This window comes from Pan troglodytes, chromosome 23 (assembly GCF_028858775.2).
Source record: "Pan troglodytes isolate AG18354 chromosome 23, NHGRI_mPanTro3-v2.0_pri, whole genome shotgun sequence".
NCBI classification, from domain to species: Eukaryota; Metazoa; Chordata; class Mammalia; order Primates; family Hominidae; genus Pan; species Pan troglodytes.
The window spans coordinates 43,362,133-43,432,066 of record NC_086016.1 but is presented as its reverse complement, the minus strand read 5'-3'; the positions used below and the strand labels follow the sequence as shown (position 1 = coordinate 43,432,066).

The 69,934-nt window shown below is 51.9% G+C and overlaps 2 protein-coding genes, 1 long non-coding RNA gene and 1 other non-coding gene across 6 annotated transcripts in view; 3 read left to right on the top strand and 1 right to left on the bottom strand.

The window, feature by feature from the left end:
• The window catches only part of TOB2 (transducer of ERBB2, 2), a 14,446-nt gene extending 12,036 nt beyond the window's left edge, over nt 1–2,410 (top strand). For both annotated transcript variants that reach the window (XM_515158.9, XM_063807928.1), the window contains exon 2: nt 1–2,410. This exon is cut by the window's left edge and continues 1,500 nt beyond it. The gene's annotated coding sequence lies outside the window, so the exon portion shown is untranslated.
• A 34,050-nt stretch (nt 2,411–36,460) lies between these two features.
• TEF (TEF transcription factor, PAR bZIP family member) lies at nt 36,461–68,877 on the bottom strand. Of its 2 annotated transcripts, none has more exons than XM_009438488.5 (4): nt 68,715–68,877; nt 48,643–48,960; nt 41,472–41,692; nt 36,461–40,043 (listed from the first exon to the last, which is right to left on the bottom strand). In XM_009438488.5, the coding sequence occupies exons 1-4, from the start codon at nt 68,779–68,781 to the stop codon at nt 39,828–39,830; spliced, it is 822 nt and encodes a 273-aa protein (XP_009436763.1). In that variant the 5' UTR covers nt 68,782–68,877; the 3' UTR covers nt 36,461–39,827. The 2 variants fall into 2 exon arrangements, with proteins under 2 accessions (XP_009436763.1, XP_525607.3); XM_525607.8 differs by lacking the exon at nt 68,715–68,877 and adding an exon at nt 54,117–54,890.
• On the top strand, nt 54,998–61,404 carry LOC129138448 (uncharacterized). The gene is made up of 2 exons (XR_008541698.1): nt 54,998–55,980; nt 61,135–61,404. It is a non-coding gene; the product is annotated as an uncharacterized LOC129138448 (long non-coding RNA).
• On the top strand, nt 59,024–59,130 carry LOC112206794 (U6 spliceosomal RNA). The gene has a single exon (XR_002941265.1). It is a non-coding gene; the product is annotated as a U6 spliceosomal RNA (small nuclear RNA).
• Nucleotides 68,878–69,934: the final 1,057 nt, after the last annotated feature.

Below are 69,934 nucleotides of genomic sequence, written 5' to 3'. Positions count from 1 at the left end.
GGAAGAAAGAGCTGCAGCTGGAGCCTGACCCTCCCTGGAACAGGGAGAGGCTGGCCCGTGTCACTGCCTCTGTCACCCAGCTATCCTCGCACTCAAAGCCATCCAACCTCAGCAGGCCTTCTCGGGCCCTGCCACCTGAATAGGTCTGACCCCAGTCCCCACTCCCTTTCAGGCTGGGCCACAGGGAGCTGCTGGCTGGCCACTTGACACCCTCCCCCTGGAGCTGATGTCTATGACTACAGGGAGATTAGCACTTCGTCTAGTGAAACTCCTTTCATCTCTGTCCTATGGCCCCACCCCACCATTCCCTCTAGGCCCAGACCATCATCATGGCCCTGGCCATTGATGTGTATGGGCTTTCTTTCCCTCATGCAGCCCCTTCTTCCCCAGGCTGGATGTTGTGGGTAGGGAGGGGTGTGTGTGTGTGTATTTGGTTTGCTGTCCTTTTTTAAAGGATTCCAAGCCATGTGAAACTTCCCTTCTGGATGTGATTCTGGGTTGCAGCAAGTCCTTATTTATATGTGAGGCTGGGGAATGGGCTGGGGGTATTGGCAGTCCTTTTGCAGGGCAGTGTGTGTGGTGGGGTGACACCGCTATGGCTTAGCCCAAGACACTCCCAGAGGAAAACACTGCAGAAGGAACTGGTTTGCAGACTGTGGAAGGATCTGCAGTTTTGTTTTTGACCAAAAAAATAATAATAAGTTAGCTCTGAAGGGCAGAGGGAATACCCAAGCCCCTGATGCCTATGAGAAGTCCCTGGACTTCAACCCTCCTGTTGTTTGGCCTTAGCCCAGAGGGAGCTGCTCACCTGAGCACCCTTGGGGGTGGGCAGAGAGGCAGGGTGGGATTTTAGAGTTAGTGTCTGTGTGGGGGCAGCCCTGAGCCTGGAGTTGAGACTTTGGGGTCTCTTAGTTTGGAGGTGTTGAGTGCATTTGTGCCCCTGCCTGGTTGAGAGCTTCTTGGTACCTCTTGCCACCCCTTCTCACTGCCCTGACCCAACCCCACTGGACCTTGATGCTGCGAGGAGTGGTGTCCTGACGGACTCAGCACTCCCGCCTGATGTATTGGATCATAGGAGAGCACTTGCTCTCCTGCCTCTGCCAGGAGAGGGCTTGTTCCTCCAACTCTAGGAGGCCAGGCAAGCATGGACAGGAGCCAAGGGAGCAGGGTCATTAACTTTTTCTTCTTTGCAAAGTGGGCACTTGGCATCAGGGTCCCAATCACCAGAAAGCACCAAAGCCCCTGGCACCCCACCCACTCCATCCTACCCAGGGACCCCAAGTAGGCAACTGCTATGGCAGTGGGTCCAGCCCAGGCCAGCACTGCCAGCCTCCTCTCCCTGCAGTAGGCACCAGCTCTACCTCCCCCGGCAGGCAATGTCCTGGCTTCTCAGCCCAGCACCATCTGTTCCCCTAGACTTCTCAGGGGCCAGCCCAGTCTGGGCCACCCTTTCCCTCATCCTCGGCTCCCACACAGGTGACAGGCCCAGCAGATAGCTTCTCTCTGGGAAAGGTTGGATGCTGCCTTACATCCCCTTCTAGCCCTCCTCCCATCCACACACACAGGCACCCACCCACACCAGGTCGGCTTGTTTCTCACATGTAGGGAGAGAGGGGAGACCAACCCCTTTGTGTCTTTTGAAATACGAAGAAAAATGTGTGTTCAGGAGCATGACTCCAGTGCTGGGCTCTTGGGCCCAGTTCAGTCTGTCTTGTCTCAAATCTAGGCATTTTTGCTTCAATTTTATTTTTTTTAAGAATACAAAAACAGAAATCTGCACTAATTTACCTGGTTTCGTAGGAAAACTTTTTTTTATTTTTTACATTTTTTGGTGTCCGTTTGTATTGAATAATTTGCTACATTTGTAAAATGTAAGAGGTATATATAATATATGTATATTTCTAACGTAAAAAACATAATTTTTTTCTTTTCAAGATTTTTTCTTAAAAAGATGAGAGAAACATATTTTTTCAGGAAAAACAAACTTTAAAAAAAAAAGAGGAGAAATAAAACCTTTTCTCCCCTTTCCCCATCCTCTATCTATCCCTCTTTCCCAGGAACAAATCAAAAGGTGGATTATCTTCTGAAGAATGGAAACTGTTAGTCCAGAATGATGTCTTTTTCTCAATGCAGTGAGTTATAGATTCTCTAGTTTTCTCCCTAGGGATGGGAAGGGGGCATTGAGGCAAGCCTGGAGAGGAGCCCGGGGAGCAGGGTCATGAACTTTTTTCTTTAGTGAAGGAGGAATACAATCAAGGGTTTTGTATTCAGAATGTTGTGCAATATTTTGGAATGGGACATTGGTGTGTTTAGAGATTTTAGTTTAAAAACAAAACAAAAAGATCAAATCTGTACAGTTTCTATTGTTCCAGATTTTTTTAAGTTTGTATTAAAAGCATGATACATAATAGCCTTCTGCCTGCTCCTGGCTTGCTTGGTTTCTGGGGTCCCTTTTGGGATGGAGAGAATGGGAGTGGCCCAGCCCTTACAGACTCCAAGAAACGATTGGTCCTCCTTACAGTGACAGCCTCGGATGGATATAACTGTCCTGGTGCCCCTTCTTGACCACCTATCCATCCCATCAACACAGGATACATCATTGTGCTTGCTACCGAAGATGCTTTTCTACACTGGAAACAGGTTCCACAAAGTTAGAAACCGCTCCAGTTCCCTTAGCCAGTTGGTGGTGGCAGCAGAGCCTGGAGAACGGGGTACTTCATGGCTCTTTAGGAATTGTCTATTCCTGGGGGGAGGAGAGAGGGGACAGCCTCCAGCCTACTCTAGATCTAGTACTTGATCCTTAGTACTAGATCCTTAGATGTGGGCAAGGATGAGAACAGCTTGCCTAAGCCAGGTTCCATCCAAAAGCCCGGTGCTTGGATTCTCAACCCTTTTCTTGGGCTGGACAATTTCGGAGCTGCCTTAAGAGTGAGACAGCCCAGCCCAGAGAAAGCCACCCTTCTGCCAGTGGCCGATTTCCTTAGGAGCTCTGCTATCTCCCAGTGGCCCAGGCCATATTTTCCCCTTCCCAGGGCCTGTGCCTATCAATGCTGCCCATCTAGGAGAGAAACCTCCCACCTTGGCCTCCCTCTCAAAGTGCTGGGATTATGGACGTGAGCCACCATTCCTCATCCTGTTGAATTTTCACAGGGATTGTTCATCCTCACAGGGATTGTCTCCATTTTGCAGTTAAGAAATAGGCTGGGTGCAGTGGTTCACATCTGTAATCCCAGCACTTTGGGAGGCAGAGGCAGATGGATCACTCGAGGTCAGGAGTTTGAGAACAGCCTGGCCAACATGATGAAACCCCGTCTCTACTAAAAAAACAAAACAAAACAAAACAAAAAACACACACAAAAATTATCTGGGTGTGGTGGCGAGTGCCTATAATACCAGCTACTTGGGAGGCTGAGGCACTAGAATCTCTTGAACCCGGGAGGCGGAGGTTGCAGTGAGCTGAGATCGCACCATTGCACGCCACTTGCTCTGGGTGACAGAGCAAGACTCCATCTCAAAGAAACAAACAAAAAAGAAATAGGCGCCAACTTAGATTACCCGAGACTCATAAAACTAGTAAATGGTAAAGATTTTGACTCGTGTCTGATTTTTTCATTTATTGATCCAAGTGATACTGGGCAGCGTCAGTTCTTGTCCACTGGAGAATAAATCAGACAGTGTCTGCCTTCCCAGAGTTGACATCTCACATGCATTTGATACAATTATAACTGCTATAGAAGAGTGATACAGGTTAAGGGTGGCAGGGGATGACCTTGCCACCTCTACTGCCACCACTGGGCTGGGGTAGGGGGCAAACAGTTCTGGGGCATCAGTGGGGTAAGGGGCCTCCTCAGGCCCCTCATTCCCCAAACAGGCAACGCTGAGCACTCCCCAACCAAGTTTGCGAACTGGAAGGCCCCAGGACAAACATCCAACTTCTGGACAGGTTGCAGGAGGCCTGATGTCCAGCCCCTCCATGGGCCACTTCCCCTCTGCAGGGCCTGTTGAGCGGAGGGAGGCCCCCATCCAGGATAACGAGGCCCTGGCCTGCCAGACACAGGGCCATTTGCAGGGGTTTCACTTTCTTCCGTCCTGCCAGGGAGAAGCCCACCTTGTCCCTGCATCCCTGTGTGTGGGCTGACCACCCAACCTTGGGCACCACAGCAGGGGCAGGATGGCCTTCACCTGCTCATTCCTATTTCATGTAGACACAGGTCCTGACACGGCAGGTGCCTGCTCCCACTCCCTGTCATGCTGTCAGTGGAGGGTCCTGGGCGAGACCCAGCTCAGAAGCTTGAGACTCACCTTCCTGGCCTGGCCCATCCCTCTGAAGGTATAGACACTACAGATTTGAAAAAAAAAAACAAATTCTCCATGGCATAGACAGAAATCACTCATTCAGACATTCATGCCTCTATTTATTCAGCAAACGCTCACTGGTTCTGAAGAGGTGGATGGGAGACTTAGAGGGGTAAAGGGATGCAGGGGCCCCAGCCCTGCAGCAGGGGAAGAAAGAATATTTTAGTAGACAGTTCCTCCAAAAAAGGCTAATTTATTCCTTTGACAAATCATCCATGGGCATCCACTCTCTGCCCTGGGAACACAGGTGGGAAAGCAGTTTCAGGACAGGTATGCACAGGCGACCTGAGAGCCAGAGACTGAGGAAGGCTTCCCAGAGGAGGTGAAGACAGAGTACGGGCCGGGTGCGGTAGTTCATGCCTGTAATCCCAACATGCTGGGAGGCCAAGGCAAGAGGATCGCTTGAGCCCAGGAGTCCAACATTAGCCCTAGGCAATAGAAGAAGACCCCATCTCTACAAAAAATTAAAAAATTCGCCGAGTGTGGTGGCGCATACCTGTGTCCCAGCTACTCTGGAGGATGAGGTAGGAGGATCGCTAAATGAATAAATAAATACATACATAATAAAAAGAGTACCAGTCAGTCAAGAAGAAGCAAAGCAAGGCCCCTCCACTCCCCAGGGAGCCCCATCAGGAGGGCACCCGTCAGGGTCAGGGAAGAGGCTGGACTCTGCTCCCTTAGAAGTGCAGGTTCTACCATCCTGGTTAACACAATGAAACCCCCTCTCTACTAAAAATACAAAAAATTAGCCAGGCGTGGTGGCAGGCGCCTGTAGTCCCACCTACTCGGGAGGCTGGAGCAGGAGAATGGCCTGAACCCGGGAGGTGGAGTTTGCAGTGAGCCGATATGGCGCCACTGCACTCCACCCTGGGCGACAGAGCGAGACTCCATCTCAAAAAAAGAAAAGAAGTGCAGATTCTAATTCCAACCCTGCCACTCTCTTGCTAGGTGACCTCGGACAAATCACTCCACCTACCCTGGCACCTCAGTTCCCTCACCTTGAAAATGGAGATTAAAAACAAAACATAAAAGAGAAAAGAAGCCAGGCGCGGTGGCTCATGCCTGCAATCCCAACACTTTGGTACACTGCGGTGGGTGGATCACCTGAGGTGAGCAGTTCGAGACCAGCCTGGCCAATATGGAGAAACCCCATCTCTACTAAAAATACAAAAATTAGCTGGGTGTGGTGGTGCACACCTGTAATCTCAGCTACTTGGGAGGCTGAGGCAGGACAATTGCTTGAACCTGGGAGGTGGAGGTAGCAGTGAGCCGATATCACGCCACTGCACTCCAGCCTGGGTGACAGAGCAAGGGTACATCTCGAAAAAAAACCAAACCAAACCAAAACAAAAAAAACAAAGACACAAAAAAATTAGCCAGGCACGGTGCCGCACACCTGTAATCCCAGCAACTTGGAAGGCTGAAGCCAGAAGGCAGAGGCTGCAGCGAGCTGAGCCGAGATCGCGCCACTGCACTCCAGCCTAGGTGGCAAGTGAAATTCCATCTCCAAAAAAAAAAAAAAAAGGAAAAAAAATAAGAAGACCAAAAAAAGAGGAAGAAAATAGGGATGATAATTGTACCTACTTGTGAAAATTAAATGAAATGATGGGTGGAAAATACGGAGCACGGTGGCTGGCCTGCAGTAAACAACTTGGTGAACAGCGAGTATCATTTTCATCATCATGGCCATTATTGTCCATCCTTAAATGCCACCAGACAATCCAGGCCAGTATGCTCCTTGCATCAGCATACAGACTGAAACCCAAGCCGCTGGCAGGACCAGGCTGGGGAAGAAAAGAAAACTGTCCTTTGAGCAGAGCCTGGGCTGCCCCAGCCCTGTCCTCTGCCAAGGTGGGAGGCTGCTTGTCTCCTAGCAAGACAGTGTCGCGCGAAGCACACTGAATCCCACTCCTTCTCTCCAGGGGCCTAGCCTTCTGTCTGGGGATGAAACGTGACCCTCAATGTCCATCCCAAAACCCGGGAATTTCTCCCTGGAGAGGCAGACAGGTGGGTGGTGGGAGGGTGAGTCATGGCAGCAGGAGAACCCCTCATCATTGCCTGACTCAGTGCCCCTAGGCCAAGGGGATGCCATTTTCTGGTCCTCACCACCGCCACCTCCCCATGAGTGAGTCGGGGTAGAGGGGCATGCCTTTCTCCTTTCTCTAGGCCTGGCCAGCTTGCCCAAGTTTTGCCTGGACAGGGCCTATGGTCAGACTGGGACCAGTCAGAGGTCTCCAAGCCTCTAGGCAAATAAGTCAGCTGATGTTCTGATTTTTTTTTTTTTTTTTTTTTATGGAGTCTCGCTCTGTCATCCAGGCTGGAGTGCAGTGGCACGATCTCAGCTCACTGCAGCCTCCGCCTCCTGGACTCAAGCAATTCTCCTGCCTCACCCTCTCAAGTAGCTGGGATTACAGGTGTGTGCCACCACACCAGGCTAATTTTTGTACTTTTTTTTTTTTGAGACGGAGTCTTGCACTGTTGCCCGGGCTGGAGTGCAGTGGCGCGATCTTGGCTCACTGCAACCTCTGCCTCCCGAGTTCAAGTGATTCTCTTGCCTCAGCCTCCCGAGTAGCTGGGATTACAGGTGCGTGCCATCACACCCAACTAATGTTTTGTGTTTTTAGTAGAGACAGGGGTTCACTGTGTTAGCCAAGATGGTCTCGACCTCCTGACGGCGTGATTCACCCGCCTCAGCCTCCCAAAGTGCTGGGGTTACAGGCATGAGCCACCATGCCTGGCCAATTTTTGTACTTTTAGTAGAGACAGAGTTTCGCCATGTTGGCCAGGCTGGTCTCAAACTCCTGACCTCAGGTGATCCGCCCACCTCAGCCTCCCAAAGAGCTGGGATTACAAGTGTGAGATACCGCACCCGGCCGATTCTCTGAATTTTTAATTTGGGGAATTTCACTATCAGAGAGAAGTAGGTTCTAGGTCCTTGAAGCTGCCAATTCACTGTGTAACTTTGAACCCCTCTTGACATCTGTCCCATTTGTACAACAGGGGACAGTCAGGCTAGGCCCCTGTCCAGCTAGGCCATTCAAGATGGTCCCTGTGCCTGCACCTCTTCTTGCCCCACTGGCTCCTGAGCTCTGTGGAGGGCCCTAGGAGGACCCTGTATGGTGGCACTTTTCCCAAAGATGTGAGGAAATAATGATAGGTTGAGCCCTGGGCAGAACCATATGCCATCAGGTGGGACCCCCCAACCCAAGACACAAAAACCTAGTCAAACTATTGCCGCGCTGTGGCAGGGCTGGGAAGTCCAGACAGGAGAAGAGTCTTGGCCCAGAGGCCCAGACACCTGGGTTTTTTTTCTAGCTCTGCCCTGATTCACTATATTATTATTATTATTATTATTATTATTTGAGACAGGGTCTTCCTTCCTCTGTCACTCAGGCTGGAGTGCAGTGACATGATCATGGCTCACTGCAGTTGTGACCTCCCAGGCTCAAGCAATCCTCCTGCCTCAGTCTCCCGAGTAGCTAGGATTACAGGTTCAAGCCATGACACCCAGTTAATTTTTTACTTTTAATTTTTTGTAGAGACAGGGTCTTACTATGTTGCCCAGGCTCGTCTCGAATTCCTGGGCTCAAGTGATCCTCATGCCTCCTAAAGTGCTGGGATTACAGGTATAAGCCACCTCACCCAGCCTGATTCACTATACTATTTTTATTTTTATTTGAGATGGAGTCTTGCTCTGTCACCCAGGCTAGAGTGCAGTGGTGTGATCTTGGCTCACTGCAACCTCTGCCTCCCAGGTTCAAGCGATTCTCCTGCCTCCGCCTCCCGAGTAGCTGGGATTATAGGTGCATGCCACCATGTCCGGCTAATTTTTATATTTTCAGTAGAGAAGGATTTTCACCATGTTGGCCAGGCCAGTCTAGAACTCCTGACCACAAATGATCCGCCTGCCTCAGCCTCCCAAAGTATTGGGATTACAGTCATGAGCCACCGCGCCCGGCCTGATTCATTATATTAAACATTCAATATTCAGCTGAGGCAATGGCTCATGCTTGTAATTCTAGAACTTTGAGAGGCAAAGGCAGAAAGATTGCTTGAGCCCAGGAGTTCGAGACCATCCTGGGGAACATGGTGAGACTCCCATGTCTCTACAAAAAATAAAAAAATTAGCCAGCCATGGTGGCATGTGCCTGCAGTCCCAGCTACTCAGGAGGCTGAGGTGGGAGGATCACTTGAGCCCAAGAGGTCAAGGAAGAAGTGAGATGTGGTCGTGCCACTGCACTCCAGCCTGGGCAACAGAGTGAAACCCTGTCTCAAAAAAAAACCAAAATTCCACATTCAATATGGGGCCCCCATAAACACTGGACACTGTGCTAGGCATGAGGAAATAAGGGGCAACTGCAGACAAATTCCTTGCTCTCCTGAAGCAATGTTCTATTAACTGAAAACAAACAAATAAATGAGAAAATGGCAGATGGTAAGATAATCACGACCAGTGACAGTGGCTAGTGACCAAGTAGACACTTATATTGGGTGGACAAGACAAGGCAGGTCTTCCCGAGAAGGGGGCTTTCAACCTGTGACCTGAAGCATACGATTCCTTGTCACATGCTTAACAGGGAGAAAAGCAGCAGGACCAGACACTTCCAAGGGCGAGAGGCAGAACAGGACGGTGGGTTCAGGGAAGAAAAGACTAGCAGCAAGCAAGAGGCAAGTGGAGCAGATGAGGTCAAAGGGGGCCCCAGGCCATAGCATGGGCCCTGCCTGAAGCCTGGATAGGAAGCTGGGATTTTCTCTTCAATACGCAGTAAGTTTCTTGCCCCGTGGTTGCCTTATCTGTAGCTAGGGGCAAAGACAATAAGAGAGCTTTCTCGGCCGGGTGCAGTGGCTCATGCCTGTAATCCCAGCACTTTGGGAGGCTCAGGTGCGTGGATCACCTGAGGTCAGGAGTTCAAGACCAGCCTGTCCAACATGATGAAACCTCGTCTCTACTAAAAATACAAAAAATTAGCTGGGTATGGTGGCATGCCCCTGTAGTCTCAGCTACTTGGGAGGCTGAGGCAGAAGAATCACTTGAACCCGGGAGGTGGAGGTTGCAGTGAGCCGAGATCACACCATTGCACTCTAGCCTGGTGACAGAGTGAGACTCCGTCTCAAAAAAAAAAAAAAAAAAAAAAGAGAGAGAGAGCTTTCTCTCACATATTCAACTGCAAACCCTCCTGGAGCCCTCCTTTATGCCAGGTCCAGAGCAAGGACCACTGCAGGAGCAGACCCAGGCCTTGCCCTTGGAGGGGCCTTCTACTGGTGGAAGAGCTGGGAGAAGACAAACCCAGGTCTCATACTTCAACACCACATCAGATCCACAGCAGGAGGCGGCCCAGGAGCTATATGCACCCAGACGAGGCTCCCACGTGGCCCTGGAAGGCTTTTCAGAGGGTTGACAACCTAGTAGGTGAAGAATTTGAAGGGGAACAGCACTTATGCCAAGTGCTTCAGGGTGAGTTGCAGGGTAACATGACACCTGGATTTGTTACCCCTGGATTTGAGGGGGCCTTAGGGAGTCTGTGGAGAGGGGAAAGAGGAGTGAGACTAAGGGGCACAGGAGTGAAGGGTGAAGCCAAGGGCACAGCAAGTGTAACTGACTCTTTCAACAAACCACAGAGGTTTCCAGAAGGCAGAAACGTAAAACCCCTCGCAAAGTGCTGAGATTACAGGCTTGAGCCACCGCACCCCGCCTAAAACCACAATGAACATACCTATTAAAACAGCTAAAATGAAAGAGACTGTCCACACCAAATGCTGGTGAAGATGTGCAGGAATTAGTAACTTTATATACTGCTGATGAGAATGTAAAATGGTACAACCATTTTGGAAAATAATGTGGAAGGGAAGTTTCTTCTTTTTTTTTTTTCTTCACAGAGTCTCGCTCTGTTGCCCAGGCTGGAGTGTAGTAGCTCGATATCGGCTCACTGCAACCTCTGCCTCTCGGGTTCAAGCAATTCTCCCTGCCTCAGCCTCCCAGGTAGCTGGGATTACAGGCGCCTGCCACCACATCACTTAATTTTTTTGTATTTTTAGTAGAGACGGAGTTTCGCCATGTTGGCTAGGCTAGTCTTGAACTCCTGACCTCAGGGGATCCGCCTGCCTCGGCCTCCCAAAATGTTGGGGTTACAGGCATGAGCCACCGCGCCCGGCCAGAAGGGAAGTTTCTTCTTTTTTTTTTGTTTTTGTTTTCTTTTTGAGATGAAGTCTCGCTCTGTCGCCCAGGTTGGAGTGCAGTGGCGCAATCTCGGCTCACTGCAAGCTCCGCCTCCCGGGTTCACGCCATTCTCCTGCCTCAGTGTCCCGAATAGCTGGGACTACAGGCACCCGCCACCACGCCCGGCTAATTTTTTATATTTTTAGTAGAGATGGGGTTTCACCGTTTAGCCAGGAAAGTCTCGACCTCCTGACCTCGTGATCCGCCCGCCTCGGCCTCACAAAGTGCTCGGATTACAGGCGTGAGCGACTGCGCCTGGCCGGGAAGTTTCTTAAAAAGTTAAACATACAGCCAGACATGGTGGCTCATGCCGGTGATCCCAGTACTTTGGGAGGCCAAGGTGGGAGGATTGTTTGAGCCCAAGGAGTTCAAGACCAGCCTGTGCAACACAGTGAGAAGACCTTGTCTCTACAAAAAATGGTCAAGCGTGGTGGCTTACACCTGTAATCCTACCACTTTGAGAGGCTGAGGTGGGAGGATCACTTAAGCCCAGGAGTTCAAGACCAGCCTGGGCAACATGGCAAGACCCCATCTCTACAAAAACTTAAAAAATTAGTGGGCTGGGCACGGTGGCTCATGCCTGTAATCCCAGCACTTTGGGAGGCCAAGGCAGGCGGATCACGAGGTCAGGAGTTTGAGACCAGCCTGGCCAAAATGGTGAAACTTCATCTCTACTAAAAATACAAAAATTAGCCAAGCATGGTGGTGTGTGCCTGTAGTCCCAGCTACTTGGGAGGCTGAGGCAGGAGAATCGCTTGAGCCTGGGAGGCAGAGGTTGAAGTGAGCTGAGATTCCCCCACAGCACTACAGCCCAGGCAACATAACAAGACTCTGTCTCAAAAAAAAAAAAAAAAAAAAATTAGTGAGGTGTTATGGCTGGCACCTGTGGTCCCAGCTACTCAGGAGGCTGAGGTGAGAGGATTGCTTGAGACTGGGATGTTAAGGCTGCAGTGGGCCACTGAACTCCAGCCTGAATGACAGAGTGAGACCTGAGCTCAAAAAGAAGTTATACATTTACCATGTGATACAGCCATTCTATTCCTATCTCCTCATAAGAAAAGGAAATAGGCTGGGCGCAGTGTCTCACGACTGTAATCCCAGTACTTTGGGAGGCTGAGGTGTGTGGATCATGAGGTCAAGAGATCGAGACCATCCTGGCCAACACAGTGAAACCCTATCTCCACTAAAAATACAAAAATTAGCTGGGCGTGATGATACGCACCTGTAGTCCCAGCTACTCGGGAGGCTGAGGCAGGAGAATCACTTGAACCCGGGTGGCGGAGGTTACAGTGAGCCGCTATCGTGCCACTGCACTCCAGCCTGGCAACAGAGTGAGACTCCATCTCAAAAAAAAAAAAAAAAAATTAGCCGGACGTAGGAGTACACGCCTGGAGTCCCAGCCACTCAGGAGGCTGAGGCAGGAGAATTGCTTGAACCAAGGAGGTGGAGGTTGCCGTGAGCAGAGAACTTGCCACTGTATTACCGCCTGAGCGACAGAGCGAGATGCAAGACTCTGTCTCAAAAAAAAAAAAAAGGAAAAAGAAATAAGGCCTAGTGAGGTGGCTCACGCCTATAATCTCAACACTTTGGGAGGCCAAGGTGGGCCAATCACCTGAGGTCAGGAGTTCAAGACCAGCCTGGCCAACATGGTGAAATCCCATCTCTACTAAAAATACAAAAATTAGCCGGGCGTGGTGGCTGGCGCCTGTAATCCCAGCTACTTGGGAGGCTGAGGCAGGAGAATCACTTGAACCCAGGAGGCAGAGATTGCAGTGAGCCGAGATAGCACCACTGCACTCTAGCCTGAGCAATGAGAGCGAGACTCCGTCTCAAAAAAAAAAAAAAAAAAGGGAAGGAAATAAACGTTATGTCCTTATAAAGACTTGCATGCAAGGCCAAGTGCATGCAAGTCTTTGTGAGGTGCAGTGGCTCATGCCTATAATCCCAAGTATTTGGCAGGCCAAGGTGGGAGGATCACTTGGGTCCAGGAGTTTGAGACCAGCCTGGGCAACATAGCAAGATCCTATCTCTACAGAATTTTCTTTTTTTTTTGAGATGTAATTGTGCTCTGTCGCCCAAGCTGGAGTGCAATGGTGCGATCTTGGCTTACTGCAATCTCTGTCGCCCAGGTTCAAGTGATTCTCTTGCCTCAGCCTCCCAAATAGCTGAGATTACAGGCACACACCACCAAGCCCAGCTAAACCACAAAAACCTTTTTAAAAATTAAGCCAGGTATGGTGCCTACCTGTAGTCCCAGATACTTCAGAGGCTGAGCGGGGAGGATCACCTGAGCCCAGAAGATCGAGGGTGCAGTGAACCATGATCGTACCGCTGCACTCCACCCTGGGGAATCGAGTGAGTCCCTGTCTCAAAGAAAAATAAAATACTTATATGCAAATGTTCATACCAGCGTTATTTGTTATGGCCCCAAACTGGAAACACCCAAATGTCCTTCAATGGGTGAATGGTTGAACCAATGGTGGCACATCTATACTATGGACTACTACTTGTGATGAAAATAAATGAACTACTGACACACACAACATGGCTGAATCTCAAAATAATAATGCTGAGTAAAAGCCACACCAATAAAAAATTTGTTTTTTAAGACGGAGTCTCACTCTGTTACCCAGGCTGGAATGCAGTGGCGTAATCTCAGCTCACTCACTGCAACCTCCACCTCCCAGGTTCAAGTGACTCTCCTGCCTCAGCTTCCTGAGTAGCTGTGACTACAGGCACACAACACCATGCATGGCTAATTTTTGTATTTTTAGTACAGATGGGGTTTCAACATGTTGGCCAGGCTGGTCTCGAACTCCTGACCTCAGGTGAACTGCCTGCCTTGGCCTCCCAAAGTGCTGGAATTACAGGTGTGTGTTACCATACTCTGCCAAAAAAAAATTTTTTTTTTTGAGACGGTGTCTTGTTCTTGTTGCCCAGGCTGGAGTGCAATGGCTCAATCTCAGCTCACTGCAACCTCCGCCTCCCAGGTACAAGTGATTCTCCTGCCTCAACCTCCCAAGTAGCTCAGATTACAGGCATGTGCCACCATGCCTGGCTAATTTTTTTGTATTTAGTAGAGACTGGGTTTCACCATGTTAGTCAGGCTGGTCGTGAACTCCTGACTTCAGGTGATCCACCTGCCTCATCCTCCCAAAGTGCTGGGATTACAGGTGTGTGCCACCGCGCCTGGCCCAAAAAAAAAATTTTTTTTTTTTTTTTTGAGATGGAGTCTCTCTCTGTCATCCAGGCTGGAGTGCAGTGGCGCTATCTTGGCTCACTGGAAGCTCTGCCTCCCGGGTTCATGCCATTCTCCTGCCTCAGCCTCCTGATTAGCTGGGACTACAGGCGCCCACCACCATGCCCGGCTTATTTTTTGTATTTTTTAGTAGAGACGGAGTTTTACCGTGTTAGCCAGGATGGTCTTGATCTCCTGACCTCGTGATCCACCCTCCTCAGCCTCCTAAAGTGTTGGGATCACAGGTGTGAGCTACCATGCCTGGCTGAAAGCCACACCTTAAAAGAAAAATAAGTAGGTACTATCTGATTCCATTTATAGAAAATGCAAATTCACCTGTAGCGAAGGAAAGCAGATTAGTGGTTGCCTGGGGACACAAGGATGGCGGGGTCAAGCACGAGGAATTTAAAAAGGGGAATATGTAATCCTAGCACTTTAGGAAGCCAAAGTGCTCAGGAGTTCAAGACCAGCCTGGGCAAGACAGTAAAACACCATTTCTACAAAAAAATATAAAAATTAGGTGGGCGTGGTGGCACGTGCCTGTAGTCCCAGCTACTTGGGGGCTGAGGTGAGAGGATCACTTGCACCCGGGAGGTAAAGGCTGCAGTGAACTGAGATCAAGCCACTGCACTTCAGCCTGGGCAACAGAGTGAGACCCTGTCTCAAAAAATAATAATAAAATTTTTTTAAAACAGCAGGGAATAACGAAACTTGGAGGTGAGAGATATAGTCATTACCTTGATCGTAGTGATGCTTTCATGGGTATACAAAATTTATCAAATTATAATTTTATTTATTTTATTTTTTGAGACTTTCACTCTTGTTGTCCAGGCTGGAGTGCAATGGTGTGATCTCGGCTCACTGCAACCTCCGCCTCCCAGGTTCAAGCAATTCTACTGCCTTAACCTCCCAAGCACCTGGGATTACAGACATGTGCCACCACACCCAACTAATTTTGTATTTTTAGAAGATTTTCAGGGTTTCACCATGTTGGTCAGGCTAGTCTTTTAACTCCTGACCTCAGTTGATCCGCCCATCTTAGTCTCCCAAAGTGCTGGCATTACAGCATGAGCCACTGCGCCCAGCCAATTTTATTTATTTTAAAATATTTAAGGCCGGGCGTGGTGGCTCACAACTGTAACCCCAGCCCTTTGGGAGGCTGAGGTGGGAGGATCACGAGGTCAGGAGATCGAGACCATCCTGGCTAACACGGTGAAACCCCGTGTCTACTAAAAATACAAAAAATTAGCTGGAAGCGATGGCGGGCGCCTGTAGTCACAGCTACTCGGGAGGCCGAGGCAGGAGAATGGCATGAACCTGGGAGGCGGAGCTTGCAGTGAGCCAAGATAGCGCCACTGCACTCCAGCCTGGGCAAAAGAGCGAGACTCTGTCTCAAAAAAAAAAAAATAATAAAATATTTTAAAATATTTAAAATGTACATATATATAATATATATATATTTTTTGAGACAGAGTCTCACACTGTTGCCCAGGCTGGAGTGCAGTGGCGCGATCTTGGCTCACTGCAAGCTTCGCCCACCACCACGCACAGCTAGTTTTTGAATTTTTAGTAGAGACAGGGTTTCACTATGTTAGCCAGGATGCTCTTGATCTCCTGACCTTGTGATCCACCCGCCTTGGCCTCCCAAAGTGCTGGGATTACAGGTGTGAGCCACCATGCCCAGCCTATATATTTTAATTTAATATGCCACCATGCCTATACCTATATATTTTAATTTAAGATGGGGGTCTTGCTCTATCACCCAGGCTGGAGTGCAGTGGCATAATGATACCTCACTGCAGCCTGGAACTCCCAGGCTCAGGAGATCCTCTCACCTCAGCCTCCCAAGTAACTGGGACTACATACAGGTCAGGTGTGCACCACAGCGCCTGGCTCAAATTATAATTTTTTTTTTTTTGAGACAGACTTTTGCTCTTGTTGCCCAGGCTGGAGTGCAATGATGCCATCTCGGCTCACTGCAACCTCTGCCTCCTGGGTTCAAGCGATTCTCCAGCGTTAGCCTCCCTAGTAGCTGGGATTACAGGCATGTGCCACCAGTCCTGGCTAATTTTTTTGTATTTATAGTAGAGACAGGGTTTCACCATGTTGGTCAGGCTGGTCTCGAACTCCTGACCTCAGATGATCTGTCTACCTCGGCCTCCCAAAGTGCTGGGATTACAGGCGTGAGCCACTGCACGCAGCCCCGAATTACAATTTTTGAGTATGTATAGCATATTGTATGTCAATCATTCCTCAAGCTATTAAAAAAGAAAAACAAAGCAGCCGCTCAGACTTACTGGAATGACGGAAACGCCCAACCAACATTCATGGTTCACTCAATTAATATTTACTGAGCCCCTACTATGTGCTAGAGTCTGTTCTCAGCACTGGAGTCGCAGCAGAATCAAAAGTCCCTGCCCTTGCCAGCCTTACTAATTCTGGTGGGCAAGATAAACAATAAATATAAGGAAACGAGAAATCCATGTGGAGATTTGTCCTCAGGGAAACAAACCAGCTGTCCTCTACAAGGGTGGGGGTCAGGGAGGCTGTCTCTGAGTAGGCAGTAAACTGAGACCTGGAACATACAAAGGAACCCTTTTTTTTTTTTTTTTTTTTTTTTTTTGAGACGGAGTCTCACTCTGTCGCCCAGGCTCCCGAGTAGTTGGGACTACAGGTGCCCACCACCATGCCCAACTAATTTTTTATATTTTTTAGTAAAGACGGGGTTTCACTGTGTTAGCCAGGATGGTCTTGATCTCCTGACCTCATGATCCACCCGCCTTGGCCTCCCAAAGTGCTGGGGTTACAGGTGTGAGCCAACGCGCCTGGCCTTTTTTTTCTTTTTTTTTTTTGAGATGGAATTTCACTCTTGTTGCCCAGGCTGGAGTGCAATGGCGTGATCTCGGCTCACTGCAAGCTCTGCCTCCTGGGTTCAAGCGATTCTCCTGCCTCAGCCTCCTGAGTAGCTGGGATTAGAGGCATGCACCACCATGCCCAGCTAATTTTATATTTTTTAGTAGAGATTTGGTTTCTCCACATTGGTTAGGCTGGTCTCAAACTGCCGACCTCAGGTGATCCACCCACCTCGACCTCCCAAAGTACTGGGATTACAGGTGTGAGCCACCACGCCCGGCCGAGGCGCTCTTTATTTATTTATACAGAGATAGGATCTGGCTCTGTTGCCCAGGCTGGAGTGCAGTGGCGGGATGATGGCTCACTGCAACCTCAACTTCCCAGGCTCAGGTGATCCTTCCACCTCAGCCTTCTGAGTAGCTGGGATTACAGGTATGTGCCACCACGCCACCCTAATTTTTGTAGAGATGAGGTTTCACCATGGTGCCCAGGCTGGTCTCAAACTCCTGGGTTCAAGGGATCTTGCCACCTTGGTCTCCCAAAGTACTGGGATCACAGGCATGAACCACCGCCCCTTTCCCTGAGACTGTTCCTCCACCCTTACTTTTCTCCGCTCCTCAGCCCCTTCCTGCAGAGTCTCAGCTCATGGCTGTGTGGTTTTGTGTGAATCCCACTCTCTCTATGCAGTTCAGTTTTCTTATCCATAAAGATGGGAGACAAGGCTGTGTCCAGCTCACCTGGGCACTGGGCTCCCACACAGCTGACTCTCTGTGTAAGGGGGCCTCTCCCCTTGGCTCAGCTGGCATTTTGGGACACACAGAGCAAACATGCCAAGGGCAGAAAAACAGGCATCTCAGGAGCCCAGCTGGCTTGTCCTGAGGAGCATCCTGGGGAGTCTGTCCCCTGGGACTAGTGGTATCCTCTGCAGAGACAGCAGGGCTTGGAGTGGGGCACCCCTCCTAACTAGGGATCAAAGTAAGGCGGGAGGAGCTGAGGCACTGCCCTCAGAGCTGCTTCCGTGAGGGCAGCTCTGTCCCGCTCATACCAGGGCTGGGGATAGGCCAAGTTGGCCCGAGGCCCAGAGGGACAGGGAGGGAGGTCAGCACCACAGTTGGGGATGGGCCTGCTTGGCCCTCTCTCTGGACACAATGTCCTGGACTACTCCACAGCTTGGCTGGCCAACAGGGAACAGTGGCTGGCAGAGGGCACGGGCAGCCAGCCGACTGGAGGCAGGCGGCCCAGCCTGAGCAAAGGGCTTGTTCTTACAACCTGTCCTGCCACCTTGGGCAAGGAGAGGGCCAGCTTTCTGGAGGCAGGGAACCTCAGCAGTCACTCGCTTCCTCTTGCCTCAGTTTCCCCAGATCATGAACAACTGCCATCATTTGAGCTAAGTTCTACAAGAATGCCGAATCTTACAAATGCTGGCTTAGCACCTTGCTGGCTGTGTGACCTTGGCCAGGACACCATTCTGAAACCCAGATCTTCACTGGGCGTGAATGCATGCGCAGCATTTAGGACAGTAACCCTCACACAGAAAGTGCTTAATGGGTAAAGTATGCTAGTACTGCCACATTAATAAGCAATAACATTTATTTATTAAGAGCATCCTGTGTGCCAAGAATTTCATCTGTATTGTCTCAAATACTGGCGGCAACCTGGTAGACATGTCTTAATACCCCCGCTTTATTTTTTATTTATTTATTTTATTATTGACTTGAGACAGGGTCTTTCTCTGTCACCCAGGCTAGAGTGCAGTGGCACAATCATGACTCACTGCAGCCTTGACTTCCTGGGTTCAAGCGATCCTCCTACCTCAGCCTCCCAAGTAGCTGGGACCACAGGTCTGCACTACCACGCCTGGCTGATTTTTTTATTTTTGATAGAGAAGGGGTTTCCCTATGTTGTCCAGGATGGTCTCAAAACTCCTGAGCTCAAGCCATCTGCCTGCCTCGGTCTCCCAGAGTGCTGGGATTACAGGCGTGAGCTACCGTGCCCGGCCAACACTGTGATTTTTTATTTTTATTACTTATTTATTTATTTATTATTTTACTTCATTTTATTTATTTATTTATTTTGAGACGAAGTCTAGCTCTGTCACCCAGGGTGGAGTGCAATGGCGTCATCTCGGCTCACTGCAACCTCCGCCTCCCAACTTCAAGTGATTCTCCTGCTTCAGCCTCCTGAGTAGCTGGGACTACAGGCAAACACCACCACACCTGGCTAATTTTTGTATTTTTAGTAGAGATGGGGTTTCACCATGTTGGCCAGGATGGTCTCAATCCCTTGATCTCGTGATCCACCCACCTCAGCCTTCCAAAGTGCTGGGATTACAGGCGTGAGGCGCTGTGCCCGACTATTTTATTTTTTCGAGATGGAGTCTCACTCTGTCACCCAGGCTGGAGGGCAATGGCATGATCTCCGCTCACTGCAAACTCTACCTCCCGGGTTCAAGCGATTCTCGTGCCTCGGCCTCCTGGATTACAGGCATGCATCACCATGCCCGGCTAATTTTTGTATTTTTATTTATTTATTTATTTTTGAGACGGAGTTTCGCTCTTGTTGCCCAGGCTGGAGTGCAATGGCCCAGTCTCGGCTCACCGCAACCTCTGCCTCCCGGGTTCAAGCGATTCTCCTGCCTCAGCCTCCCAAGTAGCTGGGATTACAGGTACCCGCCACCACCCCCGGCTATTTTTGTATTTTTAGTAGAGACAGGGTTTCTCCATGTTGGTCAGTGTGGTCTTGAACTTCTGACCTCAGGTGATCCGCCCGCCTCGGCCTCCCAAAGTGCTGAGATTACAGGCATGAGCCACTGTGCCCGGCCTAATTTTTGCATTTTTAGTAAAGATAGGGTTTCACCATGTTGGCCAGGCTGGTCTCGAACTCCTGACCTTGGGTGATCCACCCACCTTGACCTCCTAAAGTGCTGGGATTACAGGTGTGAGCCACTGCGCCCAACCAACACTGTGATTTTTTTTTTTTTTTTGGAGACAGAATCGCTCTGTCACCGAGGCTGGACTGCAATGGTGCAATCTCGGCTCACTGCAAGCTCCGCCTCCCGGGTTCACGCCATTCTCCTGCCTCAGCCTCCTGAGTAGCTGGGACTACAGGTGCCCGCCACCACTCCCGGCTAATTTTTTGCATTTTTAGTAGAGACGAGGTTTCACCATGTTAGCCAGGATGGTCTCAATCTCCTGACCTCATGATCTGCCCGCCTCGGCCTCCCAAAGTGCTGGGATTACAGGTGTCAGCCACCGCGCCCAGCCCCCAGTACTGTGATTTTATAGGTGAGGAAACTGAGCTCCAAGAAGCAAAGTGACAAGTCTGAAGCCAAACCGCTAATACTACGGGGCTGAGTGGCTCACCAGGTGGGAACCCAGCCTCCTCCCTAGGCACACGGTACAAGCCTGTTGGGTGGACCCTGGGGGGTTCCTGAAGGCTGAGGCTGAACCAAGCAGGGGCCAAGAGGTTTCTTGGAACTCAGCAGCGGAACCAGCCATCTGGCCTCCCACAGGATGCTGCTGGCACAGTCTAGACTCAGACCAAGGCACATGAGCCAAGGTGCCCAAGGAGGACTGAGAAGGGCAGTGAGAGGGAAGGATTCATTCATTCATTTGCATTTATTAATTCAGCAAACAAAAAACTGAAGGCAATAGTTTGGTGCCACACACAGGCTCGGCAGCCAGACTTTGAACATAAGACACTGTCACTTGCCAGGTGTGTATCCTGGAGATAGGGTAACTCCCAGTTTTCCCACTAAAGCCTGAGTCCCCTCAGTTTCCAGCAAACCAGGATGACTGGTTACCCTGCCTGGAAGAGCGAGTCCCCCTCTTGGTTTCCTCAATTGTCAAAGGTGAGGCTGGTGCTGTGTGGCCTGGACACTAATTCTCCTCTCATATGTTTGCTCAAAGGTAAAATGAGGCCGGGTATGGTGGCTCACGCCTGTAATCCCACCACTTTGGGAGGCTGAGGCGGGTAGATCACTTGAGGTCAAGAGTTAAAGACCAGCCTGGCCAACATGGCAAAACCCCATGTCTACTAAAAATACAAAAATTAGCCGGGTGTGGTGGTACATACCTATAGTCCCAGCTACTAGAGAGGCCGAGGCAGGAGAATCGCTTGAACCCGGGAGGTGGAGGTTGCAGTGAACCGAGGTCGCACCACTGCACTCCAGCCTGGGTGACAGAGCAAGACTGTGTCCTCAAAAAAAAAAAAAAAAAAAAAAAAAGGTAAAATGAGCATAAAGCCCTGGGCTTATGTCCAAGCCAATTTGTGGGAGCAGGGAAAGTGACATTTCATCTCATGCTGGCAGGGGCCAAGCAGGAGGGAAGGGAAGGAGGTATGATATCTATGCCCAAGGAAGAGATGAAGAGACTGAGGTTCCCAGTGTCTGAGGAGCTCAGAGAAGGCCTGGGCAGATACCTTCCTCATCTCACAGCTTGCTCTTCCTAGATGCTCAAAACAGGTTATGGGTGAGCTACCTTAGTAAGACCATGAATGGGACCGCAAGGGACCCTCAGGTGCTCCCAGGGTCTTGTAAGGAAGGTGACAGGGAAGCACCCACTCCCCACCATCACCAGGCCACAGAACACCAGCCCGTCTGCAGCTGCTGAGCCACAGGGCAGGCCTGCACCGCGTGCTCCCAGGGCAAAGGCCAACGTCCACAGGAAGCTGACTGGCCCAGCTGGGCACCACCTAACCAGGCCCAGGTCTGGCGCTGTGGCAGGCCCCTGGCAGGGAGGGTTAGATAAGGAGAGTTCACAGCTACCTGGCTAAGTACTCACCGGGTGTCGACATGCTGCTGTTCTTCCCCACCACACTAGAAGGAAGGGGCCATTTTAGACAGGTGGGGACACTGAGGTTCGGAGAGGCAAAATCTGCCTAAGGTCACCCAGAGGAAGGTGGAGAAACCAACCCCTACTGAGCGTCACTGCCCGACTTTATAATTTAAGGCACATGGTGGCCCAGGCACAAATGTGGGTGGAGCGGCCACAGAAGACTCCAGAGCCCCCAGAGTCCAGGCCAGGAAGGAAGAACGCGGTAGACAGGAGGAAGCCGAGTCCCCCAGGCGGAGCTGGGGCTCCCCTCGCAGTCTGGGCTCCCCTAGGGACCCAAGAATCCTAACGAGGGCGGTCACAGCCACTCCCGCGGGCACTACCCGCCGTGCTCTGCTGGAGAAGGGCCTCAGTTTCCCTTTGGGCGCAAAGCGGAACGCGGAGGCGCTGCGGCAGGCGCGGCGGCGCTGGAGGAGGAGGCCGGGCCCGCGAGGAAAGGCGGGGAGGGGGGTTACGTAACGGGCTGCGCGGCGACGTCAGCGCGGGTCGCTGGGGGCAGCGCCGGGGCGCCCCCTCCCTGAATAGCTGGGCTGTTCACTCCTGGTGACACCAGCGCGGCCCCCTCCGCGCCCGCCGTGCCGGCCGCCGCGCCAACCGGGACCGGGGGCGGGTAGGACACCTGCCGGGAGCGAGTCCCGGGCTGACTCCCCAAGGCCGCGCGGGGTGTGGAGAGGAGCCAGGGTGGGGCCTCTCGCCTCCGGCGTCCGCCGGGTGGGCGGCCCCGACCGCTCTGCTGTCCCTTACGGCCCGCACGCCCTTTGCCCTCCCCGGGGACCTGGCATCTTCACACCTCCTGCCCCTCCTGGGCCGCCGCTTCGAGACCGCTGAACCCTCCTCCTCTTCCTCCTCCTCCTCCTCTTTCTCCTCCTCCTCTTCCTCCTCCTCGGACTTCACCTCCACCAGGGACTTCCGCCCTGGGGCCCGGCCGCGCGCTCTTCCCCACTGAGTGCGTCTTCCGCCCCCGAGGCCCCGCGGCTGCCCCCGCCGATTCTCGCGCCGACCTCACGCGGCGAGGCTGGGTGTTATTTTTATTGTTTTTATTTTTGCGATGGAGTTTCGCTTTTGTTGCCCAGGCTGGAGGGAAGTGGCGCGATCTCGGCTCACTGCAACCTCTCCCTCCCGAGTTCAAGCGATTCTCTTGCCTCAGCCTGCCGAGTAGCTGGGAATTACAGGCATGCGCCACCACGCCCGGCTAATTTTGTATTTTTAGTAGAAACGGGGTTTCTCCATATTGGTCAGGCTGGTCTCGAACTCCTCACCTCAGGTGATGTGCCCACCTCGGCCTCCCAAAGTGCTGGGATTACAGGCGTGAGCCACCGTGCCTGGCCGAGGCTGGGTGTTATTTATGTCCCCGTCTGTGTCTCCGCAGACAGAGCTCGGCCGAGAGGAGGCCGCGGCCCAGCGGCACACAGCCGGCGCGCAAGTGCGAGGCCAAGGCAGGAAGCCGCCGGCCCAGCCGCCGAGGAGGCCCCTGGTCGAGGCTGGCTCACCTCACCCTTGGGAAAGCAACAGAGGACAGGAGGCAGCTGCCACCTAAGGTCATGGCCACCCACATCCCACCACACCGCGTTTGCTCTCCCTGTTTCCCCAGGTTAGGACATCATCGGGCGCTTCCATGTCGCCCCGGGAGGCTCCCCTAAAGCAAGGGCATGGCCAGGGGGAGGCTGCTGAGCAAAGCTAATTCCGGAGTTCCACACCAGGCCTCTTGAGAGTGGGGCCTGGGCCTCTGCATTTGAAATGTGCTCTACCTTCAAGGCTTTGAGATGATTTGAGAACAGGGAGGGTTTTAGGGAAGAGAGCTAGCTGACAGCAGGCGATGGCAGGTGCAGGTGGGGACTGCGGCAGACTGGATTTGATGGGGCAGGCTGGAAAGACAGGGCAGACGAGGATGGACTGGGAGCCTTGGTCAGAGAATGGCCGGATCATGACCTTGGAGCACCATGCCCACCCGTACAGGTATCCCTTACTGCCTGCTAAGGGATACATTGGACCCTGTCCTCCAGCAACCCTGCAAAATGGGCCTTATTGTCCCTATTTTAAAGGCTCAGAGAGTGAGGCCGGGCGCAGTGGCTCACACCTGTAATCCCAGCACTCTGGAGGCCGAGGCAGGCAGATTGTTTTGAGTCCAGGAGCTCAAGACCAGCCTGGCCAACATAACAAAACCCCGCCTCTACTAAAAATACAAAAAATTAGCCGGGCATGGTGGCACGTGCCTGTAGTCCCAGCTACTCGGGAGGCTGAGGCAGGAGAATCACCTGAACCCAGGAGGTGGAGGCTGCAGTAAGCCGAGATTGCACCACTGCACTCCAGCCTGGACAACCAGAGTGAGACCCTGCCTCAAAATAATAATAATAAATAAATAAAAATCAAGGCTCAGAGAGGGGATGTGACTTGGACGAAGTCCCTGGTGAGGAGGGTACAGAAGAATCAGGACTCAGTTTAATTCCTCCATCCAGGCCCTAGCTAGACACTAGGCATGGAAAGATGAATAAAGTACACTTCCTGCCCTAAAAGAGTTGTTGGTACAGGAAGAGGGGCAGGCAGCAAACATATCACAATCGCAATCACAATCCTCATGGAGGTCTGATGGAGCAGTGAGGGCTCAGAGCTGAATTTTGAAGGATGAAGAGGAGTTACCCCGGAAGATTCGGGAGGGGCATCCCAGGCAGAAGGAACAGCTTGTTCCGCTGCTCAGAGGCCTGAAATAGCAATCGCTGTAGGGATCTGTGAGCTCTTTGGTGAGACTGAGCTTAGAGTGTGTTGGTTTGGTGGGAGATGAGGCTTGATGTGCCCGGAGAGCGTTGGCCAGGCAAGGAGGCTGGATTTTGTCCACAGTGCAGTAAGAGTGTGAGCCCTGTGGAGGAGGGGTGAGCAGTAGGAGGGACCTGAAGGAGAAGAGCAGAGGCACAGGGCTCCCTCCTGCCCCTTCCCTGTATCTCCATGGCAACCCCTCTTTCCCCCACCCTGACTCTACCTTAGCTGTGGACCTGGCTCTCTATCAGCAGCTAAACTGGGGACTGTCAGGAGAGACCAGACCCCATTCTAGCTGGGCATGATGTGCTTGCTGTGTGGCCTGCAGCAGGCCACTTTGTCCCCTTGGGTCTTGGTTTTCTCTTCTGTAAAATGGGGGCAGCACTAATCCCTGCCCAGTCCCTCTGCGGGGTGAGTGAGGCGCAGAGGTGATGGCCAGGTGGGAGGGGCTTGTCTGCTGCACAGCCCCTGTCAGCACCTTGCTAGGCATTGGCTCAATTGGTGCATCCCCCAACCCCCATCCAGTCAAGCCTTCTCCCCAGTGATCCTCCCGACCATGCCCACCAGACTTTAGGAGAGGCTGGCACTTCTGGCTGGAGTCCTGAAGCTGCCATTTCTCTCAAAGCAGAGCCTCAGGCAAGTCCCTCTCTGGGCCTCAGTTTTCACAGATGCAATATAAATGATCCCAAGTGTCTAGTGGGGAGGAGGCCCTGGCAGCCTCTCTGCCCCAGGACAACCCAGGCCTGGTCCCTCTAAACACAAAGGAGGCCAGGCGTGGTGGCTCACGCCTGTAATCCCAGCCCTTTCGGAGGCCAAGGCTTGCAGATCAGTTGAGGCCAGGAGTTCGAGATCAGCCTGGCCAACACAGTGAAACCCCATTTCTACTAAAAATACAAAAATTTAGCCGGGCGTGGTGGCACGCACCTGTAATCCCAGCTACTCGAAGGCTGAGGCATGAGAATGGCTTGAACCCAGGAGGCAGAGGTTGCAGTGAGCCAAGTTTGTGTCACCGCACTCCAGCCTGGACAACAGGGCAAGGCTCTGTCTCAAACACAGACACGCGCGCACACACACACACACAGCTCCCAGAAACAGAACAGGCAGATCAGGACCCTCTCTGCCCTACCCCCTGCCATGTCCCCTCTGCCACTCCCAGCCCCTGCCAGGGACATCCTGTGCTCCAATGATGTCACCAGGCCAACAGGATTTATTTTTATACTCCCAGGCCTTGGCCATCTCCCTACCCCTCACCCATCCTACCCCATCTCACCCTACCTGCCCTGCTTCCCACATCCCGGTTGAGCCCCAGGCTGGTCCTTCAAAGCCTCTCCACACACACTCTGTTGCCCAACCTGCAGCACTCAGGCTTCTGAGAGGTTGTGGGGAGCCAGGTCACTGGCCAAGTGATCTTGGCCATTGGATTTGGACCTGCAGAAGTAAACAGATGGGCCCCTGGAGGTGGACCCCAGCTTCCCTGTGCCCCCAAGTGGGAGTCTGAAGCCCAGATGGCAGGAGGGCAAGGATCATCAGATGGGCTGTGTGAACACTTGGAGCCCCTGTCTGGGCCTTAGAGTTGTCACCAAAGCTTGCTTTGAATTCATTTTTTAAAAGCAGCTTTTTGTCTGGAAGCTTCAAGTCTTTCTTCATATCAATGCAACACAGACAACTTCAGAGATAGACTGGGTGCTGGGGTAGCTCAGCATCCTGGCCTTCACCCACACCCTGGGCAGGGTGTGTGTCCATCACAGATGTTACACACTTACCCTCTGGAGTGACTTTAGACTAATGATCTGTCCCCATCTTCAGCTTAGAAATTTATGCTGATGAAACACCCATTTTATGTGTTTCATATGTTGGCCTTCTGGATAAGATTATGGGTGAAAATGATGTTCTACTTCAAAAAACCATTTGAAAATGGCAGCCTTGACTCTTCTATCCTCATAGCTGCCCTGGGAAGCTGGGCAAGGATGAGAGGACCAGAATCCTCTTTTCTTTTTTTTTTCTTTTTTTTTTTGCTCTTGTTGCCCAGGCTGGAGTGCAATGGCACGATCTCGGCTCACTGCAACCTCCACCTCCCGGTTCAAGTGATTCTCCTGCCTCAGCCTCCCAAATAGCTGGGATTAGCCACTATGCCCAGCTAATTTTTGTATTTTTAATAGAGATGGGGTTTCACCATGTTGGCCAGGCTGGTCTCGAACTCCTGACCTCAGGTGATCCGCCCAACTCAGCCTCCAACAGTGCTGGGATTACAGGCATGAGCCACCACTTCCAGCCCTGAATCCTTTTTTTTTTTCAGATGGAGTCTTGCTCTGTCGCCCAGGCTGGAGTGCAGTGGTGCAATCTTGGCTCACTGCAAGCTCCACTTCCCGAGTTCACACCGTTCTCCTGCCTCAGCCTCCCAAGTAGCTGGGACTACAGGCTCCTGACACCACGCCCGGCTTATTTTTTGTATTTTTCATAGAGATGGGGTTTCACCGTGTTAGCCAGGATGGTCTCGATCTCCTGACCTCATGATCCGCCCACCTCGTCCTCCCAAAGTGCTGGGGTTACAGGCGTAAGCCACCGTGCCTGGCCCTGCACTGCACTCCAGCCTGGGCGACAGAGTGAGACTCCATCTCAAAAACAAAACAAAACAAAAAATGGGAAACTAAGGCTCAAAGGGGAGGAGTGACCCAGACAGTGGCCGTGGCTAGAATGCGGGGTGTGTCTATCCTCCAGCCCCACGAGAGGTGAGATTGACTTACCTTGCCCAGCCCAGCCCAGCCCAGCCAGCCAGAGTTGGCAGTCCTTTTTCTTTTTTCTTTTTTGAGACGGAGTCTCGCTCTGCTGCCCAGGCTGCCCAGGTTGGAGTGCAGTGACACGATCTCAGCTGAGTTCACTGCAACATCCACCTCTCAGGCCCAAGCAATTCTCATGCCGCAGCCTCCTGAGTAGCTGGGACTACAGGTACCCACCACCACACCTGGCTAAGTTTTTGTGTTTTGGCAGAGAAGAGATTTCACTATGTTGTCCAGCGTGATCTCGAACTCCTTAGCTCAGGCAATTCACATGCCTCAGCCTCCCAAAGTGCTAGGATTATAAGCGTGAGCCACTGTGCCCGGCTAGAATTTCCATTTCTTGATAGTTCAGTTCAGTGCAACACAGAGAATAAAAGCACAGACTCTGGACCCAGATAGATCTCAGTTTGAGTCTGCCTGTAACATTTCTCAGCTATGTGATCTTGGGCTACTCACTTCACCTCTCTGTGCCCTAGTTTTCTTTTCTTTTTTTTTTTTTTTGAGACGGGGTCTCGCTCTGTCGCCCAGGCTGGAGTGCAGTGGCACCATCTCGGCTCACTGCAAGCTCCGCCTCCTGGGTTCACGCCATTCTCCTGCCTCAGCCTCCCGAGTAGCTGGGACTACAGACACCTGCCACCACGCCCGGCTAATTTTTTTGTATTTTTAGTAGACATGGGGTTTCACTGTGTTAGACAGGATGGTCTCGATCTCCTGACCTCGTGATCAATGCGCCTCGGCCTCCCAAAGTGCTGGGATTACAGGTGTGAGCCACCGCACCTGGCCGCTGTGCCCTAGTTTTCTCACCTGTGAAATGCGATTTATAATAAGATGTAACTCACAAAGGGTTGTGGGAAAGACAGTTTGAGAAAATGCTTGAAAAGCACTTAGCAGACTGGGCGTGGTGGCTCACGCCTGTAATCCCAGCGCTTTGGGAGGCTGAGGCAGGTGGATCACAAGGTCAGGAGTTCGAGACCAGCCTGGCGAACGTGGTGAAACCCCACCTCTACTAAAAATACAAAAATAGTCTGCTACCACCACCACCACTACCGCTCCTCTTATCTCCCCAGGGGACATAGTGACCCTTGAGTCAAAAGAGCAAGAGCCAGGTTTGTTACTCAAGGGCAGGAGCCAAGAAAGAAAGTGCCTAGGCCCCCTTACTAAGCCCACACTCCAGCCATGTCAACAGAAAGTTCACCAGAGCTGGGTTCAAATCCTACTTACTGGGTGGTCTCAACCAAGTCACTTAATTGTTCTGAACCTCAGTTTTCCTATCTATAAAATGGATGTAAAGATACCGTAAAGGGCTGTTGTGAGGTTGAAATGAATGGGCATAGAAAGCATCTGCTGTCCTGGCACGGTATAGTTCATGCCTGTAATTCCAGCACTTTGGGAGGCTGAGGTGGGAGGATCACTTGAGCCCAGGAGTTTGAGACCAGCCTGGGCAACACAGGGAGACCCTCATCTCAATTAAAAAAAAAAATCTGGCCGGGTGTGGTGGCTCACGCCTATAATCCCAGCACTTTGGGAGGCGGAGGAAGGTGGATAGCTTTAGATCAGGAGTTCAAGACCAGCCCGACCAACATGATGAAACCCCGTCTCTATTAAAAATACAAAACTTAGGGGTGATGTCGGGCACCTGTAATCCCAGCTATCCAGGAGGCTGAGGGAGGAGAATCACTTGAACTCGGGAGGCGGAGGTTGCAGTGAGCTGAGAGCTGAGATTGTGCCACTGCACTCCAGCCTGGACAACAGAGCAAGACTCTGTCTCAAAAAAACAAAAACTGACACACAGTAAGTGCTCAGTAATTACATGACCAGGCACGGTGGCTCACACCTGTTATCCCAGCACTTTGGGAGGCTGAGGCGGGCAGATCACTTGAGGTCAGGAGTTCGAGACCAGCCTGGCCGACATGGTGAAACCCCATCTCCACTAAAAATACAAAAAGTAGCTGTGTGTGGTGGCATGCGCCTGTAATCCCAGGTACTTGAGAGGCTAAGGCAGGAGAATCACTTGAACCCAGGAGGCAGAGGTTGCAGTGAGCCAAGATCACACCACTGCACTCCAGCCTGGGTGACAGAGTGAAATAGTCTCAAAAAATAAATTAATTAATTAAATAATCACATATCTTGAGCAGGAAAAGAGCCAGGCTGACTCTGTATGGGGAAGAGGGGAGGCGTTGGGCCCCTCCAGCTTAATCCCTGGACTCCCTTATGCTAAGGAAGTCCACAGCCTCCTTGACTACTCTGGCAGGAGTGAGAATAATGCTGTATGCCTCAGGGAAGCAGGGATCTAAATTCAAATGTATGTAAATCTCATGCAAATCAGGAAGCACTGGGTCCTTCCAGGGGAGAGATGGAGAGAGAAGATCCAGTTACTAGGGACTGGGGATGGGGGTAGGGGGCTGGAACAGAAGCAGGGTACCCCAGAGCCTTCACAGGGCACTGCCCCAGCTGCCAATTGAGCAGCTGCCCCAGGCCCTGTGGGCCCCTCCTGGCATGGATATGAAACCTCCTGGGCCGGGTGCAATGGCTCACGCCTGTACTCCCAGCACTTTGTGAGGCAGAGGCGGGCGGATCACGAGGTCAGGAGATCGACACCATCCTGGCTAACATGGTGAAATCCCGTCTCTACCAAAAATACAAAAAAAAAAAAAAAAATTAGCCAGGTGTGGTGGTGGGTGCCTGTAGTCCCAGCTACTCGGGAGGCTGAGGCAGGAGAATGGCGTGAACCCGGAAGGCAGAGCTTGCAGTGAGCCGAGATAGCACCACTGCACTCCAGCCTGGGTGACAGAGCAAGACTCCATCTCAAAAAAAAAAAAAGAAAGAAACCTCCTGGTGCCCTGGGATCCGCGGACTCCTGGGTCAAGGTGAGAGAGTCCCTGGTGAGGACACACACAGACCCATTTGTGTACACATATTCTAACCCTGCCAGACGCAGTTGGACGCACACACATATACCCAGGAACAGTCACAGACACACATAGACACAATTGTACACACACTCAGACACAGGCACTCGGGCAACTCAGGCTCTGGGCCTCAGGGCAGGGGAGGCCCCAGAGATCTTGCCCCACTTGAAAAGGCAGTGCCGAGGCCCCAGGGGCCCCTGGTTTCCTGTCCACCCACCTTTTCCCCAACCCACACACACGGTACCTGCACACACCACCCCCACTCGAGGAGGCCCCTGAAAAATCTCCCTCCTTGGCCTCATCCTGATATGGCAGGCCTGCTCCGTGCACCCCATGGGGTTCCAGTTCTTGCCCACATTTATTCTTTTTTTTTTTTTTTTTGAGACGGCGTCTCGCTCTGTCGCCCAGGCTGGAGTGTAGTGGTGCAATCTCGGCTCACTGCAAGCTCTGCCTCCCAGGTTCACGCCATTCTCCTGCCTCAGCCTCCCGAGTAGCTGGGACTACAGGTGCCCGCCACCACGCCCAGCTAATTTTTTGTATTTTTTAGTAGAGATGGGGTTTCACCGTGTTAGCCAGGATGGTCTCGATCTCCTGACCTCATGATCCGCCCACCTCAGCCTCCCAAAGTGCTGGGATTACAGGTATGAGCCACTGCACCCGGCCCATTTATTCTTTATTTATTTAAAAAAATTTTTAACATTTATTTATTTATTGAGACAGAGTCTCGCTCTCGCCCAGGCTGGAGTGCAGTGGCACAATCTCGGATCACTGCAAGCTCTGCCTCCTGGGTTCACACCATTCTCCTGCCTCAGCATCCCGAGTAGTTGCGACTACAAGTGCTAATTTTTTGTTTTGTATTTTTAGTAGAAACGGGGTTTCACCGTGTTAGCCAGGATGGTCTCGATCTCCTGACCTTGTGATCTGCCCGCCTCAGCCTCCCAAAGTGCTGGGATTACAGGCGCGAGCCACCGTGCCCGGCCCACTTTTTTTTATTTTTGAGCCAGAGTCTCTCTCTGTTGCCCAGGCTGGAGTGCAGTGGTGCAATCTCGGCTCACTGCAGCCTCTGACTCCCAGGTTCAGGTGATTCTGCTGCCTCAGCCTCCCGAGTAGCTGGGACTACAGGTGCCTGCCACCACACCTGGCTAATTTTTTTGTTATTGTTTTTGTTTTTGAGATGGAGTCTCACTCTTTGTCGCCCAGGCTGGAGTGCAGTGGTGCGATCTTGGCTCACTGAAACCTCTGCCTCCCAGGTTTGAGCAATTCTCTGCTTCCCGAGTAGATGGAATTACAGGTGCGCACCACCACGCCCGGCTAATTTTTGCATTTTTAGTAGAGATGGGGTTTCACCATCTTGGCCAGGCTGGTCTTGAACTCCTAACCTCGTGATCCACCTGCCTCAGCCTCCCAAAGTGCTGGGATTACAGGCATGAGCCACCAGGCCTGGCCCTAATTTTTTTGTATTTTTAGTAGAGATGGGGTTTCACCATATTGGCCAGGATGGTCTTGAATTCCTGAACTCAAGTGATCCGCTCATCTTGGCCTCCGAAAGTGCCACTTTGCCCAGTCTATTCTCTCTTTTTGACAGATGGGGAAACTGAGGCTCAGAGCCAGGCTTGTCAAAGGCATATGGAGGACTGGGGGTGGTGGGATACAAATTCAGGCAGCAGATAGACTCCAAGTCCGACGCCTCTGCAGAACCCCTCATCCCAGATGTCTGGCTGAGCTACCATCCCCACCCAACTCCCTCCACGTCCCCTCCCTCCCCAGAAAGAGCCTAGAAGCACAGGCCTTGGGCGGCAGCCAGCCCTCCCTTCCTCCCAGGCTTCTGTGCAAGCCCTTGGACCACGTACGCCAGTAGCCATTGGAGGGCAGGAGGGGCGGCGGCCGAGTCAGCTGGTGCCCACAGCACTGCCTGGCACGGAGGGCCCTGGAGGCTTTGCTGAGAGGACAGATCTGGAGGCTGGACCCGAGGTCACCGCCCAGGACGTGTCTACAGCTCCACCTGGTGGTGATACAGCACCGCTGCCACACCCGGCTCTGGTGTTATCCTCCCCACAGGCAGGTCAGCAGATATTTGGGGAGCAGCTACTGCTGCTGCGCATGGGCAGGCCAGGCACTGAGAACAGAGCGAGGCTGAGGAGATGTGGGGGCACGCACTCCAGGCAGAAGGAACAGCAAGTGCAATGGCTCTGAAACAGGAAGGAGTTGGGAAGACCCAGGAGGAGCAAATGGGTTAAAGAACTAGACTTGGGTGCCAAGGATAGAGAGGAAGAAAGGCAAGGCTCGGTGGCTCACATCTGTAATCTCAGCACTTTGGGAGGCCAAGGTGAAAGGATCACTTGAGGCCAAGAGTTTGAGGCCAGCCTGGGCAATACAGTTAAGACCCTGTCTCTACAGGAAATTTTTTTTTTTTTTGAGACAGAGTTTCGCTCGTCACCCAGGCTGGAGTGCAATGGCATGATCTTGGCTCACTGCAACTTCCGCCTCCTGGGATCAAGCAATTCTTCAGCCTCAGCCTCCTGTGTAGCTGGGATTACAGGTGCCCGCCACCATGCCCAGCTAATTTTTGTATTTTTGTAGAGACAGGGTTTCACCATGTTGGCAAGGCTGGTCTCGAACTCCTTAACTCAGATGATCTGCCTGCCTTGGCCTCCCAAAGTGCTGGGATTACAGGCATGAGCCACTGCATCCAGCCCCATTTTGTGCTGGTATGAATAGAGATTTATTTCTGACAGCTCAGGAAGCCGGGAAGCCCAAGATCGAGGGCTGCATCTGGTGAGGGCCCTCTTGCTGTGTCATAACGTGGCAGAAGGCATCCCATGGTGAGAGGGAGCAAGAGCTCCAACGTGCAGCTTCAAGCTCTTTGTTTTTAAGATGGAGTTTCGCTCTTCTTGGCCAGGCTGAAGTGCAATGGCCCGATCTCAGCTCACCACAACCTCTGCCTCTCGGGTTTAAGCAATTCTCCTGCCTCAGCCTCCAAGCAGCTGGGATTACAGGCGTGCGCCACCACGCTCAGCTAATTTTTGTCTTTTTAGTAGAGACAGGCTTTCTCCATGTTGGTCAGGCTGGTCTTGAACTCCCAACCTCAGGTGATCTGCCCGCCTTAGCCTCCCAAAGTGCTGGAATTACAGGCATGATCCACCGCACCCAGCCACCTCAAGCTCTTTTATATCCATTCGTGAGGGTGGAGGCCTTACGATGTAAACACCTTCCATTAAGACCCACCTCCCAACACTATTGCATTAGGGATTAAGTTTCCAACCCATATATTCTGGGGAGACATTCAAACCATAGCACCGTCCTGTGTGCTGTACGCTGGGAAGACATAAGAACAGTGAGGAATGGTACACCTGGCCTTGTGCCTTAAGAGGGAGGGCCAGCTGGAGGCAACAGACTGAGGCCCTTGTCCTGTCCCCTCTACCTCTGATCCTTGACCTTTGCCCCGTCCCCTCTACCTCCCTGCAGTCTGGACTTCCTGGAGTCAGCCTGAAATCCAGACCTGAGTGGACGCCCACTACTCTGTTTGGAGAAACCTATGGGACAGCTAGGCAGTGGCTTGCTGTGTGCCTAGCTCCTGATGACAGAGCTGCAGCTTAAAATAAAAGCCTCCTGCTCAGCCCTTACTTAATCCTGAGGGGACCGGGCATCAGGACGCATGGTTGGGAGGATTTGCTGAAGTGAGAGGCTGATGAAAGCTCCCTGAGGGCTGGCTGGGGGGTTGGGGCACCCATCTTAAAACCTGTTTCTGATTTCCTTTGCTGCTCACCCCTATCTCTGGCTGGCAGCTTTCCCGGATTAGCTGCTGACGTCAGGAGCTGCCAGCTGGGCCAGCCTGGCACAGCCACGGGGCAGTGTGTGAAGGGCTGTCTGGTAATAGGGTGCAGTAAACGAAGGGGGCATGTGTCCAGCTTCGGAATTTGTCCTTGAAGGAGCTGGGGTGGAGGGGAAGAGGGTCGAGATGTGCTGTCAGGCACGCACATGTGACCTGTGTAGCGCATCCTTGTTGGACAGAGAGAGAAACAGCTCAGGGAAATGGGTAAGTTGTCCAAGACCACACAGCTGGTCTGACCCTGGCTGCATCCCACACCAGCTGGTAGACAACCCGCGATGGGCAGCAGCTGCTGGGACTGGAGGTGATGGTCTCCATGTAGGTCCGTACCTTCCTCTCTGTCACCATAATGGCAGCTGCTGAGTGGTGTTTGCCCTGCTCCAGGTGTCTTCGTGGGATAACTGTCTTATGAAGCTGGTGTTCGTTTTTGTTTTTGTTTTTGTTTTTTGAGATGGAGTTTTGCCTTGTTGCCCAGGCTGGAATGCAATGGCACAATCTCGGCTCACCGCAACCTCTGCCTCCTGGGTTCAAGTGATTCTCCTGCCTCAGCCTCCTGAGTAGCTGGGATTACAGGCATGTGCCACCATGCCTGGCTAATTTTGTATTTTTAGTAGACAGGGTTTCTCCATGTTGGTCAGGCTGGTCTCGAACTCCTGACTTCATGATCCACCTGCCTCGGCCTCCCAAAGTGCTGGGATTACAGGCATAAGCCACCGCCCGGCCGCTGGTGTTCCATTCTACAGGTGAGAAACTGGAAGCCCAGAGAAGGGAAGTGACTTGCCCACGATCATACCCCAAATTGGTGATGGAGGCAGGGTTTGATCCTAGGACCGTCGGAGTCCAAAGCCAGTGCTCTGCCATACATACAGAGATTTCATAGCTTTGACATGTTTCAAGCCCATGCCCCTGTGCTTGCCGTGGCTGCACAGATCTCCGCTTTGAGAGAGCACATTTGCATGCAGAGTAGAAAATACAGAGGGGGCCAGGCGCGGTGGCTCACACCTGTAATCCCAGCACTTTGGGAGGCCGAGGTGGGACGATCACAAGGTCAGGAGATTGAGAGCATCCTGGATGATACGGTGAAACCCCGTCTCTATTAAAAAATCAAAAAAAAATGTTAACTGGGCTTGGTGGCAGGCACCTGTAGTCCCAGCTACTTGGGGGAGGCTGAGGCAGGAGAATGGCGTGAACCCGGGAGGTGGAGCTTGCAGTGAGCCGAGATCACGCCACTGCACTCCAGCCTGGGTGACTGAGCGATAGTCTCAAAAATAAATAAATAAAAATAAAAATATATATATAAAAGAAATATTTGCAGGCTGGGCATGGTAGCTCATGCCAGTAATCCCAACACTTTGGGAGGCCAGAGGTAGGCGGATTGCCTGAGCTCGAGAGGCCGAGGCGGGCAGATTGCCTGAGCTCAGGAGTTCGAGACCAGCCTGGCCAACATGGTGAAACCCTGTCTCTACTAAAAATACAAAAAATTAGCCAGGTGTAGCAGCATGCGCCTCTAGTCCCAGCTACTTGGGAGGCTGAGGTGGAGAATCGCTTGAACCCGGGAGGCGGAGGTGCAGTAAGCCGAGATCCCACCACTGCACTCAAGCCTGGTGACAGAGCAAGACTCTGTCCCCCCCAAAAAAAAATTATAAATGTTTTATAGCCAAAGAACAGGAGAAAAGGAAAACCCTCAAGAGTCCCACCAAGAGGATCCAACTCTTTAGTCCTCTCGTTTTTTTTTTTTTTTTTTTTTTTTTTGAGACAAGTGTCACTCTATCGCCCAGGCTGGAGTGCAGTGGCGCAACCTTGGTTCATTGCAACCTCCACCTCCCAGGTTCAAGCAGTTCTCCAGCCTCTGCCTCCCAAGTGGCTGGGATTACAGGCCTGCACCACCATGCCCAGCTAATTTTTGTATTTTTAGTAGAGACAGGGTTTCACCACGTTGGCCAGGCTGGACTCAAACGGACTCAAACTCCTGACCTCAAGTGATCTGCCTGCCTCGGCCTCCCAAAGCACTTGGATTACAGGCGTGAGCCACCGTGCCTGTCCTTTCCTTTTTTTTTTTTTTAGATGGAGTCTCGCTCTGCTGCCCAAGCTGGAGTGCAGTGGCATGGTCTCAGCTCACTGCAACCTCTGCATCCCGGGTTCAAGCGATTCTCATGCCTCAGCCTCCTGAGTAGCTGGGATTACAGGTGTCCGCCACCACGCTCGGCTAATTTTTTGTATTTTGAGTAGAGATGGGGTTTCACCATATTGGCCAGGCTGGTCTCGAACTCCTGACTTTGTGATTTGCCTGCCTTGGCCTCCCAAAGTGCTGGGATTACAGGCGTGAGCCACCGCACCCAGCCCTTTTCTTTACAGAGCTGCCATCACGCATTCTCTATTCGAGAACACTTGTCATAAGCAGTTCCCTGTCTTCTAGTTGTGTAGCACCTTTACCTGTTCAAACTGCTTTTGGTCTAATATTTGTCCCTCCTCAATATAAGCAAGGCGAGAATCACTTCCATCTGATAGATGAGGAAACTGAGGCAGAGTGGTTGGGGTCAGATGCTAAGAGTGTCTGGACTGTGATGAAGGGGGTGTCTGGGGTGGATTCTAATGAGATAAAGTTTTCCAGCTTGACACTCCAGCTCCTAGGCCAACACTCAAGAGAGGAAACTCAGGGTTGGGGGTGGGGAGAAGGACAGAAAAGACAATCCCAACATTCTCATTTCAAAATATTTAATTTTGTCTGAAAAGGATACATTCCCGGCTTCCCTCCCACCACATCACTCCGGCCCACCAGCAGTGACACACTCGCACGCACACACGCACATAAGGCCAATGGGCTACGGTCTGCTTCTGCCCTCTCTGGCTGGGAAGAAGGAATTTCTCTCTTGCCTCCTTCCCCCAACAAAGGTAAAGAGAGGGGCCTGCTGGAATGCCAGCTCCCAGGGAAGGACACAGAGCCCCACACACTCTATCACATCACATGCACTTAGAAAAATAAAACCAAGTGGTGTTCTGGCATCCCCAACACCGTAAGAGAGCAATATCCACCTGGAAGTCATCTTTGCCATTTTCTAGAAAAATTTATTGCACTTAATTAGCAGATGTTAAAGGAGCTCTGGGGTAGAGCTTTGCCATGAAAACCAGACGCTCCTCGGCCCTTTGCGTTCCAAGGAGCACGGCTCCCGGGGCCCAGGTAGAGGGCTGCCCAGCTTCAGAGGGGTTTTCCCCCACTGGCTTGCATGCCTGCCGCCCTGCCTCAGGCCAAAGGACCGTAGGAGCGGCCTGCACAGCCCCTCAGCAGGGTTACATGTACCCAGACTTAAAGGTTCACTGCTAAGTGCCCCCTCCAACCTCAGAAGCCAGACAGGAAAACCTCTTCCTTTGGCCAAGGGTAAGAGTTACCCAGGTCCTCCACAGAGTTGCCATAAACCTTGAAAACTCTCCCTCTCTCTAAATGCACACGTTCCTCCATCAGATGAGACATTTATAATATGAATATTCTTGCAAAGTTCCAGCTCATTCATGATTTGTCTGTTCTGAGGTTGCACTGAGGGTGCCACAAAGCTTTAGACAGGATGCTTAGGAAGTAGACGGCACTTCCAAGCCCATCGGGAACCCGCAGAAAGCCAAGGTAAAGTCAAATTCTCTAGCCTCCAGTGATTGACAGATGTCAAAGATCCAAGCACAGGAGCCGCAGTCTCCAGCGGTCGGCCTCCAAGAAGCAGAGGGCCCAGGAGGGAGCCAAGGAGACTCCCATTCCCTCGACAGAAACTGAGCAGGCACCAACCCTCTCCTGCAAGCATGGATTTTTTTAGGACAGGAGAGGAGACAACCTTACCTGAGCACTTCTTTTCCCCCACAGGTCAGCCTCTGTGGACATCCTCCATCTTGTCCCCACCAGGTTCCTGACTCAGAGGGGCATTTCGAAAAGAGTCCAGCAGCCGCACTCTTTCCAAGTAAGCACTTTGGGAAAGAACCCGATACCCACTGCCTGGGGGAAAGAAGGGAGGGCACCAAACAGGCAGAGGGCGGGATAAAGAGCAGACACATCGAGCCACCATCCCAGCCACCGGGCTCGGAACATGGACACCAGAGATTTAGTGTCCATCCTTAAAAAAATAAAACTGCAAAAACACAAACCATATACTTTCCGGCAAAGAAAATGAAGAGCTTTTAAGCTCAAGGCTCTTCCACTAATAACAAAATGAGAACCGCCCTCTTGGTGATCCACCAGGCCAGAGGGAGCGTGCCCGGGAGGGAGAGCTGCCCGGGGCAGGACACTGACATGCTGGATGCGCCTGCCCTGTGTGGTTACAATAGAGTGAAAGTGTGTACATGGTTTTTAGAGAACCACAAAGTAAAAGTCAGGGGCCTGGAGGGAGGAGTGACCTCCCTTGGCCTCAGGGCCCCTTGTCAAGTCCCCCGGAGAGGTGGGTGTGCAGGTCCCCAAAGGGCCGTGGCATTCCCCTGGGGTGAGGTCCACGGCTTGGTCTTAACGTCTGTTATGAAAAGTCTTTAGAGGTCAGGGCCTGGGACTCTGAACCACCACGGTAAATAAAGCCAGTGTTACGGAGGACGAAGCATGCCCATCGCCTCTGTCTCCTCTTCACCATAGGCTGCCCACCCTGAGCAAATAAACACACCCATCTCAGGGGTGTCCCAGTGACCCAAATGAGCAGAGGCTTCCATGAGTTTCCTCAGTGAATCTTCTGAGCACAGCAAAAGGGCGAGTCCCGCCACACAAGAGAAAGGAGTCGTTGTGAGGCAGGGGAGACCACAGCTGTGAGAAGCCACAGCATGGCCAGCCTCACGAGTGGCCCCCATCTCCTGGGACCAAGACTGAGGGGACCCTAGGCCTGTGTAAAAGTCCCAAGAGCCTGCTATCCCGTGAAAGTGGCACTGTAACCTTGGTGACTCTAGACTAGGTGTCTTGCCCTGCTGACACCCTCCGGGCAGCTCGCATGGGAGGGATCCTGAAGCAAGAATTGCGAGGCCCTAGCTGCCCCCAGGGAGAGTGCACTCCAGCCCAGGCCACACCGGTGAGCAGAGCAAGAAAAAAGAGAGCTTCTCAAGAAACACACCCCAGCTCTCATGCCCATGGTGGAAGGGGGCTGTGGAGGCATTTTCTAAACACCACTAGGAAGGTGAATCCTGGGGTCCAGGAAGTTAAAGCCTCCTAGATAAGAGGGGTTTTCCTTTTAAATCTATGATCCAAGACTGGACATTGGGTGGAAAGAAAGAGCAGGCCCAGAGGCCTGGTCTAGTGGGACAAACGAGCTTCACATGGCCTCTGAGTAGCCTGGAGAGGAAATGAAGAGGCCTCTCTCAGCCCTGGCACTCATGGCTCAGACAGCAGCCATCCTAGGAGTCTCTCCTCCACAGCCAATGAAATGCAGAGACAGCCGATGGCCTCAGAGCCATAAGGGAAAAGGGGTGCGGGAGCTGAGAAAGGCTGGGCACACTTCTGCTGCAGGCCCCAGCCCCAAGCCCCATCCCAGGCTGTGCAGAGACCCCACTCCTGCAGCCTGCCACCCATGCAGACACTGACGGAGGAGCTGGTGTGTCCTGCTTCCAAGGAAGATGGGAACAGATGTTACTCAAAGACTGTCTGGGGAGAATGAGGTGCGTGACAGACACACCTTAAGTGGAAACGCGCCCTGCTACCTGAGAAGACATAGGGTGACAATGATCACAACTCATTCTGCAGAGATAGCCCTCGGCAGCCCAGGCTGGAGACTGAGGGAGAGTCCAGGGACCCTGAGCGCCCAGGAGAGAGGTGTGTACTCCAGAGGTCCCCTTCTGATTCAACTGGGACATCCAAGAATAGAAACTAAGGCTGAGTCACCCATCTACGCAGATTCTCTTGCGTTCCCCACCAGTGAGGAGACTGGCCCCTCAGGGACGTCGCCACGTGCGCAGGCCATGGTATAATGAAGCTGAGACGTGGCCGCTCCTGCAGCAGGTGCGCCGCCATGCGCCCACGACGAGTCATAAGTCTCCACGCGTGTGAGGGGTTACAGGGAGCCCCCAGGCAGAGGTCTGAGGTGCAGGCAGTACCCCGCCCGGGCGGGGGGCACGGGTTACAAGGGCCCGTATTTGGTCTCATACTTGGACACGATGGTCTTGCACTTGCCCACCTCCTTGCGTAGCTCGGCCACCTCCGTCCGCAGGGCTGTGTTCTCCTTCTCCAGGAAGGCTGCCCGGATGGTGATCTGATTCTCTTTCAGGCGCCGGGCATCCCGTGACCGTTTAGCTGCCACGTTGTTCTTCTTGCGTCTTGTCCAGTACTTTTCATCCTGTGGGGAATTGCCCTCTGTGAGTCTCTCGTCTTTCCCCACGAGAGAACCCAATTTTTCCACTCCCACCACCTGGATTCCCCTAACTCATCTGGTGTGGCCAGAACTAAAGCAGGGATACCAGGGAGGGAGCAGCACAAACCAGGGCACATTGAGGGCACTGCCCTTTCCTCGGGGGCAGGACGAGAAACAAAAGTTATTTGGTACGTTACATGGTGAAGAGAAGGAGACTCATCTCCTGGAGGCCTGGTACCTGCTGCTCCAGCACAAAGCATTGCACTGTCCACACCCTTGCCTCACTTAGGCATGTTGGTTGTGGGTAAGGGCCTAGATCCCCGAGTTCAGATCTTGGCTCTCCAAGATTACTAGCAGTGAAACTGTGCAAGTACTTTAACCCCTCAATATCACAGGTCCCTTATCTTTACACTGAGAAATAACAGGCCAGGCATGGTGGCTCACACCTGTAATCCCAGCATTTTGGGAGGCTGAGGCAGGTGGATCACTTGAGGTAAGGAGTTTAAGACCAGCCTGGCCAATATGATGAAACCCCATCTCTACTAAGAATACAAAAATTAGCCGGCGTGGTGGTGCACATCTGTAATCTCAGCTACTCAGGAGAGTGAGGCACAAGAATCGGTTGAACCTGGGAGGCGGAAGTTGCAGTGAGCCGAGATCATGCCACTGCACTCCAGCCTGAGTGACAGAGTGAGACTCTGTCTCAAAAACAAAACAAAACAAAAACAAACAAAACAAAAATCAGTGCCTGGCCTACAGTGAGTACCATCTAAATATTCACCATGATCATCACATCATTATTAAAGTCTCACAAACCTCCCCGGGAGGGAGGTTCAGTTGCTCCCGTTTTACAGATGAGGAACTTGAGGCACAGCTAGGCCACAAGTGGCAACATGGAGTTTGGACCCAGGTGTGCCTGACTTCAAAGATTTGGATGAAAAATCCTTGCTGTAAGTTTTTCATAGGAAAGGATGGAAAACTGCAAAATTCTCTCTTCCCACCAGTTCCTAACAGCACCACCAGCTTGAAAGCTGCTTGCTCATCCCTGGGGATGGCAACATACAAGAAACCCTTTGTCCTTCAAAGCAAGGACTTTTTCAACCCCAGTTCCTGTGGCCTAGTGAGCTCTTGCCCAGTGGCTGGGCTACAGCCAGGGAGGCAGGAACATCAACACAGCCGATGGCCCGGGGAAGGAGAGAAACTACAGGGAGTCACACTGGGGCCAAATGCCACGTGACTCCCTTTCTTTCTACCAAACTGCTGAAGGACATGGCTTTAAGCACTAAACTCATGTCTTTCCTAATGGTGTCACAAGGAGGGAAGGCTCTCCAGATAAAATCAAATGCGAGGAGCCATATCCCCTAGGCCCTTGAACCAACGCTGCATCTTTATTTATAAGGAATACCAGGTTACCTTCTGCTCGTCGGGGACAAAGACCTTCTTGGCCTTTTTGATCATAGGCTGGGGCTTCAGGTCCTCCTCAGCAAACTTGTGCTTCCGAGGGTTGAAGAGCTCCCCGCCTGGCACACTGGAGAGCACCAGGTCGGCGGGGTCCGGATTGAAGTTCACATCCACTTCCACACAATTGGGGTCGATGGGACTGGGAGTCTCCCTCTCCTTCTCCAGGGAAGATTCTAAAAGACACAGAGACAGGTGGTCCCGAAGCAGCCCACTGGACAGAGAAGACCCACGCCACACACCCAGACACCTGGTTGAACCTCAAGGCTGCATAAGCCACTGCCGCCTGGGGAGAAGAAAACCCCAACAGTACCAGCCCCTAAGCCAGACTGGCACACGGTTCAATTCCATAACACAAACATTCAAAGAATTCTTTCCTTCAGGAACAGAATGCTCAAAAGGAAACAGAAGCCCTAGAAAAAGACAGGGTTTTCCAATTGTTTCCACCCCCTCCAGAAATGTTAAGCAAAACATTAATTTTTTTTTTTTTTTTTTTGAGATGGGAGTCTTGCTCTGTCGCCCAGGCTGGAGTGCAGTGGCGCAATCTCGGCTCATTGCAAGCTCCGCCTCCCGGGTTCATGCCACTCTCCTGCCTCAGCCTCCTGAGTAGCTGGGACTACAGGCGCCTGCCACCGCAGGTGCCCACCACCACGCCTGGCTAATTTTTTTGTATTTTTAGTAGAGATGAGGTTTTACTGTGTTAGCCAGGATGGTCTTGATCTCCTGACCTTGTGATCCGCCTGCCTTGGCCTCCCAAAGTGCTGGGATTACAGGCATGAGCCACTGCGCCCAGCCTAAAACATTAAATTTTTATATTCCCTTAACTTCCTGTGATTTCAAGATCTCCAGTAATGAGAAACAGCTGCGTCTCTCCAGGCAGACACAGACTGAAGAATGGAAATGGGTTCCAATTTTTTTCTTTTTTTTTTGAGACAGGGTCTTGCTCTGTCACCTAGGCTGGAGTATAGTGGTATGATCATGGCTCACTGCACCCTCGACCTTCTGGGCTGGAGTGATCCTCTTGCCTCAGCCTCCTGAGTAGCTGGGACCGCGGATGCACACCAACACGCCTGGCTAATTTTTTTTATTTTTTAGAGACAGGGTTTCATTATGTTGCCAGGGCTGGTCTCAAACTCCTAGGCTCAAGTGATCTTCCTGCTTCAGCCTCTGAAAGTGCTGGGATTACAGGTGTGAGCCACTGCACCTGGCCAGGTTCCAGTTTTTTTCTTTTTCTTTTGAGACTGAGTCTTGCTCTGTCACTCAGGGTAGAGTGCACTGGTGCAATCTTGGCTCACTGCAGCCTCCACTTCCCGGGTTCAACCGATTCCCGACTCAGCCTCCTGAGTAGTGGAGACAACAGGCATGAGCCACCACGCCTGGCTAGTTTTTGTATTTTTAGTAGAGACAGGGTTTCACCATGTTGGCCAGGCTGGTCTTGAACTGCTGAGCTCAAGTGATCCACCCGCCTCGGCCTCCCAAAATGCTGGGATTACAGGTGTGAGCCACCACGTCCAGCCCGGGTTCCACTTTTGAGTCCCTGAGACATGTCTGTTACTGTGCCATCTAGTCACTTAGTCTTTTTTTTTTTTTTGAAGAGTCTCACTCTGTTTCCCAGGGTGGAGTGTAGTGGCGTGATCTCAGCTCACTGCAACCTCGACCTCCTGGGTTCAAGCTATTCTCCTGCCTCAGCCTCCCAAGTAGCTGGGACTACTGGCGCCCACTACCATGCTCGGCTAATTTTTGTATTTTTAGTAGAGACGGGGTTTCACTATGTTGGCCAGGATGGTCTCAATCTCCTGACTTGGTGATCCACCTGCCTCGGCCTCCCAAAGTGCTGGGATTACAGGTGTGAGCCACTGCGCCCGGCCCCATTTAGTCTTATGACAACTAGTTTACAGATGAAGAAACTAACGCTCAGAGAAATAAAATGGTTTTCCCAGGGTCACACAGATGATAAGCAATTGAACTAAAATTTGAAACTTAGTCTGGCTGGCTGATTCCTTGTTCTTCCCTGCCCCACCTGGCTGCCATTTAATAGTGGACACTGATTGGGTTAAAACCACCTCTAGAATTCTAAGGTTGTGTGTTATTAGAGATAAGAGTTATATTAAGAAAAACTATACCTTTGGCCAGCTCATTCAATGCTACTGATAGGAGTATACAAAATAATTATTCAGTCAACAGATACTTATTGAATACCTGTTATATGCCAGGTTCTGTCCTGGCAAAGACAAAACAGTTAACAAACAGCTAAAAATCCCTGCCTGCATGAAATGTTAATTCTAGTGGGGAAAGCTGCATTACACAAGATAAATAAAAACGATATATAAAAATGTCAGATGGGCCAGGCGTGGTGGTGCACACCTGTAATCTCAGCACTCTGGGAGGCCGAGGCGTGTGGATCACGAGGTCAAGAGATCGAGACCATCCTGGCCAACATGGTGAAACCCCGTCTCTACTAAAAATACGAAAATTAGCTGGGCGTGGTGGCATGCGCCTGTAGTCCCAGCTACTCAGGAGACTGAGGCAGGAGAATTGCTTAAACCCAGTAGGCAGAGATTGCAGTGAGCCAAGATGGTGCCACTGCACTCCAGCCTGGCGACAGAGTGAGACTCCGTCTCAAAAAAAAAAAAAAAAAGTCAGATGCCGGCCTGGTGTGGTGGCTCATGCCTGTAATCCCAGCACTTTGAGAGGCTGAGGTGGGTGGATCACCTGAGGTCAGGAGTTCGAGACCAGCCTGACCAATACGATGAAACCCCGTCTCTACTAAAAATACAAAAATTAGCTGGCCGTGCCTGTTATCCCAGCTACTCAGGAGGCTGAGACCGGAGAATCGCTTGAACCAGGGAGGCGGAGGTTGCAGTGAGCCGAAATCACGCCACTGCACTCCAGCCTGGGCAACAAGAGCAAGACTCCGTCTCCAAAAAAAAAAAAAAAAAAAAGTCAGATGCCATGTGGATATCTCAGAGCTCAGAGAACATTTCAGAGCAAACATTAAGTGCAAAGGCCCTGAGGTAGGTGCTTGGCCTGGTGAGTTCAAAGAACAGCAAGAAGGCCAATGTGGCTGGAGGGAATGAATGAGAAAGGAGAGTAAAAGGATTGGTCTGGAACAAAAAATGTTGAGACTTTAACTCTAATAAAGCAGTAGTTCTCAACAGGAGGTAATTTTGCCTTCTGGGTACATTTGGCCATGTCAGGACTGGAGAGAGTACCGCTGGCATCTAGTGGGCAGAAGCCAGAGATGTTGCTAAAGAGCCTACAATGTGGGCCAGGTGTGGTGGCTCATGCCTGTAATCCTAGCACTCTGGGAGGCCAAGACGGGTGGATCACTTGAGGTCAGGAGTTCTAGACCAGCTTGGCCAACATGGTGAAGCCCCATCTCTACTAAAAACAGAAAAATTAGCCAGGCGTGGTGGCAGGCGCCTGTAGTCCCAGCTACTCAGGGGGCTGAGGCAGGAGACTCGCTTGAACCCGGGAGGCAGAGGTCGCAGCGAGCTGAGATCACACCACTGCACTCCAGCCTGGGTGACAGAATAAGACTGTCTTAAAAAAAAAAAAAAGAAAGAAAAGAAGATCCTGCAATGCACAGGTCAGTCACGCCTCCAACCCCAACAAAAAATCATCTGGTCTAAATGTCAATGGTGCTGCTGATTCTGACTTTTATCCTGAGATAGAACACCTGGAGGGCTCTGGGCAGAGGTGTGGCATGATCAGACTTAGGCTTTAATCGGATTATGCACATAAATTCATTGTATCCTATTAGACAGGGGTTAATTACAGAGACATCTGAGTGTCAGAGGAGTGAATGACCAGGGACCCACATGGTAACCGTAGGCAATTTCGGGCATGCCAAACCTAGTACCTTGCAAGACAAGCAGCTCAGGTACCTACCACATGAGAATGTTGTTCAAAGTGACGCCATGCCTGGGTGCCCTTCAGCAACAACCAAGTGGCAAGATGTGGTTAAGTTTCAGGGACAGGATAAGAGAAAGCCGCAGGAAACAAAAGGGGAAAATTTGCGAAGAGGCCTGTGGACAAGATTTTGAGGAATTCTCATTTCCCCACGGATATCTCTATGAACAAATTCTAGAAAATGACAATGAGGGCTGAGCGCAGTGGCTCACGCCTGTAATCCCAGCACTTTCCGAGGCAGGTGGATCACCTGAGGTGAGGAGTTCAAGACCAGCCTGGCCAACACGGTGAAACCCTGTCTCTACTGAAAATACAAAAATTAGCCAGGTGTGGTGGTGGGCGCCTGTATTCCCAGCTACTCAGGAGGCTGAGGCAGGAGAACTTGAACCTGCGAGGCGGAGGTTGCGGGAGCCGAGATCGCACCACTGCACTCCAGTCTGGGTGACAGAGTGAGACTCCATCTCAAAAAAAAAAAAAAAAAAAAAAAAAGATGACAATGAGACCTTAAAATGACTTTGCTGGAAGAAGAGGGAAAGGGAATAGATCTGTTGGTAACTTGCCTGAAATATAATTCTCTCATAGGTCCACCATTACAAAAGATGTCAAAATCAAAGGCTGACATTGGAACTCCAATGCCCTGCTGGTGTGAGTACAAATGGATATAACAACTTTGTACGCTATTTGGCAGGGTCTACACAAACTGAACATATGCATGTCCAATGACCTAGCCATTCTCTTCCTAAGCAAATGCCCAAAGAAACGCATATATATATTTACCAAAAAACATGTAGATGGGCCAGGCACAGTGGCTCACACTTGTAATCCCAGAACTTTGGAAGGTGAGGCAGGTGGATCACCTGAGGTCAGGAGTTTGAGACCAACCTGGCCAACATGGCAAAACCCCATCTCTACAAAAATAAGCCAGGAGTGGTGGCGCACACCTGTAATACCAGCTACCTGGGAGGCTGAGGCAGGAGAATCGCTTAAACCCAGGAGGCGGAGGTTGCAGTGAGCTGAGACCCCGCCACTGCACTCCAGCCTGGGCGACAAAAGCAAGACTCCGTCTCAAAAAAAAAAAAGACATGCACATGAATGTTCATGGCAGCATTATTCATAACCAAAATCAGAATGTCCTTCAACAGTTAAATGGATAAGCTGTGGTACGTTAGTACAATTGACTACTATTCAGCAATGAAACTTAACAAAGCGGCTGGGTGTAGTGGCTCATGCCTGTAATTTCAACCAACACTTTGGGAGGCCCAGGTGGGAGGACTGTTTGAGGCCATGAATTTGAAACCAGCCAGGGCAACATAGTGATACCCTGACTCTACAGAAAAAAAAAAACAATTTTTATTTATTTATTTTGAGATGGAGTCTTGCTCTGTCACCAGGCTGGAGTGCAGTGGCGCCATCTCGGCTCACTGCAACCTCCGCCTCCCGGGTTCAAGCGATTTTCCTGCCTCAGCCTCCCGAGTAGCTGGGATTACAGACACGCACCACCATGCCCAGCTAATTTTTGTATTTTTAGTAGAGTCGAGGTTTCACCATGTTGGCCAGGATGGTCTCGATCTTTTTTTTTCTTTGAGACGGAGTCTTGCTCTGTCGCCCAGGCTGGAGTGCAGTGGTGCAATCTCGGCTCACTGCAAGCTCTGCCTCCTGGGTTCACGCCATTCTCCTGCCTCAGCCTCCCGAGTAGTTGGCACTATAGGCACCCGCCACCACACCTGGCTAATTTTTTGTACTTTTTAGTAGAGATGGGGTTCACCGTGTTAACCAGGATGGTCTCAATCTCCTGACCTCGTGATCCGCCCACCTCAGCCTCCCAAAGTGCTGGGATTACAGACGTGAGCCACTGCGCCCGGCCTGTAAAATACCATTTATGAGACAACTTTGGAAATCTGAATGTTGATGGATTGTCAACTTTAGATGTAAAACTAGTATTTTCGTTATGTTTTTTTTAAAAGAACCCTTATATTTTAGATACATATTGAAATACTTATAATTTGATTGAAAATAACTGCTTCTGAGTTGAGAATTGTTGAAGCTGGGTGACGGTTACATAGAGGTTCATTACAGTCGTCTCTTACTTTTGTATTTTGTTTGAAAAAATTTCCATAATAAAAAGAAAAAAAAATAGAGTATGAGAACTTATTGGGTATGGATTCCTGGGGTGACATACCGACTGGCAGGAGCTATCAGCCTGTATGCCTCAGAGACTGCAGAAAGCTTTGCAGAACCCCTGCAACAGGAGCCATGTCTCCTTTGGTAGGTTCGTGTCCAAGGAGCATGAAAACGAACCCCCAGAGACAAAATGTAAAAGGAGGAGGAATAAGGACAGACTCTGAAGATGATGTTTGTCCTGGCCAGGTGGTGGGAATGCTTTCTTTTTTTTTTTTTTTTTTGAGATGGCGTCTCACTCTGTTGCCCAGGCTAGTAGGTAATGGAGGTAGCACTTGAATACTGCTTATGCCCTGGCACAAAGAAAGCATTCCCCACTTTGGGAGGCCAACGTAGGTCGATCACCTGAGGTCAGGAGTTCAAGACCAGCCTGACAAATATGGCAAAACCCCGTCTCTACTAAAAATACAAAAATTAAGGCTGTGCGTGGTAGCTTACGCCTGTAATCCCGGCACTTTGGGAGGCTGAGGCGGGCAGATCACCAGAGGTTAGGAGTTCGAGACCAGCCTGGCCAACATGGTGAAACCCTGTCTCTACTAAAAAATACAAAAATTAGCCAGGCATGGTGGCTGGTGCCTGTAATCCCAGCTACTCAGGAGGCTGAGGCAGAGAATTGATTGAACCCAGGAGGTGGAGGTGGCAGTGAGCCGAGATTGCTCCACTGCACTCCAGCCTGGGCAACAGAGCGAGACTCCTTCTCAAAAAAAAAAAAAAAAAAAAAGAGCAGCTTTGAGGAAATGCAGAATGGGATTTCTATCCTGTAATGCCGTGGCCTGGAAGGTCCTGTCCTGACTGTTTGCAGCACAGCAACCAACAGAAGGGTTCCAACTGCCAGTGACATGACCACTATTTTTATCTCCAGCCTCGGGGAACTGTGTGGAAGGGTGGGGAGTGAAGAGTTTCTCCACACTGCAGCCCCACCAGGACCTCCCCTCAGAGAAGGGACTCACTGGGTACATGGACACAAGCAGCCCTCAGTGGGAAATGGACTTCCCTGGATGGGACAGGTGGCCCTCCTCGATGGCCTTTCACCAACCTGTGCTGGACACGGTTTCAGAGGGCTGAAAGATGGCAGTGGAGGAGGATGGCGGGGATGCTGTGGAAGAGCTGGCAGACTCCTTCCCTTCTAGCTCTGCTACAGGCAGCAGCAGGTTGTGGGCCAGGTGGGTGGGGCTGGCGGGGATGCCATTCTCCAGCAGGAACTCATCCAGGTCCATGTACTCCAGGTGGAAAGATTCGCCATCATATGGGATGGTCTTGTCCCAGATGGGTGGCATGAGGGAGGCTGAGACAGCCATGGTGCTGGCGGCTGCGGCCTCGTCCTCCTCCAGCTTTTCCTTCCCCTTTTCCTTATCTGCAGAAACAAAATCTGCGATGAAATACCACACAGGAGAGTAACTCAATCCCAGGAAGTGGGCAGTGAGCCTCACAGGCCTGGCCCATCTTTCTCAGAGCCCTGATTCCAACCCATGCATTTCAAGAACCTACTCTATTCTCCAGTTCGAATCTCGCACTTGAACCGGGCCGGCTGTTTTCCTTTAGACACGGCATCCCATCCTCATCCATGCCTGGCCTTCCCAGAAGGCTTACCACATACTCTGAGACCTTAAGCGGTCATAGGGTTAATTCATTATTTAATTTTATTTTAGTTTTTATTATTTTGAGACAGTATTTTGCTCGTCGCCCAGGCTGGAGTGCAGTGACCCAATTTCGGCTCGCTGCAACCTCCACCTCCTGGGTTCAAGCGATTCTTGTGCCTCAGACTCCCGAGTAGCTGGGATTACAGGTACGCACCACCATGCCCAGCTATTTTTTGTATTTTTAGTAGAGATGGGGTTTTACTATGTTGGCCAGGCTGGTCTCGAACTCCTAAGCTCAGGTGATCCACCCACCAAAGTGCTGGGATTACAAGCATGAGCCACTATGCCTGGCCTGTTTTATTTTATTTTATTTATTTATTTGAGACAGAGTTTCACTTTTGTTGCTTAGGCTGGCTTACAATGGCGCAATCTTGGCTCACTGCAACCTCTACCTCCTGGGTTCAAGCAATTCTCCTGTCTCAGTCTCCCCAGTAAGCTGGGATTACAGGAGCCTGCCACCATGACCAGCTAATTTTTTGTATTTTTAGTAGAGACGGAGTTTCACCATGTTGGCCAGACTGGTCTCAAACTCCTGACCTCAGGTGATCCACCCGCCTCAGCCTCCCAAAGTACTGGGATTACAGGCATGAGCCACCACGCCCAGCCTGTTTTATTTTTTTTTTTGAGATGGAGTTTCGCTCTGTTGCCCAGGCTGGAGTGCAATGGCACAATCTAGGCTCACTGCAACCTCCGCCTCCCTGGTTCAAGTGATTCTCCTGCCTCAGCCTCCCAAGTAGCTGGGATTATAGGCATGCGGCACCACGCCTGATTAATTTTTTTTGTATTTAGTAGAGACGGGGGTTTCAACATTTTGGCCAGGCTGGTTTCGAACTTCTGACCTCAGGTGATCCACCTGCCTCGGCCTCCCAAAGTGATGGGATTACAGGCGTGAGCCACTGCACCTGGCCACAGGGTTAATTCAGAATAGCCTGTAGCACTGGCCAGGTGCGGGGGGGTCAGGATTGCAATCCCAGTACTTTGGGAGGCCCAGGCGAGTGGATCCCGAGGTCGGGAGTTTGAGACCAGCCAGGCCAACATGATGAAACCCTGTCTCTCCTAAAAATACAAAAATTAGCCAGGTGCCGGGGGCGGTGGCTCACACCTGTAATCCCAGCACCTTGGGAGGCTGAGGCGGGTGGATCACCTGAGGTCAGGAGTTTGAGACCAGCCTGGCCAACATGGTGAAACCCTGTCTCTACTAAAAATACAAAAATTAGTTAGGTGTGGTGGTGGGCGCCTGTAATCCCAGCTACTCGGGAGGCTGAGACAGGAGAATCACTTGAACCTGACAGGCAGAGGTTGCAGTGAGCCCAGATCATGCCACTGTACCCCAAGTCTGGGCCACAAGGAGTGAAACTCCATCACAAAAAAACAAAAACAAAAACAGAATAGGCTGTAGGATTAGCATCTGCAGGAGAGAGACTACAAGGAGGGAAATGGAGTCTCTGACCTTTCCTGATACCTTAGCTTAGAAAGGGCTGAGATCTTCAGGCCAAGAACTTTTGTGTTCCCCTGTCCTTTTCCCTCCAGTTATGCTTCTCCACAGCAACCCAGCCCAGGGAGGAGTCCCATTTTTGCCACTTGCTGTTTGATGTGTGACCTTAGCCATGTTACTTAACCTCTCTGAGCCTTGGTATCCTCCACTGTACATAAGGATAAAGCTGTTTCTTTGGTGAAGATTAGAAATAACTTTTTTTTTTTTTTTTATGAGAAGGAGTTTTGCTCTTGTTGCCCAGACTGGAGTGCAATGGCGCGGTCTCAGCTCACCACAACCTTCGCCTCCCGTGTTCAAGCGATTCTCCTGCCTCAGCCTCCCAAGTAGCTGGGATTACAGGCATGCGCTACCATGCCCGGCTAATTTTGTTTTAGTAGAGACAGGGTTTCTCCATGTTGGTCAGGCTTGTCTTGAACTCCCGACCTCAGGTGATCCATCCACCTTGGCCTCCCAAAGTGCTGGGATTACAGGCATGAGCCACAGCGCCTGGCCAGAGATAACATTTGAAAGTGTCTTTACAGCCATGCGCAGTGGGATCACGCCTGTATCCTAGCACTTTGGGAGTCCGAGGCGGGCAAATCACCTGAGGTCAGGAGTTTGAGACCAGTCTGACCAACATGGTGAAACCCCATCTCTACTAAAAATACAAAAAATCAGTCAGGAATAGTGGTGCATGCCTGTAATCCCAGCTACTTGGGAGGCTGAGGCAGGAGAATTGCTTGAACCTTGGAGGCGGAGGTTTGTAATGAGACGAGACTGTACCACTACACTCCAGCCTGGACAACGAGGGCCAAAGTCTGTCTCAAAAGAAAAAAAAAGTGTCTTTACAGTGTTCCTGGCACACTGTAGGCATCATTGTTACTGTGGGCTCATTGAAAGTATGAACTGATTTATTTCCAGATCTCAAGGGCCCAACAAGGGGTAGGCAGACGGTGGACTATGGGAAAATATATATACTAACTGTAGAATATTGGATTTGCAAACAGATTCAGGTTAGGTTTATTAGAAAGGGCCTGGAGCTGTCTTTTCAGGACCCTTTTCAGAGCAACCATTTCAAGAGACCTTTATTCCTGAATAAGCAGAAAAGACTGAAGGCAGGTTTTCTGGGAGGAAGGAGAGAGGTGGAGTTGAAGAAGAAAGACTGCTCCTATTCAAAGGAAAACTAATCAATTAGTGGGGACTGGATCTACCCAATTGTCTCAGTCACAAAGTTACACATGTGGATATCCAAGAGAGGGCAATTAAAAAAAGAGAAGAGAGCAATGTGACAAGGTTGGAAGGAAATCAAAGTGACAGGGAGGCTAATCAGGGAAGTGGGAGATAAAATCATGACAAGCTCATGATGGGTTTTCAAAATTGAGGGAGACAATTTTGAACTCTGGATTTATAAGTGAAAAGGAGAAATCAAATATGATTAAGTTGGAAATAAACCAGACACACATGGACTCCCAGACCAAATAGCAGCTTGTTGGTCCAATAAAAATGAACACACCCAGTGAGTTAAGAAGGTGGAGGTTTTGACAAACAACTTGGTCATGGCTTTCTAATACAAATTAATCTGAATTCCTGCAACTGCTTTCTATACCAGGCTTTGGTTTAAAACCAACTGAGAAGTAAGAAAGTCAAGCCTTGGTGGGCTGGGTGGGCCAGATGGCCTTCCTGCTCTCCTCCCTTGAGATCTGGACTCCTCACTCTGTTCAGAAATGACTGTGACCCATGTCGGGTGGGGTCATTTGGGATCAAAGGAGGCAGGAGAAGGCAGGAGATAGAAAAGCAGCCATAGTGAAAGACAGGCAACAATAAGTTCCAGGTTTTGCCCGGCCTAAGCAATGAAGGATACTTTAAATCAGTGTTTTTGTAAGGTGGAATTTTAAATTGTAAGAGATAAAGGACTAGTCCATCACTCAGGTCATGCAACGGTGGCTGCCAGCGTGATACAGTAGAAAGAGCACCAAACTGAGGGTCAAAAGGTCTAGCTGTGTGACCTTGAGGAAGCACCCTCACCTGCCTGAGCCTCAATTTTCCTCATCTGGGAAGAGGGGAGAATACCCTCTAGGACTGTTAATGAAATAAGATGATGTCAGCGTGCTTTGCGAGCACTCTACGAATATCGGGTAGAATTCTTGTTATGGATGGTTATTACCTGGTAATTTCAAACAAGAAACTGTCAGATGTGTACACCTGTCCCTGCAGCTTGTCTCAGCCCCAGATTTGGAACAAAGCACCGTCTCAAAAACAAACAAAAGGGTTTGTGCACATGAGGTCCCAAAGCAGGAGGAGAGAGGCTGGCCTCACCTGATGTGCTGAAGCTATTTATAACTCAACAGTGACAGCCACAGGGATGGGAGCCTCAGCACACACCCAGGAAAGGAAGAGAAATGGCATTTTAAAAAGGAAAATCCATTCCCCAGGCCAGACAACTCTCGAAGGCCTATCCCTTTCCCAAACCCTGAATAACTGATGGCTCTTGGAAATGCAAAGGTCTCACACTCAAAGTATACCTCAGTGCACCCACAACCCCACCACAGGCGGCCCTCCTGCTGCTCCCTGCACCCCATCTCCCAGGGCGAAAAACAAGGCCAGACCTGCTTTCCATATACGCCCCAGGGACGTTCGTGGCCTAGGCAAAAAGATGAAGCTCAGTCCTGCCGCCGTGGCCCCAGAATCTAAGGGTCAGCCCCAACCAACCAGGTGAAGGGCCTCAGTGGACTCATCTGACCCTCATCGTTTCTCTGCTTGGCCCAAAACTCCCCTCCCAAGGCGCCTCGCACTGCTCGCCCACACACCCCCCCCCACCCGCTCAGCAGAAGCCCCGCAACAGAAAGGCTCCCGCTGGACCTAGTAGCTGGGGCTAGTCACACCCAGGGAGGAAGCCAGGTCCCCCCGGGAGGGGTAAGGCCATGTACAATGACAGTCCGCTACCCTAAGCCTGCGCTTCCTAAACTTTGGTGTACTTGGAAAATAATGGGGGTGCGGTGGGGTGCTCCTTAAAATGCAAGACCCCTGTCCCAGTGACCGCAGATTGGGTGGGGCGCAGGAACCAGCATTTTAAACAGGCATCCCGAGTGACTCCGATGCAGGTGGCCCCGGGGGAGGGGCCCTGGAGCGTCATTTAAGTGACTGCTCCCGATCCCCTTCCGCCTCCTCAAAACCCCTCCGCACCCTCTCCCGCCAGACCCACCGTCTCAGCCCGCCCCTGACCCTCTGTCCTCAGCCCCCCGGCCTCGTCCTCCAGGCTCCTGGTCATCCCGGCCCCATCCCCCTCCGCTGGACCACTGCTCCCTGACCCACTGCCTCCCCGGCCCCGCCCTCACGAGGCCCCGCCCCTGTATAAGCCCCGCCCCCAGCCCGCGCGGACCACCCCCCCGCCCTCACCGAGGCGCGCCTCGCGCGGGGGGTTCTCCATCAGCTTCTTCAGGACCAGGGGGAAGGACCCCGACAGGCCCCTTTCCCCAGCTGCGCGCCCCGGCCCCGGACCGGGTCCTGCCTGCGGGTCCACAGGCGGCTTCTTTCCGCCGCCCGCGTCGGACATCGTGCCCCGGACTCGGCTCGCGCACCTCGCCTCCCCCGCCCGCCCCCCGAGATGGGCCGGAGCCGTGCGACCCGCTGCAGCTGCCGACACGGGCAGCTACTGCGCAGGCGCCCAATGGCGCCCCCGCCTCCTTCCATCGCTACCCCGCCTGGGGACCGGCTCTGGCACATTAATTATTCATGAGGCCAGGCCAGCTTCCCCGGATCGTGGCTCTGGATTGGTCCAGCCTGCGAGAGGGGCAGGCGCAGATCCTCGGGCCGTGATTGGTCGGGCAGCCGGGATAAGCTAGACACGTGCGGGGCCAGGTGAGGACCCTCGCGGAGGCCCCGCCCCGCCGCCCCTGTGTCCCCTGATTGGCGCCTGCTGGAGTCTTTGTGGTGGGCTTTCCTCGGCGTGGTCCCTTCTCTCCTACCAGTGTTCCCCCTTCACCGCTCTCTTCATAACCCCTGCCCTCCCCAAACACCGCAGCCTCTCCCTCTTGTCCCCAACTGGCAACCTTCCCGACGCGCCACCGAAGAGGGACGGAGCTCGGAGCGGCCAGGCCGGCCAAAGGGACCTATCCGAGCTCCTGCTCGCGCGGCGTGTCCGCCCCCCGCGGGTCACGTGGAGCCGCAGCCGAGTCTGGTCGCGGGGGGAGGGGGCAGAGGAGGAAGGCGCGGGAACAGCCAATGGAGGGCGGGGGCGGGGCCCGGGGCGGTGCACGAGGCGCCGCACGTGCGGGGCTGTGGCGGGGCGGGAGGGGAAGGGAGGGACGGGTCTTTTTGTTCTGGGGACTCTGCCCAGGGTCGCGGGGCAGGGACGCAGAGCCTAGCCCGCACTTCTGCTCCCACGCGACCCAGAGGTCGCCTGAGGGCAGGGCCGGGGACCGCGACCTGCCAAGTCGTAGGGATGGCCTGAGCAGGCTTGGCCGCCCTAGAGCGGGGTGTCGGGTTGCCCACGCATCCAGATAAACACTAGCGTGGAGGGAGCATTCCTGAAGCTCTGACCTGAGCCAGGGCCCGAGTACATGTTTCCGCCCTCCCACTTACTAGCTTATGACCTTGGGAAAGTCCGGTTGCTTCACTGGAGCTTGTTTCCTCGGCCATAAAATTAAGAGGTTGGGCTAGAGAATCTCCAGTCCCAAACAGATGTGAAATTCTTTTCCTTTCTAGAACTCTCCCTTCTTTTACCTAGAAAACAAAAACCTCCTTGACACCAGGTACCGATGCCACATTTTGTGGGAGAACCACCTCCTCTCTTAAAATATAAAGCCTCCCCGGGAGTTCCGCAGAAATCTGTAAAAATGTAATATGTGGAGCGGTACACAAATGGAAAGCTGCTCCTAAACAGCGCTCAGAACTTTGTACCTCTTTATAGTACAGATCAGACTCCGCTGCAAACCCAGGCAACATTAGACTCCCCGCTTAACTCCCGGAAGGCAGAGAGCTTGGCTTGTTTATCCAGCATCCCTACAGTGGCCCAGCCCTTCTAGCAGGAGGGGTTGGGGGGGTGGTATAGTGATAGTCCTTGGTTCAGGGGGTAGATGCATGAGCCAAACACCCACAGCCAGCTAAAAGTTATCAAGCTGATGCAATCAGAATTTTGCTGGGGCTGGGATTGGTGACTCACGCCTGTAATCCCGGCACTTTGGGAGGCAGAGATGGCGGATCACCTGAGGTCAGGAGTTCGAGACCAGCCTGGCCAACAGGGCGAAACTCCGACACTACTGTAAGTACAGAAATAATTAGACGGGCATGGTGGCTGGCGCCTGTAATCCCAGCTACTGGGGAAGCTGAGGCACGAGAATCGGTTTGAACCTGGGAGGTGGAGGTTTCAGGGAGCCGAGATCGCACCACTGCAGTCAAGCCTGGGCGACAGAGGGAGACTCCATCTCAAAAAAATAAATAAATAAAAATAATTTTGCGGTGGGGGTAAGGAGGAAAAAGAAGTTGGGTAGCTGACCAGGCCTGGAAAGCAAGAGATTTGAAGGACTTTGGGTGGTGGTAGAGACAGGATGATGGGTCTGATTCCAAAATTCAAGCTCTCACTGCCACTGTAATTGAACCTCAGTCATTTTCTGAATCTGATGCCTCGATTGCTTTACCTTTTCAGGCCTCCTTTTCTTTTTCTTTTTCTTTTCTTTTCTTTTCTTTTTTTTTTTTTTTTGAGACGGAGTTTTGCTGTTGTTGCCCAGGCTGGAGTGCAATGGCGCGATCTCGGCTCACCGCAACCTCCGCCTCCCAGGTTCAAGCGATTCTCCTCCCTCAGCCTCCCGAATAGCTGGGATTACAGGCATGCGTCACCACGCCCAGCTAATTTTGTATTTTTAGTAGAGACGGGGTTAATTTTGTATTTTTGGTAGAGACGGGGTTTCTCCATGTTGGTCAGGCTGGTCTCGAACTCCTGACCTCAGGTGATCCACCGGCCTCGGCATCCCAAAGTGCTGGGATTACAGGCGTGAGCCACAGCGCCCGGCATTTTTTCCTTTTATGCCAAATGGAGTTAGGGCAGGCTCTACCTTATGGTGGTTTTTTTTTTGTTTTTTGTTTTTTGTTTTTGGGACGGAGTTTCGCCCTTGTTGCCCAGGCTGGAGTGCAATGGCGGGATCTCGGCTCACTGCAACCTCTGCCTCCTGAGTTCAAGCGATTCTCCTGCCTCAGCCTCCTGAGTAGCTGGGATTGCAGGCGTGCACCACCACGTACGGCTAATTTTTTTTTTTCTTTTTTCCGAGACAGAGTCTCACTCTGTAGCCCAGGCTGGAGTGCAAATGGCAGGATCTCGGCTCACTGCAAGCGCTGCCTCCCGGGTTCCCGCCATTCTCCTGCCTCAGCCTCCGGAGTAGCTGGGACTACAGGAGCCCGCCACCGTGCCCGCCTAATTTTTTGTATTTTCAATAGAGACGGGGTTTTACCACATTGGCCAGGCTGGTCTCGAACTCCTGACCTCAGGTGATCCACCCGCCTGGGTCTGCCAAAGTGCTGGGATTACAGGCGTGAGCCACCGCGCCTGGCCTACCTTACGGGGTTTCTGTGAGCCAATTTGCGTAGGCGCACAGTTGCAAACCTTCAACAAATTTAGTTTTCATAATTTTACTAAAACTGGTTGGCATATCCATTATCCCAGAGGTTAGTGTGGTGCCTGTGTCACTCTCTGTAGTGAAAATAGTTAATTGTGTACAGAAAATTTGTTGTGTTGTAGAATTGTTAGTGAGAATTCTGTGTGTGGCGAAACTTAAACATCTTTAGGGGAAGCTAACCTAGACAAAGGACATTCCAAGGAAACTGATTAAACCAATACAGGGCTGGGCGTGGTGGCTCACCCATGTAATCCCAGCACTTTGGGAGGCTGAGGCAGGCGGATCACCTGAGGTCAGGAGTTCGAGACCAGCCTGACCAACGTGGTGAAACCCTGTCTCTATTAAGAATATAGCCGGGCACAGTGGCTCACGCCTGTAATCCCAGCACTTTGGGAGGCCGAGCCGGGAGGATCACAAGATCAGGAGATCGAGACCATCCTGGCTGACACAGTGAAACCCTGTCTCTACTAAAAAATACAAAAAATTAGCTGGGTGTGGTGGCGGGCACCTGTAGTCCCAGCAACTCGGGAGGTTGAAGCAGGAGAATGGCGTGAACCCGGGAGGCGGAGCTTGCAGTGAGCCGAGATCACGCCACTGCACTCCAGCCTGGGCGACAGAGCGAGACTCCCTCTCAAAAAAAAAAAAAAAAAGAAAAGCAAAAGTTAGCTGGGCGTGGTGGCGAGTGCCGGTAATCCCAGCTACTCGGGAGGCTGAGGCAGGAGAATTGCTTGAACGTGGGAGGCGGAGGTTGCAGTGAGCCGAGATCGTGCCACTGCACTCCAGCCTGGGGGACAGAATGAGACTCTGTCTCAAAAAAAAAATAGGAAGCTTTTTAAAAAACCTGCTAGTTTGGCCATGAGGAGACTTGATGGCTTAGAATCATACCTATATAGTCTCATAGCTAATACGACATTATTGCTGGGAAGAAAAACCCATTCTTAAAGTATTAGACAATGATTAATGATAACAGTGGAAGGTTCTAACACGTGTTTATGAGAAAGATGGGATGTAGTAAGAGGAAGTAAAGATTTAGATTTTCTTTTTTTAGCTGTAGTTATCCAAAATGAATAATGCCTACTCCACTCATCTCCCAGCCTGGAGCAGCTACCCTAACAGGCAAGTGACGCTGGTGAGAAGTGAGACCAGCGGGTTAAGCCTCCAGAACTTGGTGTTCATGTACTGACACTCCCCAAGAGAGTTTTTTCCCCTGGATAACCAGAGGGTAGATGATGTGTCACAAATACTGCAGGAGCGTTGCAAACACGTTCTCTATCGTGCTTAATTGCCAGCTGTGAGGGGTTAGCTACATCAGTTTACAGCATTAAACAGTGCCATCCTGGAGGTGGGAGCTATTATGTTCTCCTCTTCATTCTCCACCACAGCAGCCTCTCTCTACCTCTGTCTCCTATCACTAAAGTGGGAATATTGGTGTGACCTTGCCCCGTCTTAGTGGAGGAATAAACGTTGGGAGAAGTAGTTAGCTAATTTCCATAGTTTGTGAGCCCGACAAAGAAATAAACCCCATAAGAAGAACATGTTATTACACGATTAAGACTTTAAAGGCTGAGAGATTAGAGAGGCTTTTCAGGGGGAAAAAAGAGAGAGAGAAAAATAAAGGTATGGTGTGGAACAGCAGCCCAGCCTGGGCAACATAGTGAGACCTCATCTCTACAAACAGTAAACAATTAGCCTGATGTGCTTGCCTCAGCTGCGCAAATACTAAAATTGGAATGATACAGAGAAGATTCGTGTGTCCCCTGTGCAAGGATGACATGCAGATTCGTGAAGCGTTCTGTTTTTTCAAAGAAAAAAAAATTAGCTGAGTGTGGTGGTGCGCCTGTACCCTAGCTACTCAGGAGGCTGAGGTGGGAGGATTGCTTGAGCCCAGGAGATCAAGGCTGCAGTGAGCTGTGATTGTGCCACACTGCTCTCCAGCCCAGGTGACGGAGAGAGACCCTGTCTCCAAAAAACCAAAAACAAGAAACAAAACCACGCTGGTTTCTTTAGGGAAGCATGGGTCCTGGGGCAGCAGTGACTTTGTGGGGAGGCCTTCCTCAGTTTCTGACCCAGCCACATGGCCATGGGCAAGCGACCTCTCCTGTCTAAACCTCAGTTATTTTCGCCTTGGAAACAGAGATGGATACGCCCGCCTCACAGGATGGTTGTGAGGATGACCTGTGATGTGCAATGCCAAGTGCCCGCCTGGCACGGTGTGCAGTGTGGAGTGGGTGGGTACCCACCCTTCCCCTTCCATTCAAGCTGTGTTGGGTCAGGAGTAGAGTTATTTTGGGTGTGAGGACAAGGCTGTGGGCCTGAGGGTGGGTTTAGAATTTAAGCTACAGACAAGATTGGATGTGAAATGTCCATTTTCCAAAGCTGGACGACTGGCTGTAAATTCTAGTCACGACTGTTCCAGAAACCTGCTAACTAGCCCAAGTTAAAAACTTTGTTCAGGCCTGGCACGATGGCTCAAGCCTGTAATCCCAGCACTTTGGGAGGCCGAGGCGGATGGCTCACTTAAGGCCAGCAGTTCAAGACCAGCCTGGCCAACATGGCAAAACCCCATCTCTGTGAAAACTAGCCGGGCATGGTGGCAGGCACCTGTAATCCCAGCTACTCTGGAGGCTGAGACAGGAGACTCACTTGAACCCGGGAGGCGGAAGTTGCGGTGAGCCGAGATTGCGCCACTGCACTTTAGCCTGGGCCACAAAGCGAGACTCCATCTCGACAACAACAAAAAAAACAAAAACAGAACAAAAACTTCGTTCAGTAGAGCATATGCAGAACAAGTGATTTTCATTACGCCATTTTGCCAATTTGGATTATTTTTACTTAAACTTGAAGTTTAGAGGAGCTAAAACTCCAACACAGGAGCCTTTGGCCAGATACCCTATAATGATCTCTTTGGCCATATATTCAGCACCTAGTAGAACAGTCCCACTCTGTTTTCTGGCTTACTGAAAATGGGACATGGGCCTGGGATGTGTGAGAGCAGGAAGGTGATAAGGCTTCTTCCATTGAGCTCTAAGAAAGCCCGGTTATCTGTGTCTTTTGCGCAAATCAAATGCAGGAGGGCACGATGCTTTGTTCAGGGTAATAACCCAGTAAAAATATACTTTTTTTCTCTTTTTTGAAAAAATCCCCACCCTATCAGTAAATATTTGTTGGCTTGCTTTGTTCTTGGTGCTAGTAGGACAGTTAACCAAACCTTTCAGAGTTAAATGATATGCATTTGGAGCAATTTTTTTTTTTTTTTTGAGACAGAGTCTTGCTCTGTTGCGCAGGCTGGAGTGCAGTGGCGCAATCTCGGCTCACTGCAAGCTCTGCCTCCTGGGTTCACACCATTCTCCTGTCTCAGCCTCCCAAGTAGCCCGGCTAATTTTTTTGTATTTATAGTAGAGACGGGGTTTCACTGTGTTAGCCAGGATGGCCTCGATCTCCTGACCTTGCGATCCGCCCGCCTCGGCCTCCCAAAGTGCTGGGATTACAGGCGTGTGCCACCACACCCGGCCGCATTTGGAGCATTAATAACATCGAATAACAGGCATTGTGTTTGATTCACAATTGAACCTGGAACAGCAAACATGAGCCATCCTTTGGCAAGTCTGCCCGCACAAGCCTTGCCAGCAGCTCTCCTTTTTAGCCCACATACCTGTGCCTGGGCTCTGTGGTTTGTACCCTCCTTGGTCTCAGTGTGTTCCAGGGGAGAAGTGGTGGGTGGAGGCTCTTTACTGATTCTTGCCCTCCTCGTCAGTACTCTCAAAAGTGCTAGTTTCCTGTTTGTCTTGCATTCTGTCCGCTACCAGGGCTTGGTCTGCAAATGGAGAGCTCCCTCAAGAGTGCCCTTTCCAGAGAGAAGCCCTCACCTCTGCCCTGTGTGATGTCTCAGAAGCCACTACCAGATAGCCACGGTTTCTGCAGTCAAAGCCGTGCTGGAGGGGACAGAGGTGGGCCTCTGGAGCCAGAACCCCTGGGGCTGACTCCTGCTTCCACTTTAGTCGGCCCTTGAACAACAGGGGTTTGGACTGCATGAGTCTACTTACATGTGGATTTTTTTCAACAAAAGTTACACTAAATTTGCCTGCCTCTCCTGCCTCCCCTTCAACTTCTGCTACCCTTGAAACAACAAGATCAACCCCTCTTCTTCCTCCACCTCCTACTCTTCCTCAGCCTACTCAATATGGAGACAAGGCTGAAGACCTTTACAATGATCCACTTCAACTTAGTTAAGATTCTGTTACGATTTTCTTTTCTTTTTTTTTGAGACAGTTTTGCTCTGTCCCCAGGCTGGAGTGCAGTGGTGCTGTCATAGCTCACTGCAGCCTTGAACTGCTGGTCTCAAGCAATCCTCCTGCCCCAGCCTCCAGAGTAGCTCGGATTTCAGGTGTGCACTGCCTTGCCTGGCTAATTTTTTTTTTTTTTTTGAGACGGAGTCTCGCTCAGTTGTCCAGGCTGGAGTGCAGTGGCGCGATCTTGGCTCACTGCAAGCGCTGCCTCCTGGGTTCACGCCATTCTCCTGCCTCAGCCTCCCGAGTAGCTGGGACTACAGGTGCCCGCCACCACGCCCGGCTAATTTTTTTTGTATTTTCAGTAGAGACAGGGTTTCACCATGTTAGCCAGGATGGTCTCGATCTCCTGACCTTGTGATCCACTTGCCTCAGCCTCCCAAAGTGCTGGGATTACAGGCGTGAGCCACCACGCCTGGCTTGCCTAGTTAATTTTTAATTTTTTTGTAGAGACAGGGTCTCACTATGTTGCTCAGGCTGGTCTCAAACTCCTGGGCTCAAGCACTCCTCCCACTTCAGCCTCCCGAAGTGCTGGGATTACAGGCGTGAGCCACTGCGCCCGGCCATGATTTTCTTAATAACGTTTTATTTTCTGTAGCTTACTTTGTTGTAAGAATACAGTATATAGGCTGGGCGCGGTGGCTCATGCCTGCAATCCCAGCTCTTTGGGAGGTTGAGACAGGCAGATCATGAGGTGTGGAGTTCCAGACCAGCCTGGATAACATAGTGAAACCCTGTCTGTACTAAAAATACAAAAATTAGCCGGGTGTGGTAGCATGCGCCTGTAGTCTCAGCTACTCGGGAGACTGAGACGGGAGAATCGCTTGAACCCTGGAGGCAGAGGTTGCAGTGAGCCGAGGCCACACCATTGCACTCCAGCCTGGGTGACGGAGACTCCGTCTCCAAAAAAAAAAAAAAAAAATGCCGGGCGTGGTGACTCACGACTGTAATCCCAGCACTTTGGGAGGCCAAGGCAGGTGGATCATGAGGTCAGGAGTTCAAGACCAGCCTGGCCAAGATGGTGACACCCCATCTCTACTAAAAATACAAAAATTATCTGGGTGTGGTGGTGGGCGCCCGTAATCCCAGCTACTCAGGAGGTTGAGGCAGGAGAATTGCTTGAACCTGGGAGGCGGAGGTTGCAATGAGCCTAGATCACGCCACTGCACTCCAGCCTGGGCGACAGAGTGAGACTCCGTCTAAAAAAAAAAGAAAAATACAGTATCTAATACATATAGCATACAAAATATATGTTCATCGACTGTTGATGTTATCTGTAAGGCTTCCCATCAACAATAAGCTATTAGTGGTTAAGCTTTTGGGGAGTCAAAAATTATATGCAGATTTTCTACTGCATGGCGGGGCAGCATTCCTAATCCCTGTGGTATTCAAGGGTTAACTGTATTTCTTGGTGACCTTGGAGAAATTGTTGAACTTCTCTGTACCGTGGTGTCCGAAGTAAAGTAGTCCATTCAGGCACAGTGCTAGGACACCACCTGGCCTATAGCATGTGCTCGGTCAAAGTTAACTCTACTGTAATTCCTGCTTGGGTTGTTCTGGGGATACCTAATTTCTCCCCACCAGCCACTTCCCCAAGAATAGTGAGTGTTGGGGTCCTTACAGACAGGGAGATGAGAGCGTCACTCCTCTTTATGACCGTCAATGCTCTGCAGGTGCTCGCCCTTCGGGTCTCTCCAGCCTCACCTCGTACCCCTCTCCCCCTTGCTTGCTTTCTGCAGCCATGGTGGCCTTTTATTCCTCAGACCCATTTTCTTTCCTGTCCCAGGAAGGGCCTTTGCAGGTGCTCTTCCCACAGCCTGAAAGTTCCTCGGGTAGCTGGCTCTTCCTCACCCTCCAGGCCTCCAGGCCTCAGTTCAAATGCCTCTCCCTGGGAGAGGCTGGTCCTGACCACCACCGCCTCCTGCCTAAACACAGCAGATTCTCTCTCCCCTCTAGAATCCAAACACCAGGGGAGCAAGAGTAGAGTTGGTTTCATTCACCCCGGGCTCCCCAAGCATAGCAAACACTCTGGAAGCACGTGATGAGTGGCTGGGTGACGAAGAGCTACGACCCGAGACATGGTACCCACATGGGTACCCACCCTATGGGTAGACACGAGCCTGGTGTCAGGAGGAACTGGGTTTGAATCCTTCAACAACTGTGTGGCCTTTCCTCTCTCTGAGTGTCAATGTCCTTATTCATAGAGTGGATGATCATACCTTCCTTGCAGAGCCATTGCACAGATAGTGACATAGGCACACACAATACAGTCCTGGCTCACGCTCAGGAGACAGTGGCTGTCAAGTCAGGAGCCCGTCCTGCAGCAGCCTAGCCATCTGGAAGGATCACTCCTCGACATGCCGTCAATGCCTGGCACTTGGTAAGAATGAGTTTCTCACATTTCTCTGAAGGGGTGGGGTGGGGGGCAGGTAGAGAAGAAGGCTCTGGGCACCTAGGGTGGGAAGGAAGAAGAGAGAGACTGGCCCTGAGGGTAGCCAGTGCCTCTTTGTTCATTTTCTCACCAGAATAACAGGGGAAATAGACCATTTAGAAAGAGGCAGTGAGGATTAAATGAGCTAGCATATCCAGCACATAGAAGGCCCTCTCCCCATCCTCGTCCCTGAAAGCAAACTCCTCGATTTCTCAGTTTTGCTCTGGTTCCCAGGCTGTGCATGGAGGCAAACACAGGGCCCTTCACTCAGGCCAAGCTCAGGAGAGCCCAGGCTGCACCGAGTCCACACTCTCGGCTCATTTCCCTCAATCCACCAAGAGGATGACACCAAGGCCCCCTCCTGTACCCCTGCCTCTGCCCCAGCAAGTCCTCCTGAGATCCTGCCTGTTACGAAATGGGGCTGTCCCATTGGGTGCAGGGCAGATGGCACCATGCCTCTAGGAGCCTCAGCATGTGTTTCCAAGGAGACAGCCGTGTGTGTGTGTGTACACACCAACTTGTACCATCCAGTTCTTCAAAGGAAGGTGGAAAGAAGGAAATGAGGGTCAGGTTGCAAATGGGATGTAGGTGGAAGACGCACGACGCCAGGCCATGCTGCTGTTTGCCTTTCACAGAAAAAAACCAGCACAGCATCTCACGGTTTGCAGACACTTTCACATGGGATAACTCACTTAATCTTGGCAACAAGCTCATGGCACAGATATTCTTTTCCGCTTTTTAAAGTCTGGAGATGGAGAGAGAGGGGGGCAAGTCCCAACCAGTGGGTTGTAGAATTAGGATTTGTGGCCTGACTCTGATCGTAAGCCCCCTGCTCTCTTCCCAGGGCCACACTGCCTTGCCTAGAAAGGATTCTAGATCAGGAGTGCCCCTACGTGGGGATGCCGCCTGCCCAGCCCAAAGCAAAGGCCTTGTTCAGCCTTTGAGGTGTATGTTCCGGCTTCACAACTCCCTGAAACGGAGGCCTGAGTGACCGGAGATAGCAAGAAAATGGGAGGAGGTGTCTCTAAGCATGGCCAAGGCCCCATGGGAGAGGGAAGTATAGGGTATAAAATGCTAATCATATGATTTAGAGACACAGTGTCTTTCCAGAAGCTGGAAGAGAAAGACGTTAAGAGCTGGAGTGAGCAGTCTGGAACAGAATCAACTCTTGGAAAAGTATCCTTGGGAGACAGGGTGGGAGTGAAGACAGGAAGAGTGGTTTTCAGGATTTAGGGCCCAGGGACATAGAGGGGAAACTGAGACAGGGCTGGGCTACAGACCCACCCTTTTGCTGGAAATGGATTTCTCTGCCAAAAGAGAAATTGTTTGAACTCATGGCCTAGAGTGAAGGCCACCAAGAAGCCATTGTCGTTGGAAGCCAAGGGAGTCTGGGAGCTGGTCAGCTCTGGTGGAGAAAGTCTGTTTATCCAGGGACAGGAAAGAGGCAAGGTCTACACGGGCTGGGCTGGGAGGCCCAGGGGCAGCACGAGGGAGAGGGACCCCAAGTCTGGGTTTCAAGGGGCATCATTGAACTAGAAAACGGAATGAGGCTGGGTGCAGTGGCTCACGCCTGTAATCCCAGCCCTTTGGGAGGCTGAGGCAGCTGGATCACTGGAGGTCAGGAGTTTGAGACCAGCCTGGCCAACATGGTGAAACCTGTCTCTACTAAAAATACAAAAATTAGCCGGGCGTGGTGGCGGGTGCCTGTAATCCTAGCTACTCAGGAGACTGAGGCAGGAGAATTGCTTGAACACGGGAGGTGGAGGTTACAGTGAGCTGACGTTGCACCACTGCACTCCAGCCTGGGCAACAGTGAGACACTGGCTCAAAAAAAAAAAAAAAAAAATGCCAGGCGCAGTGGTTTACACCTGTAATCCCAGCACTTCGGGAGGCTGAGGCGGGCGGATCACGAGGTCAAGAGATAAAGACCATCTTGGCCAACATGGTGAAACCCCATCTGTACTAAAAATACAAAAATTAGCCTGGCGTGGTGGCGGGCGCCTGTAGTCCCAGCTACTTGGGTAGCTGAGGCAGGAGAATTGCTTGAACCCGGGAGGCAGAGGTTGCAGTGAGCTGAGATAGCACCACTGCACTCCAGCCTGGCGATAGAGCAAGACTCTATCTCAAAAAAAAAAAAAAAAAAAGGGGGGGAAAGAGAAAATAAAAGAAAGTGGAGTAAGAGGCTGCACGGAGCGGAGAGCATGGGGAGAGCACACCTGGAGTTTCTCACACTCCGCAGGCTTTCCTGTACACTTCCCTCCCACTGGAGGTGAGATACGCTCTGCACATGACCTAAATGTGTGCCGAAGCACAGCCATTGGGCAGGAGAAAGAAGAGAAAATGGGGAGTTTGTAAACAGTCCTCCAAAGAGATAACTGCCCCCTTCCACTGGACGGGAGCAGCAGGAAGTCCACCAAAGCAAGGGCACGCGGGCCTGAGGGCATCCCTGTTTTCTGGAGCACCTGGCCTCTGTTGTCTTTCTCCAATTCACACGCAGAGTCAGAGCAGTGGCAGATGGAAGAGAAGCCACTTCAACAACTACTTAAGTACATGGTCCCTGATGGCAAGTAATTCTGTAATCATTCTGTGTGGTGGCTATACCTTCTTTTCAACAAGGTCTATTGCTTTTCAGGTAGACGTTTCTGTTTATAAATGGTCTGGAGATTCGGGCAGCTTTGGGAAACTGATTGCAGATTAGGGGGCAGTAATGTGCTGCAGTCATTGTGAGTCCTGTGGCTCTTCAGCCCTCTTCCCCTCATTTTATCTAGCAGTTGGCTGCTGGCATCTGTCGGTCCTGTGGGACCTCATGCTTCTTACTCTCAGTGAGATGCCACATGAAGTGACAGGAGGTGACCCAAGACTGGCCCACACCCCTTGGACCTGCCCAGCCATGCTGGACTAACTAATTCTCGGCCACAGCTTGCCAGTGCTCGGCAAAGCTCTGCCTGAAACCTTGGGCGGTCCCCTATGTGCCAGGCCCTGACTTTGCTCATCCACAGTGAGGGAGGGGGACTTTTCGGCTATTGCAGGGCCCCGCAGACCAGCTGGGAGCCAGAGACCGGCAGCTGCTGCCACACTTCAAAGGCCTTGTTATCCTCATCTGAGGAGCAGTGCCCCGAGTCGCCCCTGAGAATCCTCCCTGCCCCACTGGCAGCCTCGCCCTTCATGTGTGTGCTGGGGGGCATCCTGGGACACCTTGGGGGAGCCAGGAGGGACTGTACCGCCCTTCCTGGGTTCCTGGACCAAGGAGGGGACCTTCTACCTTAGCTTTTGGAAATGTGTTCAGCTCTGCCCACCCACACAGGCCACTCAGAGATGCCAAAAAAGTCAGCTGTGGCTTGTTTGTGGGTGTGGACTCCAAATGGGGGCAGATCCCTCGGGCTGAGTTGCAGAGGGCTTCGCTGAGGAGGTGGGCTTCTCATGGTGAGCAACTGGTGTCCCCAGTGCTAGGAGGCCACAGGAGCGCCTTCTGTGACACTCTTCTCAGAGGGTGGCCTGGACTGTCCCACCATTTGACAGCATGGGGTGTGGTCGGAGGGGCCTGAGCCCAGAGCTGCGTGCGAGAGCTCCGGAGCCCCTTCCCTAAGCTCCCAGTACCTCCTTCCCCGTTCGGGCAATGTCTCCCTAGGGATAGAACCTGCTGACCCTCCTTTCCTGGTTCAGCACAAGCAAACCTACACCCAGTTCCAGAGGGGTGAAGGGAGGCCGGGGGCTGTGGGATCTGTCTCCTGGCTCTGGTTTGGGAGTGGGCTGAGAGCGTCCTGTGGAAGGAAGAAGTCCTGCGGGGACAACCAGGGCCACCTGGTGATGCTAGGTAGCAGGTGCTGGCACAGCAGGATGAGAGGGAGGCCTGAGAAAGGTCCCCTGAGAGGACACCCCAGGTGCTCAAGTCAGACTCAGGCAGCAAAGGCCAGCTGGGCCCCTCTAAAAGCAAGGAGGAGTTGAAGCCCTGGGGACCTGGGGGTGACCTCTGACTTCTGGGAACAGAAGAGATTTGGAGAGAGATTTATCAGTATTCTCCGCCAAACTAATCTGGCCACGGGGTTCCCAGGCAGGACTTGGGAGACACCTGGTGCTGGCCACCAGGTCTGCCCCTCGGTCCACGCCCTCCTCTCTCCTCCCTCGCGCGTGTTTTGCCTGTGGTATCCTAGGAACGCAGGGCTTCGAGCCTTGTGGTCCTGTTACATAACAGTTTCCATCCCATCCATGAGTTCAGCCCTCCGGCAAGCGGGAGCTGCAGCAGGCGCACCAAGGAAAGCCTCTGCTTCAGACCCAGGCTCCTGCTGCCCAAATCCACAGTCCCTGCCGCTCCTCTGCCACCCCCAGCGTACAGGGGGAGGGAGCTTCAAAAGCAGTCAGCATCCAGCCAGATTCTTTCAATAGGACCCCCTGTCCTGTCCTGGTCCCACATGAGCACAGCACCTGTCAGTGGCCACACACTGGCCATGGCTTCCCCAAATCCAGCAGGCCTAGGAGACAGTCCCAGAGCCGGTGTGACACATGCCTCCTCGAACCCCTCTCCGCACTCTGCACCCTGAGACCAAGGGCGCACCACTGCTGAGACCCTCCCTGGCTTGGAGATGCCTGTCCTGCCACTGTGCCTGTGGCTGCCCCCTCGCCCCCTCAAGTACCTGGGCAGCCAATCAATGCAGGTCACCTGTGCTCCTACCTGTTCTCTTCTCTGGCCAAGGCAGAGAGTGCTCCAGCAGGGACTTGAGGACCTCAGGCATGTCCATGGCAGGGGCCACTGAGAACCAGTCGCAGCTCACACAGCCCAGCAGGAGGTGCTTGCTCCAGGGAGTTCAGAGGCAGCTGGAGAGGCAGGGGCCGGCCAAAGCCGCAGGCTAGCGAGGCAGGCGGGGTGGGAGCCTTGAGGCAGCCAATGGCCAGCACCAGTCCCGGCCCGCCCGTCCACCCCCGGCTCGGCCACCTGCCAGCTCCGGCTGCAGCCAGGCCTTCCCTTCCCGCTGCTTGGCAGGGCGGGCCTGGCCCTGCGCCAGCTGCAGCACGTGGAGCTGTCGCGCCAATCCTCTGACAGAGAGCCCAGCCTGTTATCTAACTTTGGAAAGGGAAGTTCTCCCCCAGGCTGGGAGCCATAACTGGGGCTGCCAGGTGAGAATGGTAAGCTCCACGCCCACAGCAAGCACGCATCAGCATGGAGGTGCCCTGGAGGCCCAGGCACGCAGTGGAAACCATCCCGGGCTGGGACCTGAGGCTCCAAGAGAAAAGGAGGATGACAGGCAAGGACAGCACTTCAGGCAGCCGAGCACAAGACACCCTGTGTTGGCAGATGCAGGGATGTGGGCGGGCATCATGCCTTCACCTGTGCGCTTGTGAGCCTCAAGGGCTTGTGGCATGTTTTGATGCTGTGTTTATGCCATGCACACGTACCCTACAAGGCATGCCAGTGTACATATGGCATGCATAATTGGAGCTTTATACCATCTGCACAGCCTGAAGCCTGTTCCCCAAAAGGAAGTGATAAAACCTACCGCCTCAGGTTCTTTGGTCTTCAGGGGAGAGGGGAAAAGGGGCAGGTGCCAGGAGACCAGGCACCACTGAAAGGGGGGCAGCTCTGCCAGCCTGCTTCAGGCTTGTCCTGGATGAGGAATCCCTGCTTCCCAGTCATTGTGGGGACTTAAAGTGCCAATTGGCTATTTGCTGTAGTTCCCTCTCATACCCTCCCACCAGGACGCTGGCCCCTGTGGTCCTTGGGTTACTTGAATGGGTGAAGCAAAGGTTCTGGATGTCACCCTCTATGTCAGACCAACATCACGTCAAAGCCAGACTTGCCAGGGGATGCCAGGTTCTCGATTCTGCCGTACATTGCTGTGGGATCTTGAGCAAGCGTGGCAGCAATTCTGGGTCTCAGTTCCCAAACCACCGAAT

What these genes read in the sequence shown, in the direction of transcription:
- TEF (XM_525607.8), bottom strand. Translation starts at nt 54,273, where the DNA reads ATGTCCGACGCGGGCGGCGGAAAGAAGCCGCCTGTGGACCCGCAGGCA. An exon ending in CCCGCGCGAGGCGCGCCTCG is followed by an intron (nt 48,961 to 54,116) that starts GTGAGGGCGGGG and finishes TTGTTTCTGCAG; the next exon opens with ATAAGGAAAAGGGGAAGGAA. An exon ending in TTGTCCCCGACGAGCAGAAG is followed by an intron (nt 40,044 to 41,471) that starts GTAACCTGGTAT and finishes AATTCCCCACAG; the next exon opens with GATGAAAAGTACTGGACAAG.